Source organism: Orcinus orca, chromosome 13 (genome assembly GCF_937001465.1).
Source record: "Orcinus orca chromosome 13, mOrcOrc1.1, whole genome shotgun sequence".
NCBI lineage: Eukaryota > Metazoa > Chordata > Mammalia > Artiodactyla > Delphinidae > Orcinus > Orcinus orca.
In genome coordinates, this window is record NC_064571.1 from 22,349,005 (window position 1) to 22,421,093 (window position 72,089).

General features: G+C 33.6%; 1 protein-coding gene across 1 annotated transcript; it reads left to right on the forward strand.

Annotated features, from left to right (window-relative positions):
- The first annotated feature begins 40,253 nt into the window (after positions 1–40,253).
- Positions 40,254–51,531, forward strand: LRRTM4 (leucine rich repeat transmembrane neuronal 4). Its single transcript, XM_033411727.2, has 2 exons — positions 40,254–40,931; positions 42,778–51,531. The coding sequence occupies exons 1-2, from the start codon at positions 40,928–40,930 to the stop codon at positions 44,328–44,330; spliced, it is 1,557 nt and encodes a 518-aa protein (XP_033267618.1). The 5' UTR covers positions 40,254–40,927; the 3' UTR covers positions 44,331–51,531.
- Positions 51,532–72,089: the final 20,558 nt, after the last annotated feature.

Sequence of the window (72,089 nt, forward strand, 5' to 3'; positions counted from 1 at the left end):
TCAGATAAAATAGACATTAAAATAAAGACTATTAGAAGAGACAAAGAAGGACACTAAAAAATGATCAAGGGATCGATCCAAGAAGAAGATATAGCAATTGTCAATATTTATGCACCCAACATAGGAGCACCTCAATACATAAGACAAATTCTAACATCCATAAAACAGGAAATCGACAGTAACATATTCAAGTAGGGGACTTTAACACCCCACTTTCACCAATGGACAGATCATCCAAAATGACAATAAATAAGGAAATACAAGCTTTAAATGATACATTAAACAAGGTGGACTTAATTGATATTTATAGAACACTCCATTCAAAAACAACAGAAAACACATTTTTCTCAAGTGCTCATGGAACATTCTCCAGGATAGATCATACCTTGGGTCACAAATCAAGCCATGGTAAATTTAAGAAAATTGAAATTGTATCAAGTATCTTTTCCAACCACAACGCCATGAGATGAGATAGCAATTAGAGGAAAAGATCTGTAAAAAATGAAAACACATAAAGGCTAAAAAATACACTATTTAATAACGAAGTGATCACTGAAGAAATCAAAGAGGAAATAAAAAAAAATACCTAGAAACAAATGACCATGAAAACACGACGAGCCAAAACCTATGGGATGCAAAAAAGCAGTTCTAAGAGGGAAGTTTATAGCAATACAAGCCCACCTTAAGAAGCAGGAAACATCTCGAATAAACAATCTAACCTTGCACCCAAAGCAATTAGAGAAAGAATAACATAAAAACCCCAAAGTTAGCAGAAGGAAAGAAATCATGAAAATCAGATCAGAAATAAATGGAGAAGAAATGAAGAAAACAATAGCAAAGATCAATAAAACTAAAAGCTGGTTCTTTGAGAAGATAAACAAAATAGATAAACCATTAGCCAGACTCATCAAGAAATAAAGGGAGAAGACTCAAGTCAATAGAATTAGAAATGAAAAAGGAGAAGTAACAACTGACACTGCAGAAATACAAAGGATCATGAGCAATTACTACAAGCAAACATATGACAATAAAATGGACAACCTGAAAGAAATGGACAAATTCTTAGAAATGCAAAACCTGCCAAGACTGAATCAGGAAGAAATAGAAAATATGAACAGACCAATCAAAAGCACTGAAATTGAAACTGTGATTAAAAATCCTCCAACAAACAAAAGCCCAGGACCAGATGGCTTCACAGGCGAATTCTATCAAACTTTTAGAGAAGAGCTCACACCTATCCTTCTAAAACTCTTCCAAAATATAGCAGAGGGAGGAACACTCCCAAATTCCTTCTACGAGGCCACAATCACCTTGATACCAAAAGCAGACAAGGATGTCACAAAGAAAGAAAACGACAGGCCAGTATCACTGATGAACATAGATGCAAAAATCCTCAAAAAAATACTAGCAAACAGAATCCAACAGCACATTGAAAGGATCATACACTGTGATCAAGTGGGGTTTATTCCAGGAATGCAAGGATTCTTCAATATACGCAAATCTATCAATGTGATAAACCATATTAACAAATTGAAGGAGAAAAACCATATGATCATCTCAATAGATGCAGAGAAAGCTTTTGACAAAATTCAACACGATTTATGATAAAAACCCTGCAGAAAGTAGGCATAGAGGGAAATTTCCTCAACATAATAAAGGCCATATATGAGAAGCCAGCATCATCCTCAATGGTGAAACACTGAATGCATTTCCATTAAGATCAGGAACAAGACAAGGTTGCCCACACTAACCACTCTTATTCAACATATTTTTGGAAGTTTTTGCCAGAGCAATAAGAGAAGAAAAGGAAATAAAAGGAATCCAAAACAGAAAAAAAGTAGTAAAGCTGTCCTTGTTTGCAGATGACATGATACTATACATAGAGAATCCTAAAGATGCTACCAGAAAATTATTAGGGCTAATCAAAGGATTTGGTAAAGTAGCAGGATACAAAATTAAAGCACAGAAATCTCTGGCATTCCTATATACTAATGAAAAATCTGAAAGTGAAATCAAGAAAGCACTCCCATTTGCCATGGCAACAAAAATAATAAAATATCTAGGAATAAACCTACCTAAGGAGACAAAAGATCTGTATGCAGAAAATTATAAGACACTGATGAAAGAAATTAAAGATGATACAAATAGATGGAGAGATATACCATGTTCTTGGATGGGAAGAGTCAACATTGTGAAAATGACTATACGACCCAAAGCAATCTACAGATTCAAAGCAATCCCTATCAAACTACCACTGGCATTTTTCACAGAACTAGAACAAAAATTTCACAATTTGTATGGAAATACAAAAGACCCCGAATAGTCAAATCAATCCTGAGAAAGAAAAATGGAGCTGGAGGAATCAGGCTACCTGACCTCAGACTATACTAAAAAGCTACAGTAATCAAGACAGTATGGTACTGGCACAAAAACAGAAATATAGATCAATGGAACAGGACAGAAAACCCAGAGATAAACACACGCACATATGGTCAGCTTATCTTTGATAAAGGAGGAAGGAGTGTACAGTGGAGAAAGGATAGCCTCTTCAATAAGTGGTGCTGGGAAAACTGGACAGCTACATGTAAAAGTATGAGATTAGATCACTCCCTAACACCATACACAAAAATAAGCTCAAAATGGATTAAAGACCTAAATGTAAGGCCAGAAACTATCAAACTCTTAGAGGAAAACATAGGCAGAACACTCTATGACATAAATCACAGCAAGATCCTTTTTCACCCACCTCCTAGAGAAATGGAAATAAAAACAAAAATAAACGAATGGGTCCTAATGAAACTTCAAAGCTTTTGCACAGCAAAGGAAACCATAAACAAGACAAAAGACAACCCTCAGAATGGGAGAAAATATTTACAAATGAAGCAACTGACAAAGGATTAATCTCCAAAATTTATAAGCAGCTCATGCAGCTCAATAACAAAGAAACAAACAACCCAATACAAAAATGGGCAGAAGACCTAAGTACACATTTCTCCAAAGAAGATATACAGACTGCCAACAAACACATGAAAGAATGCTCAACATCATTAATCATTAGCGAAATGCAAATCAAAACTACAATGAGATATCATTTCACACCAGTCAGAATGGCCATCATCAAAAAATCTGGAAACAATAAATGCTAGAGAGGGTGTGGAGAAAGGGGAACACTCTTGCACTGCTGGTGGGTATGTGAATTGCTTCAGCCATTATGGAGAACAGTATGGAGGTTCCTTAAAAAACTACAAATAGAACTACCATATGACCCAGCAATCCCACTACTGGGCATATACCCTGAGAAAACCATAATTCAGAAAGAGTCATGTATGAAAATGTTCACTGAAGCTCTATTTACAAAGCCCAGTGATGGAAACAACCTAAGCGTCCATCATTGGATGAATGGTAAAGAAGATGTGGCACATATATACAATGGAATATTACTCAGCCATAAAAAGAAACGAAACTGAGCTATTTGTAATGAGGTGGTTGGACCTAGAGTCTGTCATACAGAGTGAAGTAATCAGAAAGAGAAAGACAAATACTGTATGCTAACACATATATATGGAATTTAAGGGAAAAAAAAGTCATGAAGAACCTAGGGGTGAGAGAGGAATAAAGACACAGACCTACTATAGAATGGACTTGAGGATATGGGGAGGGGGAAGGATAAGCTGTGACAAAGCGAGAGAGACTGGTGGACATATATACACTACCAAAAATAAAACAGATAGCTAGTGGGAAGCAGCCGCATAGAACAGGGAGATCAGCTCGGCGCTTTGCAACCACGTGGAGGGGTGGGATATGGTGGGTGGGAGGGAGGGAGACACAAGAGGGAAGAGATGTGGGAACATATGTATATGTATGACTGATTCACTTTGTTATGGAGCAGAGGGTAACACACCATTGTGGAGCAGTTCTACTCCAATAAAGATGTAAAATATATATATATATATATATATATATATATATATATATATATAGTTGAGGAAGGATGACTGTATCAGTACAAGGATCAGTGCTGAGGAGATTTTAAAACATCAATCCCGATTTACTGACACATTCGCTTCTTTTTGGCAATCTCTGGCCAGGCGTGTGACTACTCAGACAGCATGGACTAAATGATGTTGTATGTCTCCTAAGGCTGAGTCGTAAAATATGATGTAGTTTCTGCCTTGTTTGGTTGTAACACTTGTGATTAAAGCCCTGAGAAGTAAGGAAGATCAGCCTGAGTCTGTCATGCTGCTAGGAAGCTAAGAGACAGATAGAGAAACCATACATAACTCTAATCAGCTCCCTAGTGTTCCCGTCATTCAATCTCAGGTGCCAGACATGGGAGTGAACAAGCATTCTGCAATGTTCCCAGCTGAGGACTCTTCCCAGCTGAGGCTCTGGACACCGTGAAGTAGAGGAAAGCCACCCTGCTGTGCTCTGTCTAAATTTCTGTACCCAAAAACACTGAGCATAACAAGTTAGGTGTTTTAAGCTGCTAATTTTGATTAATTAGTTACACAGCTGTAGTAACTTTAACAAATGCAAACTTCCTGAAGAATACTTTGAGAAATGGATCTAAGATACACTGCAGGCTGGTTGAGGGAAGGGCAAATTAACCCAAGGATTTACTTTTAAATGAAAGGGGTCCCAAGAGGAACAGCCTTTATACTCTCTACATTAGAGTAGCAGAGAGAAGGTATAAATGAGGGGACTGTGGGGATGAGATGCATGTGCTGGAGTTTGAGGCAAGCAAATTTTGATCATATTAGCTGTTCCTAACATACATTGGATGTTGGCACAGAGGGTAATACTGTTTCCAACTTACTTTGTTTTGGCCTACATTCTTAGAAACATAACACGCCCTACTACACGGGTCTAATAAGTTAAGGTGTGTTCCTCTGAAAAGAAGGCAAGGATCCCAACTGGATACACATGTCTAAATACCTAAGAAGTAGAAATCTGTGAGCGTATTGATTAGGTGCCCTCATGCATCTGCCAAGGGTATAGCTTGTGCTGCCCTTTCCAGAAGCATCAGCCTGAAAGGAGCATTGAGCACAGGAATGGCATGGTTTATTTATATTTTTAAAACATTACCTTGGCTGTTCAGTATGGGATAGATTACAGAAAAGTAGGAGTAGAATTGCAGGGGTTTCTTGCAATAGTTCAGGTGAATCATGACAGTGACTTAGACTAGGGAGGTCACAGGGACACAGTCTCACTTTATCTTGAAACTAAACTATAAGAATGGTTGATGGATTGGGCCTGTGGTGAAGGTTGTAGAGAGTTACTCTTCTTTATTTAATTTGTATTTATTTTGTTATCAGAATGAACTCCTTTTTTGTATTTGTTACATGAGTCTCTGTGTGTGAGTGTTGTCATTTATTTATTTATTTTTAACATCTTTATTGGGGTATAATTGCTTTACAATGGTGTGTTAGTTTCTGTTTTATAACAAAGTGAATCAGTTATTTATATCTTTACCTTTCTTACTGTTAAGACGTTTATCTTTTTTTATGATACCTCTAACTTAATTATGACCCTAATATATCTCCTTGAGAAAAGTAACACTTTCACTTTAGTATATTTTGCCAATATTTTTCCAACTTGTCATTCCCCTTTTATTTTTGTTTAGGGTGTAATTAAATTGCTATTTCAGAGCATAACATGTTTACTTGCAAGTATTTGGTTTTACAAAATGCATTCCTCTAAACCTGTTTTTAAGTCTCTAATCTAAAGCTAAAGGAACAAACACCAATGTAAACCACCTGAAATAATTACATTCTCCATCTTCCCTAAATCTTAAAATATTTTAAAACAAATAAATAGAAAATAATATCTCCAGGGTATTATTTATATAATAGGCTTTACTCAAAGCAAATTTGATCTATTTTCCCAAGAAATATTTGTTCCATCGAAAGATTGAATTGCTCAGAAGCAGTATGTTTTTGTTTTTTTTCCCCCAAAACAACAAGCTTGCATGATCAATATTTGTTAAGCAATGTCAGATTCCTTCTTCTCTTTGTGAATCTTCATTCTGTGTATCTCTAAATGGATAAAGGAAAATATAGTAAATATACGTGATTCCCTTTTAATTTCACTTGTATATGAAAGATATGGAGAAGGACCAACTTACATCTAGAGTAGAGCCTTTATCAACTTCAAATACTGAATCATCAAAGACCTCCATCTATAGAGAGGGGCCATCCAATTCTGCACATTTACTTGCACATTCCTGAGTGATTTTTGCCTTCCTAGTGTGAGTTCTAACTCAGTGACTGGCCCATGGAACTGTCAAAGGATGTATCTTGAGAATATAAATGAATCTCATGTTAAGTGTTTAACTGACATTTATATAAATATTTGATTATTCAAAATTATACTAATTAACTATTAGTAAATGTCATTTGGTTATTCAAAACATGTGGTCAATTAAAACATTAAAAGGACCACAGATATTGGCAGTTAGGTGTAGGAGAATATAATTTTATTTTATGGTAGAGATTCGTGCATTCTCTGGTGAATGATGCAGGCATTAGAGAATATCATAATTTTTAAAGCTATTTTGAAGAACGTTTTTAAAATACATTCAATTCATAAGAGCAAGGGAAGAATCTGAGGAGTATAGTCATATTTATGTTTATATGTGGAGATAATATGCATATACATATACAGATCCAAATCTACATATAGATAGATAGATAGGTAGATAGATACATATTTTTTTAAAAAAAGAACAGAAAGGAAAAACTACTTAGTGCTTATGCTTTAGAGAGAGGGAATAGGGGTCAAAGGACAAAGAGACTTTAGTTTAGTTTTTTTCTTATTTTATTGTATAAGTATTGCACTCAATTATTTTTACTGTGTGTACTACTTTATTTCAAAGAAATTTTTTAAAAGAAGACAATTTCCATACAAAAATGGCATGTTTGAAGTGCACACTTGTTTAAATTCACATGTCCTAAGTAATTATAATAGCGGTAGATAACCACTTCTGTTGTAAAGTTCATCTCAAGTTCAGCATAGCATAAAGTAACTGCAAATTTAAAAGAAATTAAAATGTTTTCTGCAAACAGGCCCACCTGACTCAGCACTCTCACCTCTTTCTAGTATTTGGGCCAACTTTCTCTCAGACTTTCAGCCCATCCTGGTTTTGAGTGTGGGTAGATATATTCCAAGGCAATGAAGCATGGCACAGACCAGGCTGGCCTCCCTGGACAGGGAAGCCCTTTCAGTGTCCGTTTATACATCCAGAGTAGCTGTAGCCAAATCAAGATCACCCTAATTATCTTGGTTTAAAATACAAAGTTCATTGTCTTTGTAAGTTAATAACTTAGAGTAGAGGGAAGAGAACACAATAGCATTACATATTTCTAGTTATGCCATCAAAAATTAAGAAGTAATAGGAGAATATGAGTTTTTCAAACAAGGGAAAAACTTGTGTCTTCTTATACTACAAGGAAACTGAAACACATAAATGAAAACATTTACCGTGTTGAAATTTTATTTCTGGTTTTATTATTTCACAGATAATGGGAGATAAGCCAGTACTCCAAAATGATTCCTATAAGAAAATTGTTTTTGTTTCTATTTCACCCAAAAATAACAGGGAAAGGGATTAACATTGAAAAATGTGAAAACCTTTCTTAGCTCACAAGCCAAAAAGCAAGCAACTGACTGGATTTGGTCCAAGGGCTAGAGTTTGCCAATGCCTGACATAGAGTAACAGCCTTTGGTAAAAGGAAGGTGCAAAAGCCTAGTTGCTATTCTTCTCATAAATAGGAGACAGGTGTGCATGTATTTTTTTAAGAGTGAAATGTTAACACTTCCATTTTTTTAAATAATAAATTTAGACAAAAAAGATATCTATAAATCCTTATCTCTCTTAAGTATCTAATTATCTTTTCTTCCATCCAACATAGATGTAATTTTATACAGTTATTACCACATAATAGATAAACATATAGATTTGGCTTGTTCTTTGCTTACCTAAAATTATGTTTCCCTTATTACTACAGAGTATCTTTAAATACTAATGTATTGTTAAATTGATTGAAGCAATTGATGATTGATAAATTTTATAAAATTGACTTCCAAATTATTATACTAATTTATGTATCCCACCAGAAATTATTATTCTACATGCACATTAACTTTTATTATGTTTTTATATTTCTTAAATGCACTACTATCTCCTTTTTGTCTTAATTTGCATTTATTTCATGATAAAAATATTCATTCCTACTTTCAAAATTCCTGACTACATTTACCACATAAGAATTGAGTTTTCATGTCCATTGCTGATATATCTAGTTGAATAGAGATATATTTTTATCAATATTTATAAGTTTTTGCATAAATCACATTTATAATTTGTCTCTTAGAACTGCTTTAAATATTTTCTGGGTCTGCTTTCTTTTTCAATTATATTTTTTGTTATAGAGAAATTATTTTTAATTTTTTGTAGTCAATGGAGTCATAATTTATTTTTCCCTTCACTTCCATGGCTAATAATTTCTATTTCACAACATTTGATAAACTTTCTATTTTGAACCAACTTTTCTATACCTCGAATTTTTACTTTTACTTTCATGTCCATCTGAGATTTCATGTTGTTTGTGATATGAAATATGTACATAAAAAATTTTAGGAATTCATCTATCCAATGAAAAAATGTATATAATCCCAAACCATGGAGATGACTTAGCTAAGGAAAAAAAAATTGTAATTCTCTCTTTTAAAAAATAACTTGCAGGACTTCTCTGGTGGCGCAGTGGTTGAGAGTCCACCTGCCAATACAGGGGACACGGGTTCGTGCCCTGGTCCAGGAAGATCCCACATTCCACGGAGTGGTTGGACCCGTGAGCCATGGCCACTGAGCCTGCGCGTCCAGAGCATGTGCTCCGCAACGGGAGAGGCCACAACAGTGAGAAGCTGGCATACCACAATAAATAAATAAATAAATAAATAACTTGCAGTAGCTTATGCTGGGTCATTTCATCACAGAGGGATTCACATTTTATGGCTGTCATTGAAGCAGGCTATCATGTATAAGATATTCAAGAGGCTGCTACACAGGTTTTGGTTCAGCAGACAGTAGCAGAGTTTGAATGGAATTAGGCTTTTTCTTTCTGAAAATAAAAATGTTGAGAATGTGCATTTTGAAATCAGTATTCATTGGTTGTTTCCAAAGTGTAGATGGAGCACCAGTAGCATCACATAGGAAATGTTGGAAATAAAAATTATTGTGCTCCATCCTAAACCTGCTGAATTAGAAACTCTGGGACAAGACTCATTAATCTGTGTTTTAATATATCTTGAGGTGATTCGGATGCATACTAAGTCTGAAAACCTGAGAACCACTAGTATAAAAATCAGGATCTGTATTTGTCTTAATCAGTAGGCAGATCTTTCCTTTGTCATTTTCAATTTTATATATTTAAAGATTTTAATTTTTGACAAAGGAGGCAAGAATATAGAATGGAGAAAAGAGTCCCTTCAGCAAGCGGTGTTGGGAAAGTTGGATAGCCACATGTACATCAATGAAGTTAGAACACTCCCTAACACCACACTCAAAATGTCTTAAAGACTTAAGTATAAGACATGACACCATAAAACTCCTAGAAGAGAACATAGGCAAAACATTCTTTGCCATAAATCCTACAATGTTTTCTTAGGTCAGCCTCCCAAGGCAATAGAAATAAAAGCAAAAATAAACAAATGGGACCAACTCAAACTTATAAGCTTTTGCACAGCAAAGGAAACCATAAATAAAATGAAAAGACAAACTACGGACTAGGTGAAAATATTTGCAAATGATGTGGCCAAAAATTTCCAAAATAGGCAAACAGCTCATACATCTTAATAACAAAAAACCCAGACAACCCAATCAAAAAATGGGCAGAAGACCTAAATAGACATTTCTCCAAATAAGACATACAGATGGTCAACAGGCACATGAAAAGATGGTCAACATGACTAATAATTAGAGAAATACAAATCAAAACTGCCATGCGGTATCACCACACACTGGTCACATTGGCCATCATTAAAAAGTCTACAGTTAATAAATTCTGTAGAGGGTGTGGAGAAAGGGAACCCTCCTACACTGTTGGTGGGAATGTAAAATGGTGCAGCCACTATACAGAACAGTATGGAGGTTCCTTAAAAATCTAAAAATAGAGTCACCGTATGATCCAATAATCCCACTACTGGGCATATATATGGAGAAAACCATAATTTGAAAGTATACATGCACCCCAATGTTCATAGCAGTACTATTTACAATAGCCAAGACATGGAAGCAACCTAAATGTCCCTCAACATGTGAATGGATAAAGAAGATGTGGTATACACACACACACACACACACACACACACACACACACAAGAATGAAATAATGCTATTTGAAGTAACATGGATGGACCTAGAGATTATCATACTAAGTGAAGTAAGTCAAAGTCAAAATATCATAGGATATCATTTATATGTGGAATCCAAATATGATACAAATGAACTTATTTAAAAAAACTGACTCACAGACATAGAAAACAAACTTATGGGTACTGAAGAGGAAAAGTTGAGGGGAGGGATAAATTAAGAGTTTGGGATAAGCAGATATAAACTACTATATATAAAATAAACAACAAGGTCCTACTGTATAGCACAGGGAACTGTATTCAATATCTCATAACAAATCATAATAGAAAAGAATATGAAATATAAAAAGGAAGATATATATATATAATTGAATTACTTTGCTATACACCAGAAACTAACACAACACTGTAAATCAACTATACTTCAATGAAAAATCATTTAAAAATAAAAAAAAGATCTCTGTTGCCTATTAATTACTAGTTGTATTTTTAATTTTTGAGGAACCACCATACTGTTTTCCATAATAGCTATACCAATTTAAGTTCCCACCAACAGTGTATAATGGTTCTCTTTTCTCTACATCCTTGCCAACACTTACTCTATTTTGTCTCCCTGATAATAGCCATCCTAAAAGATGTGAGGTAATATCTTATTGTGGCTTTGATTTGCATTTACCTGATGATTAGTGATGTTAAGCATTTTTCATGTACCCGTTGGCCATTTGTAAGTTTTTGTTTCTAAATAATGTCTACTCAAGTCCTTTGCCCATTTTTTAACTGTATTATTTGGGTTTTTACCTATTGAGTTGTATGAGTTCTTTATATATTTTGAATATTATCTCCTTATCAGATATATGGTTTGCAAATATTTATTCCCATTCTGTAGGTTACCTTTTCAATTTATTCATCATTACCTTTGTTATGCAAAGCTCTTTAGTTTGAAGTAACCCCATGTGTTTATTTTAGCTTTTGTCTCCTGTTCTTTGGCATCTTATCCAAGAAATAATTGCTAAGATCAATATCAAGGAGTTTTTTTAAGGATTTTTTTTTTTATTGGAGTATAGTTGCTTTACAATATTGAGTTAGTTTATAATGTACAGCAAAGTGAATCAGCTATATGTATAGTATACATATATCTTCTCTTTTTTGGATTTCCTTCTCATTTAGGTCACAACAGAGTACTGAATAGAGTTCCCTGTGCTATGCAGTAGGTTCTCATTAGTTATCTACTTTATGCATAGTATCAGTAGTGTATATATATATATCAATCCCAATCTCCCAATTCATCCTACTCCCTCTTTTCCCCCTTGGTATCCATACATTTGTTTTTTACATCTGTGTCTCTATTTCTGCTTTGTAAATAAGATCGTCTATACCAACTTTTCAGATTCCACATATACGTGTTAATATACGATATTTGTTTTCCTCTTTCTGACTTTCTTTACTCTGTATGACAGTCTCTAGGTCCATCCATGTCTATACAAATGACCTAGTTTTGTTCCTTTTTATGGCTGAATAATATCCCATTGTATATATGTACCACATCTTCTTTATCCATTCCTCTGTTGATGGACATTTAGGTTGCTTCCATATCCTGGCTATTGTAAATAGTGCTACAATGGGCATTGGGGTGCATGTGTATTTTTGAATTATGGTTTTCTCTGGGTATTTGCCCAGTAGTGAGATTGTTGACTCTATGTTTTCTTCTAAAATTTTATGGTTTCAGGTCTTACACTCAAGTCTTTAATCCATTTCAAGTTAATTTTTGTGAGTGGTGTAAGATAGTAGTCCAATTTCATTCTTTTGCAAGTAGATATACAGTTTTCCCAACACCATTTATTGAAGAGACTATCCTTTAACCATTGTATGTTCTGGGATGCTTGTCAAAAATTAGTTGATCTTATATTTGTGGTTTTGTTTCTGGAGTATTCTATTCCCCTGTTCTATGTGCCTGTTATTATTACTGTACCATACAATACTTTTCTTTTTTTTTTAATTTAGTTATTTTTGGCTGCATTGGATCTTCATTGCTGTGTGTGGGCTTTCTATAGTTGTGGCAAGCAGGGGCTACTTTTTGTTGTGGTGCATGGGCTTCTCAATGTGGTGGCTTCTCTTTGTTGCAGAGTACAGGCTCTAGGCACATGGGCTTCAGTAGTTGTGGTACACGGGCTCGGTAGTTGTGGTGCACAGGCTTAGTTGCTCCACCAGCATGTGGGATCTTCCCGGACCAGAGCAAGAACCCGTGACCCCTGAATTAGCAGGTGGATTCTTAATGATTGTGCCACCAGGGAAGTCCCCATACCATACTTTTTGATTGTTATTTCTCTGTAATATAGTTTGAAAAGAGGGAGTGTGATACCTCCACTTTGTTCTTCTTTCAGAAGATTCCTTTGAATATATGGCATATTCTGTGGTTCTATACAAATTTCAGGGTTGTTTGTTTTATTTCTCTGAGAAATTTCTCTGAAATTGTGATAGGGATTGCACTGAGTCTGTAGAATTCTTTGAACAGTACAGACATTTAAAATTGTTAATTCTTCTAACCAAGAACTTTGGATATCTTTTCATTCATTTGTTTCTTCTTCACTTTCTTTTATCAATATCTTCTAGTTGTTAGTGTACAGGTCTTCCATCTCCCTAGTTAAATTTATTCCTAGGTATTTTATTGACTTTGATGCTATTGAAAATGCAATTTCATTCTTAATATTTCTTTCAGATAGTTTGTTGTTAGTGTATAAAAACACCACTGATTTTTTATCTCAATTTTGTATCCTGCAACTTTATAGAATTCATTTTTTAGTCTAACAATTTTGGGGTAGAGCCTTTCAGGTTTTCTATATATCAGATCACTTCATCTGCAAATAGAAATAATTTTACTTTTTCTTTCTGATTTGGATGCCTTTTATTTATTTATTTTTCCCTAATGTTGTTGCTTGGACTTCCAGTACTATGTTGAACAAAAGTGGGGTGAGTGGACATCCTTGTCTTGTTGCTGATCTAAGAAGAAAAGTTTTTAACTTTTCTCATATATAGCCTTTATTTTGTTGAGGTACATTTGTAGCAGTTCTTTATATATTCTGTTTTTTAACCTTTTATTAAATATATGATTTGCAAATGTTTTCTCTTATTCCATAGGTTGCCTTCTCACTCTGTTAATTATGTTCTTTTATTTACAGAAGTTTTAAATTTTGATGTAATTCAACTATCTACTTTTCCTTTTTTTCTTATGCTTTTGATGTCATATTTTAAAAATCTTTGTAAAGCCCAATGTCATGAATATTTTCCCCTATGTTTTTCCTTAAATTTTTTAAAATTTTAGGTCTTATGTTTAGGTCTTTGATCCATTTTGAGTTAATTTTTGTATATGACATTAGGTAAGGTTCCAGATACATTAACTTGCATTTCCTATTCTGTTTCTCAACAAAGTTTGCTGAAAACTGTTCTATTCTTTTCACATAAAACAGTCTTGTTAACTTTGTCAAAAATAACTTAACCATATATGTGTGATTTTATTTCTGCATTCAATATTTTATTTTATTGGTTTATAATGCATAATTTCTATAGATATATATGGCATAATTACTTGATAATTATGATTAAAAGCTTAAGAACTATAAAATCTATGTAACATTGTTTCATTAGTTAATTATTTACTTGCAATAAAGACCTAGAATAGAATTGCTGCATGGAAAAGGATGCATATTTATATATATTTCCAGATATTCTGAAATAATTACACTGTTAGGATTTAAGTGTATTTTTTCTAAACTCCTGTTGTCACTGGATATTAGCTATCCAACACTATAATCTTTGTCAACTGGCTATGTTCTTTCCCTCTTGCCTATTACATGTGTAGCTGTAAATATTATATATTAATTTTATTACATTTTAAGTGTTTCTATAAGTTTGAGATATGGAACATGTGCTTAAAATTTATTTTAAGAAATATTGATGAAAATTGATGGAATAAAATCATAGCAACATTCATGCAGAAAAGACATACCATCTATAAAGTGAAAAAAAAAAAAAACTCTAGTCGGACTCAAATTTCTCTGCATGCTGGAAAGCAATGAAAGAGGGATTTAGAATTTGAGTTTAAAAGATTGTGACTGAAGAAATTTAAATCAGCTAAACCATGATTCATCTACAAGTGCCTCACAGACTCATTGCCATGCAAAGATTCATTTAGTATGCTACCCACACACGAATTCTGGAAATATATATATGAATGTGAAATTAAATAATAATAAAAAGGATAACAGTGATTAAAAAAAAAGAAACTACAGGGCTTCCCTGGTGGTACAGTTGTTGAGAGTCTGCCTGCCGATGCAGGGGACACGGGTTCGTGTCCCGGTCCTGGAAGTTCCCACATGCATTGGAGCGGCTAGGCCCATGAGCCATGGCTGCTGAGCCTGTGCGTCCGGAGCCTGTGCAACAGGAGAGGCCACAACAGTGAGAGGCCCACGTACCACAAAAAAAAAAAGAAAAAAGAAAGGACAGTAATAAATGGTGTTGGTAAATCATGGTGTTGCTTAATTACAAACTAAGGTATAGAAACAATTTAAAATTGTAATGAGATGAAATATTTCACAGAAAGAGTAATATGAGCCTGAGGAAAATCAGATTATCATGATAAATATTTAGAAATATTTGTTTAAGTATAGTTTACACAAGTTACCTCATGTCTTCAAGAATGGCCGGCTGCAAAAAGAATGTATAACATCCAAATCACTTGAACCCAAGTGAAGATTTGAAATGTGTGCTTAAAAAGAAAAAAAAAAAAAAAAAGGATAATTATGGAAAACATAAAGGAAGATAAAGTCTCAAAGTCAGAAAAATCGAGTTGCTTTCTCCATCTCAAATTTATGGAATATTGTCTAATTTAAGGTAAATGTCCAAGTATTATTAGTAATATTATTTTAGTAAAAAAACTTTATAAATATTATAATAAATTAAAATAATAATAGTGTGTAAACAAAAAGAACAAAGAGTCTCTCTCATCATCGGGTTATACAAAGGGTTAAGTAGCAACCCACAACAGTTACACACAGCATGCCTTGAGGGAAATTCAGGATGGAAAAAAATAGGATGAAGCATTCTGTATTTTGGATACAGGTCCCTAGATAGTCAAGATGCATATCTAAGGAAAACTTTCAATGACCCCAGAATCTTGCATCTTCCCATACATAGACAAGCACTAAAATCATACACTTGAGATATCTGTTTTCTGTGATTAGCAGTCATCTTTTACGAAGACATATGCATGACGACATGTATTTCCCAGCAAAACAATTCATTTATATATGGGCTCTTCCCCTATCTCTGGAGCAGTTCCTCAGAGCTACTGAGAGGCTGTCTCCTGCACTACAGTCATCAGTAAAGTCCATGAATAAAACTGAAACTCACTGCTCTTACATTGTGTGATTTTTTTAGTCAAGTGAGAGACTTTTAGAATATCACTATCATTTGTGCCAGCAAAAATCAGCAAGCCATTAGAGAAATATTAATGTTGCTATATTTGTGTATATATAATAAAAAACAACATATTGTAAAATGTTAATGTGATATATACATACATATGTGTGTGTGTGTATATATATATATATATATATAGTCTTATATTCTATATATTAAACTCCAAAGAAATCTCTAAATTCCCTCTTACAAATAAATGTGTGGACAATTTTTCATCATAATCAAAGAAGGTATTTTAAAATAATCAAACACATTAAATTTCTTGGGGAAAATTGAAATTGCACAAGTAATGCCTTAGCAAAGAAAGAATTTAAACCATATTGATGTAACTAAAAATAAATAAAATAATGTATTTTATTTCAAACATTTAGGATAGTTTAAGATTATGTTATGTGGAAAATTGATTTTTTGTAATTTATATTTTAATAAAAAATGGAAAGAAACTTGACCTAAAACTTCAAATATATACAGCAACAATAAAAAAATATAATGGATGAAGTTAGTAAAATAATTGGTTTAACAAAATAACAAATACTGTTTAAAAAATCTAAGCAAAGGGGTTTCCTTGGTGGTGCAGTGATTGAGAGTCCGCCTGCCGATGCAGGGGACGTGGGTTCGTGTCCCGGTCCAGGAGGATCCCACATGCCGTGGAGAAGTCGCTCCCTAGCGGAGCGACTAGGCCTGTGAGCCGTGGCCACTCAGCCTGTGCATCTGGAGCCTGTGCTCTGCAAAAGGAGAGGCCACAACAGTGAGAGGCCTGCGTACCACAAAAAAAAAAAAAAAAAAAAAAATATATATATATATATATATATATATATATAAGCATGTTCTTTGATAAGGCGAATAAGAACTTTTCCTACATATAATTAATAAATAAAATTATTATAACATAATATTATAAATTAAAAAAAGTGATAGAACAATAGGCATTAGTGACAGGGACAAAGAGATTTATAAATATTTAATCAATAAATATTTTTAGAATTAAAAGCACTTTTATTCTTTTAACTGGCAATAATTTATTAAAATGATCAACTATCAATTAGTGTTAAAATTTTCCCAATTGTTACATACAAATTATTTACAGTTACCTGTTTGAATCAAACAAAGACTTACTGTAAAATAAATAAATTTTAAAAATAAATAAAAGAGACTAGAGGCAAATCAAGTGACTATAGGGCATGGATGATATTTGAATTCTGATTTAAACATATATAGTAGCACTTTTAAATTTGTTTATCTTTTAAAAAATCATGGAAAGTTTCCTGATTCTTTTTATTTTATTTTATTTTTAAACATCTTTTTTGGAGTATAATTGCTTTATAACGGTGTGTTAGCTTCTGCTTTATATCACAGTGAATCAGTTATACATATACATATCTCTTCCCTCTTGCGTATCCCTCCCTCCCACCCTCCCTATCCCACCCCTCTAGGTGGTCACAAAGCACCAAGCTGATCTCCCAGTGCTATGCGGCTGCATCCCACTAGCTATCTATTTTACGTTTGGTAGTGTATATATGTCCATCCCACTGTCTCACTTTTTCTCAGCTTACCCTTCCTTCTCCCTGTATCTTCAAGTACATTCTCTAGTAGGTCTGTGGCTTTATTTCCTCTTGCCCCTAAGTTCTTCATGACCAATTTCTTTTTTTAGATTCCATATATATATGTTAATGTATGGTATTTGTTTTTCTCTTTCTGAGTTACTTCAATCTGTATGACAGACTCTAGGTCTGTGCACCTAACTACAAATAACTTAGTTTTGTTTCTTTTTAGGGCTGTGTAATATTCCATTGTATATAAGTGCCACATCATCTTTATCCATTCATCTGTCGATGGACACTTAGGTTGCTTCCATGTCCTGGCTATTGTATATAGAGCTGCAATGAATATTTTGGTACATTACTCTTTTTGAATTATGGTTTTCTCAGCATATATGCCCAGTAGTGGAATTGCTGGGTCATATGGTAGTTCTTTTTTTAAGGAACCTCCATATTGTTCTCCATAGTGCTTGTATCAATTCACATTCCCACCAGCAGTGCAAGAAGGTTCCCTTTTTCTCCATACCCTCTCCAGCATTTATTGTTTCTAGATTTTTTGATGATGGCCATTCTGACTGGTGTGAGATGGTATCTCATTGTAGTTTTGATTTGCATTTATCTAATGATTAATGATGTTGAGCATTCTTTCATGTGTTTGTTGGCAATCTGTATATCTTCTTTGGAGAAATGTCTCTTTAGGTCTCCTGCCCATTTTTGGATTGGGTTTTTTGTTTTATTTGTTATTGAGCTGCATGAGCTGCTTGTAAATTTTGGAGTTGAATCCTTTGTCAGTTGCTTCACTTGCAAATATTTTCTCCCATTCTGAGGGTGGTCTTCTCATCTTCTTTATAGTTTCCTTTGCTGTGCAAAAGCTTTGAAGTTTCATTAGGTCCCATTTGTTTACTTTTGTTTTTATTTCCATTTCTTTAGGAGGTGGGTCAAAAAGGATCCTGCTGTGATTTATGTCATAGAGTGTTCTGCCTATGTTTTCCTCTAAAAGATTGATGGTGTCTGGCCTTACATTTAGGTCTTTAATCCATTTTGAGTTTATTTTTGTGTATGGTGTTAGGGAGTGTTCTAATTTCACTCTTTTACATGTAGCTGTCCAGTTTTCCCAGCACCACTTATTGAAGAGGCTGTCTTTTCTCCACTGTATATTTTTGCCTCCTTTACCAAATATAAGGTGACCCTATGTGTGTGGGTTTATCTCTGGGCTTCCTATCCTGTTCCATTGATCTATATGTCTGTTTTTGTGCCAGTACCATACTGTCTTGATTACTGTAGCTTTGTAGTATAGTTTGCAATCAGGGAGCCTGATTCTTCCAGATCCGTTTTTCATTCTCAAGATTGCTTTGGCTATTCAGGGTCTTTTGTATTTCCATACAAATTGTGAAATTTTTTGTTCTAGTTCGTGAAAAATGCCAGTGGTAGTTTGATAGGGATTGCATTGAATTTGCAGACTGCTTTGGGTAGTAGAGTCACTTTCACAATGTTGATTTTTCCAATCCAAGAACATGGTATATCTCTCCATCTATTTGTATCATCTTTAATTTCTTTCATCAGTGTCTTATAACTTTCTGCATACAGGTCTTTTGTCTCCATAGGTAGGCTTATTCCTAGATATTTTATTCTTTTTGTTGCAATGGTAAATGGGAATGTTTTCTTGATTTCATTGCATATTTTGCATCATTAGTGTATAGGAATGAAAGAGATTTCTGTGCCTTAACTTTGTATCCTGCTACTTTACCAAATTCATTGATTAGCTCTAGTAGTCTTCTGGTAGCATCTTTAAGATTCTCTATGTATAGTATCATGTCATCTGCAAACAGTGACAGCTTTACTTCTTCTATTCTGGTTTGATTTCCTTTTATTTCTTTATCTTTTCTGATTTTGTGGCTAAAACATCCAAAACTATGTGTAATAATAGTGGTAAGAGTGGGCAACCTCATCTTCTTCCTGATCTTAGTGGAAATGGTTTCAGTTTTTCACCATTGAGAACGATGCTGGCTGTGGGTTTGTCATATATGGCCTTTATTATGTTGGGGAAAGTTCCCTCTATGCCTACTTTCTGGAAGGTTTTTATCATAAATTGGTGTTGAATTTTGTCAAAAGCTTTCTCTGCATCTATTGAGATGATCATATGTTTTTTCTCCTTCAATTTGTTAATATAGTACATCACAATGATTGATTTGTGTATACTGAAGAATCCTTGCATCCCTGAGATAAACCCCACTTCATCATGGTGTATGATCATTTTAATGTGCTGTTGGATTCTGTTTGCTAGTATTTTGTAGAGGATTTTTGTATCTATGTTCATCACTGTTATTGGCCTGTAGTTTTTCTTTCTTTGTGACATCCTTGTCTGGTTTTGGTATCAAGGTGATGGTGGCCTCGTAGAAGGAGTTTGGGAGTGTTCCTCCCTCTGCTATATTTTGGAAGAGTTTGAGAAGGATAGGTGTTATCTCTTCTCTAAATGTGTGATAGAATTTGCCTGTGAAGCCATCTGCTCCTGGGCTTTTGTTTGTTGGAAGATTTTAATCACAGTTTCAATTTCAGTGCTTGTGATTGGTCTGTTCATATTTTCAATTTCTTCCTGGTTCCGTCTCAGAATGTTGTGCATTTCTAAGAATTTGTGCATTTATTCCAGGTTGTCCATAAGGCATATAGTTGCTGGTAGTAATCTCTCATGATCCTTTGTATTTCTGCAGTGTCAGTTGTTACTTCTCCTTTTTTATTTCTAATTGTATTCATCTGACTGTTCTCCCTTTTTTTCTTGATGAGTCTGGCTAGTGGTTTATCAATTTTGTTTATATTCTCAAAGAACCAGCTTTTAGTTTTACTGATCTTTGCTATCATTTCCTTAATTTATTTTTCATTTATATCTGAACTGATCTTTATGCTTTCTTTCCTTCTGCTAACTTTGGGGTTTTTTTGTTCTTGTTTCTCTACTTGCTTTAGGTGTAAGATTAGGCTGTTTGTTTGATCTTTCTTGTTTCTTAAAGTAGGATTGTATTGCTGTAAACTTCCCTCTTAGTAGTGCTTTTGATGCATGCCATAGAATTTGGGTTGTCTTGTTTTCATAATCATTTGTTTCTAGGTATTTTTTGAATTCCTCTTTGATTTCTACAGTGATCTCTTGGTTATTTAGTAGCATATGTTTAGCCACCATGTGTTTGTATATTTTTACAGTGTTTTTTCCTGTAAATGTTATCTAGTCTCATAGCATTGTGGTCAGAAAGATACTTGATATGATTTCAATTTTCTTAAATTTACCGGTCCTTGATTTGTGACCCAAGATATGATCTATCCTGGAGAATGTTCCATGAGCACTTGAGAAGAATGTGTATTCTGTTGTTTTGGAATGGAATGTCCTATAAATATCAATTAAGTCCATCTTGTTTAATGTATCATTTAAAGCTTGTGTTTCCTTATTTATTGTCATTTTGGATGATCTGTCCATTGGGGTGTTAAGGTCCCCTACTATGATTGTGTTACTGTCAATTTCCCCTTTAATGGCTGTTAGTATTTGCCTTATGTATTGAGGTGCTCCTATGTTGGGTGCATAAATATTTACAATTGTTTTTTCTTCTTGGATTGATCCCTTGATCATTATGTAGTGTCATTCTTTGTCTTTTGTAATAGTGTTTGTTTTAAAGTCTATTTTGTCTGATTTGAGAATTGCTACTCCAGATTTCTTTTGATTTCCATTTGCATGGAATATCTTTTTCTGTTCCCTCACTTTCAGTCTGTGTGTGTTCTAGGTCTGATGTTGGTCTATTGTGGACAGCATATATATGGGTCTTGTTTTTGTATCCATTCGACCAGTCTATGTCTTTTGGTTGGAGCATTTAATCTATTTACATTTAAGGTAATTATCAATATGTATGTTCCTATTCCCATTTTCTTAAATGTTTGGGGTTTGTTATTGTAGGTCTTTTCCTTCTTTTGTTTCCTGCCTATTGAACTTCCTTTAGCTTTTGTTGTAAAGCTTGTTTGGTGGTGTTGAATTCTCTTAGCTTTTGCTTATCTGTAGGTTTTAACTTCTCCATCAAATCTGAATGAGATCCTTGCTGGGTAAAGTAATCTTGGTTGTAGGTTTTTTTCCTTAATCACTTTAAACATGTCTTGCCACTCCCTTCTGGCTTGCAGAGTTTCTGCTGAAAGATCAGCTCTTAACCTTATGGGATTCCCTTGTTTGTTATTTGTTGTTTTTCCCTTGCTGCTTTTAATATTTTTTCTTTGTATTTAATTTTTGATTGTTTGATTAATATGTGTCTTGGCATATTTCTCCTTGGATTTATCCTGTATGGGACTCTGTGCTTCCTGGACTTGATTAACTATTTCCTTTCCCATATTAGGGAAGTTTTCAACTATAATCCCTTCAAATATTTTCTCAGTCCTTTTCTTTTTCTCTTCTTCTTCTAGGACCCCTATAATTTGAACGTTGGTGCATTTAATGTTGTCACAGAGATCTCTGAGACTGTCTTCAATTGTTTCCATTCTTTTTTCTTTATTCTTCTCTGCAGTAGTTATTTCCATTCTTTTATCTTCCTGGTTACTTATCCGTTCTTCTGCCTCAGTTATTCTGCTATTGATCCCTTCTAGAGAATTTTTAATTTCATTTATTGTTTTTTCCATCACTGTTTGTTTGCTCTTTAGTTCTTCTATATCCTTGTCAAACGCTTCTTGTTTTCCTCCATTTTATTCCAAGATTTTGGATCATTTTTACTGTCATTATTCTGAGTTCTTTTTCAGGTAGACTGCCTATTTCCTCTTCATTTGTTAGGTCTGGTGTGTTTTTGACTTGCTCCTTCACCTGCTGTGTGTTTCTCTGTCTTCTCAGTTTGCTTAACTTACTGTGTTTGGGGTTTCCTTTTCGCAGGCTGCAGGTTCATAGTTCTTGTTGTTTTTGGTGTCTGTTCCCCATGGCTAATGTTGGTTCAGTGTGTTGTGTAGACTTCCTGGTGTAGGGGACTAGTGCCTGTGTTCAGGTGGGTGAGTGTGTATCTTGTCGTTCTGGTGGGCAGGTCCATGTTGGTGGTGTATTTTGGGGTGTCTGTGTCCTTATTATGATTTTAGGCAGCCTCTGTGCTAATGGATGGGGTTGTGTTCCTCTCTTGCTACTTGTTTGGCATAGGGTGTCCTGCACTCTAGCTTGCTGGTCATTGAGTGAAGCTGGGTCTTGGTGTTGAGATGGAGATCTCTGGGCGATTTTTGCCATTTGATATTACATGGAATTGGGAGGTCTCTTGTGGACCAGTGTCCTGAACTTGGCTGTCCCACCTCAGAGGCACACCCCTGACACCTGGCTGGAGCAGCAAGAGCCTGTCATCCACGTGGCTCAGAATAAAAGTGAGAAAAGAAAGAAAGAAAGAAAGATAGATAGAAAGAAAGAAAGAAAGAAAGAAAGAAAGAAGATAAAATAAAATCAAAATACAATAAAATAAAGTTATTAAAATAAAAAATACAAAATAATTATTTAAAAAAATTAAGTAATAAAAGAAAAAGAAAGAAAGATAGAAGAGAGCAAACAAACCAAAAAACAAATCAACCAATGATAACAAATGCTAAAAACTATACTTAAGGAAAACAAAAACAAAAAAAATTGGACAGACAGAACCCTAGGACAAATGGTAAAAGCAATGCTACACAGACAATATCACACACAGAAGCATACACGTACACGCTCATAAAAAGAGAAAATCAGAAAAAAAATATATATATAGTTGCTCCCAAAGTACACCGCCTCAATTTGGTATGAATCATTGTCTATTCAGGTATTCCACAGATGCAGGATGCATCAAGTTGACTGCGGAGTTTTAATTCGCTGCTCCTGAGTCTGCTGGGAGAGATTTCCCTTTCTCTTCTTTGTTCGCACAGCTCCTGGGGTTCAGCTTTGGATTTGGACCTGCCTCTGCATGTAGGTCTCCTAAAGGCATCTGTTCTTCCCTCAGACAGGATGGGATTAAAGGAGCAGCTGATTCGGGGGCTCTGCCTCACTAAGGATGGGGGGAGGGAGGCATATGGATTTCAGGGCAAGCCTGTGGCAGCAGAGGCCAGCGTGATGTTGCACAAGCCTGAGGTGCCCTGTGTGTTCTCCTGGGGAAGTTGGCCCTGGATCATGGGACACTGGCAGTGGTGGGCTGCACAGGATCCTGGGAGGGGAGATGTGGATAGTGACCTGGGCTTGCATACAGGCTTTTTGGTGGCTGCAGCAGCAGCTTTAGTGTCTCATGCCTGTCTCTTGGGTCTGCACTGATAGCCACAGCTCATGCCAGTCTCTGGAGCTCCTTTAAGCAGTGCTCTTAATCCCCTCTCCTTGAGCACCAGGAAACAAAGAGGGAAGAAAAAGTCTCTTGCCTCTTTGGAAGTTCCAGACCTTTTCCTGGACTCCCTCCTGGCTAGCCGTGGTTCATTAGCCCCTTCAGGCTGTGTTCATGCTGCCAACCCCAATCCTCTCCCTGGGATCCAACCTCCGAAGCCCGAGCCTCAGCTCTCATCCCCCACCCATTCCGGCGGGTGAGCAGATAAGCCTCTCCAGCTGGTGAGTGCTGGTCGGCATGGATCCTCTGTTGGGAATCTCTCCACTTTGCCCTCTGCACCCCTGTTGTGGTGCTCTGCCCCGTGGTTCCAAAGCTTCCCCCTCACCACCCGCAGTGTTCGCCTGTGAAGGGGTTTCCTACTGTGTGGAAACCTTTCCTCCTTCACAGCTCCCTCCCACTGGTGCAGGTCCCGTCTCTATTCTTTTGTCTCTGTTTATTCTGTTTTTCTTTTGCCCTACCAGGTATGTGGGGGAGTTTCTTGCCTTTTGGGAGGTCTGAGGTCTTCTGCCAGTGTTCAGTAGGTGTTCTTTAGGAGTTGTTCCACATGTAGATGTATTTCTGATGTATTTGTGAGGGAGAAGGTGATCTCCATGTCTTACTCTTCCGCCATCTTGAAGCTCCCTCCTATGGATTATTTAATTTCTCCATTGTAATTGACTAAAGGCGAATGTTTCCGACTGGCTCCCAGATGTCTGCCTGCCATGTGGTCTTCTCCTGACTGTTTTTAAACAAAGGAGAATAACATAGATAAGACAACTTCACAAAGTACAAAAAAGAAAATAACAAATAAGTAATTTTTAATAATATATGCCAGAAGTGAGTTCATCAATATATTAAGAGAACAACACAACCTTCAAATGTATGGTTCACCCCACTGGTACAAATATAGTTTAATATTTCATAACTATAAATGTAATTCACCACATCAAAATATCATGTAAGAAAAAAATTTGACTATCTCTTTTGAAGCAAAAGATAATTTAAAAATTTCAACACCAATTTTTGGAAATTCCTTAGCAATCTATAAACAGTATAATCACTAAACATTATAAATTAAAGCTATTCAATTCTACTAACCAATATCAAACTTAATGCAGACATATAGACACAATTTTTGCGTGCTTACTCATAATTATTCATCACCGTTCTGTAATTTTTGAGTACTAAAATGAAAAATAATCAGAAGTAGAATAGAGGTATTGAAAAGCACAAACTCACTTAAAAATTTATAACCAGATCATTTAATTCATTTATATAGATTTTGGTATTTTCTGTTAAAGAAACATTTCAGAAAAATATCTGTGGACATGTATATGTATTTATATGTTTCTCAGTGAAAATATGCCATGAGGAAGGCTTACAATTCAGCATTTTTGAAAATTATAGAGGCCTGTTTGTCTACTTATGTTTAATCATAATGTGATTTGAATTTCTACTAAAGACCTTAATAGTGGTTATCTCTAGGAGAAAATACTATACAAAATATATACTTTAAAATTTTAAAAATCATATTTATTGAGTATCTATTACTTGATATTAAAAGTTCAATACTATAAAAATAAAAGAGGCAATGTTATTATAGGATACCAGTAGAATTGATAATCAATGTGGTGAAAGTGAAAGGTGTCTGATATAATATATGATGTTGACAAAACTTGGTAAATGAGCTTTTAAACATAAAATAACCATCACCACGCAGAGACCAACTCATGTCATCAACTGAGAGTAACTTCCATCCTCTAGTTGTCTTCTCTCTGAGCCCAGCCACTTACTCCCTAGAGTTCTTTTCTTTATATTGCAATATCTGCACCACATGTTGATTCCATTAGGATGCTGATGGCCTCAAGATTGAGACCTTCAGGACAGTCTGTCAGAAAACAACAATCCTTACCAGTCCAGGTCCAAACAGTCAGTTACTCAGTCAGAAATACTTCATGGGAGGCATCCTCAAAATGATCCAGGTTAGTCCTTGTCTCTCTCAGCCTTTTTCCCTTTAGGGTTTCTCTGTCTGTGTGAAATTAAGATATTCTTCCTTGAGCTTCTAGACTCTGGACCAGATTCCCTCTGGTTAACCACCTGGAGACAGCTCTTCCCAAAACAAACAATAATTGGTGAAAGAAACATTATATGTGTATATTTTAGCCATAACTGCAGCCATAACATTCACAAAGAAGTGCCTGATACAGCCTCAACAGTAGTACCTGTTAGGCAGACTGGAGTTTCCCATTTTTCTAGAGACAACTTGTTTTTAACTCACTTTTACTTTTAAATAAAAGCCTAAAACTAAGCTTTCAAGAACATAAAAGCCACTGAGAATAAAAAGTTTTAGCAGACAACATTTTCCTGTAGAGAGCTAGCTGACATAATATATTATTTTCCACCTGCCAATTTCAACTTGAGTATGTCTGTACACACAGCCTTAGGGTTAGCTTCACACAGGGTGAATGTGACTATTTGTCAGTGCCTCAAGCCAGAAAATTCATAGGTTGTGTGTGAATAGTTTGTCTGTGAAATCCCTTGAATTGCTTGATGTGGTTGTAATATCTGTTGTTTTTCAAAACAGTTCTATTTATAGAAATTAAGGCATCACCACCACAGGACAACAGTGTGAAGCTTTCAAGAGGGTCTGTGATACATTACAGACATATTTAGTAAATCTGGTCTTGATTTAAGAATTGACACATCTTGGCTGTGGGAATGCCAGAAGTTTAATTGTCTACTCCAAAGTATAAATGAGCACATGTTAATGTAGTAATTGAATATTGCATATCTCATAAGTTTCTTTCTTAATAGCATTAAGAATAAGGACAAGTGACTTCCTAGTCTGTTGAATTATTCTGAGGCTGACACAAATTATAGAGTCTAAATTTATTAAGAATCGCCATTTAAATTATTTTTATGGCACTCTAACCACAATTAACTAACTCTAGGCTGATCTTTAATACAATGATAATTTTTACTGTCTAAGGAAAGAATTGGAGCTGGTGCTAGTAAATTCAAGTCTTCTTAATATCATTATTATCTGAGGATAATGTTAATTAAAAGTTATATTAATAAAACTACTATAATTCTAATTTATTTGTCATAATTGTGTTTTCTGAGTTTCAAAATACAGAGTAGAATATTCTAAAAACTAACTTAGTGTCCATCCATCTTTTATATTATATTTACATGTGTTTGAGATAGCCAAATAATGTCTCTCTTATTTAAGATATTTTTTTTCTCAATTAGCCTTGAGTTTAAAATGATTAATAATTGGAGAATGTTATCATTGATAAGGTGATGTAAGAAATACTTCATCCTAAAAATGTCAGTCTTTTTCAAAAACAAAATTATTGCTATGTTCCATTTTGAAAATTCTAGAAGATAGAATTTCAGGGCCTAATATTTTCAGAACAAAAGAATCTGTCAAAGACAGCAGTGCCTTCAAATATTTCATTTTCTTAATTTGGGAATTCAGATGATCTTAAATTATATGGATATGTAAATTATTTTGGTCTTGAAGCTGATTGACTTAAAAATATGTACATTAATAATCAATTTGTCTGTAATAATTATAACATAATGAAATATATTGACTTTAATTCTTCAATTTAATCTATATTAAATGGTGTTTTCTGTGCCTCAAAGACCTTTCTAGAAAAATTCCTCTGCTTAGACTCTACCCTTGATTTGTGATCTCTGAATTTCCTTCACCTTCCTCTTCTACTTGAGAAGCAGTTCTCAATCAGGGAGAGAGTGTATTTTGGTTCTAGGTGACATTTAGTAATATCTGATGACATTTGAGATTATAACAATTAGGGTGGGAATTTGTTATCAAAATCTAATGAGTAGAGACCAGGGATGCTGCTAACTATCCTACAATGCACAGAACAGCCCCCAGAAAAAGAATTATCTGGTCCAAAATGCTGACAGTGCTGTCCTTGAGAAGCCTTGTACAGCTGACAGTGCTGTCCTTGAGAAGCCTAGTTGCCATGCAGAAAAAGCCTACCCCTGAACACTGAACCTAGCATTTCTTTAGAAAGTAGCTCCAGCACATTTGACATCACTGGTGAAGGCTATTTCAAGAAAGAGTGTTTAAGTGTCACCTTTAGTCAAGTCACTTATTAAGTTAAGAAGTCAATCAACCACAAGTCACAAATTAATAATAAAATAAGCTTCATTAGTTCCAACATTTTCTCCAAGGAACAGTTTGCTAAATCATGCAAGTAGAAATAATGTCATGAGTGTGCAGGTATTAAAAAGTAAAAACTGAATCCTGATAATATACAATTTTGTGTTGCAATGGACATATCGAACATAGTATCTCTTTATTATGCAAGACTCCTTTAAGATTTATGCATGGATTTTACATATTGGTTATGTGTGCAAAAAACAGCTATGACATTAAGACACCAAATATTGCTTAATTCAGCAATCTTCTCATAGTTGTCAGGCTTTGAAAATTACAGTCAGTGCATGATCTGAGTTATTTAAATAATATCCATGTTTTTTGTAGAGTTATAATAATATACATGTCTTTATACATCATGCAATATATAGTCACATCATTATGTCTATACTGATATGAAAAGCAATATGATGCAAAAACCTCATTACTCAAATTACAAGTTAATATTGGATAAGAATTTGACAAATTAAAGCTCATAGATGTTCTCAGTGCCATGATTAACTCACAGTTTGACCTAAAAGTATAGTGTAAGTAAGGATTGAATTGTTATACAGTCTAAGAAGACTCGAATTACAAGAATTTTGCTGACACTTCTATTAACAGACAAATGGCTTCCAGCCTTAGAAATTTGTTCTCTGTCAAAAGCTGCATGGGTCACAGGAGTAATTCACCACATTCATATTCTACACTTTCAGTACTTAGTTTCATCACACTTCTTTGTAATGCATTGTGTTAAAAAATAAACTGAAGCACATTAAACATTTCAAGAGCTTATTTGCACATAACATCAATTCAAATCAGGCAACACCAAACCAGGAGTTGATAGGAGTACTCCACTGGCAGGAAATAGGGGAGATATTTTTACAGAGAAGTCATGGAAGCAAAATGAGGAAATCGTTTGATTGGCTTCAAGTTTAAGGCTGCATTATTTGGGAAAGCTGGCTAGCTGTTTGTGACTGATTCTTCCTAAGTTTCTTATTCTCGAATTTGACTGCATTGATTCTGGCTTAGTTTCAGTTTGCTTACACAGGCTGTTAAGGCATCAGAGCCACCTCCTTGTTTAATAACTTTAATACCTGTAAGTTTTTAAGCATTATTTAAGTATTATTTTAATCTCTCTCTTAAAATATGGGCATTATTTCCTTCAGAAAGCCAGAAATTCCTAGAAATTGGATATATATCATATTTATTTATACTCCCATTTCTAATGTCACAAGGCTAAGCAAGTCATAATAAATGATTCATCATGGAATAACATATTCTTACCTTTTCTAGTCCATCTTGTAGTCAGTGAATTGCATTTGTAAAATATGTGGCTGGAGAGAGAATTACAGAACTTGAGAGCAAAAAGATAAATTTCTTCTAGGTGTTCTAATTTTTCCTTTAGGTCAATTGGTTGTTAAAAACAAATGTATGATGGCCATTCTGACTGGTGTGAGATGATATCTCATTGTAGTTTTGATTTGCATTTCTCTAATGATTAGTGATGTTGAGCATTCTTTCATGTGTTTGTTGGCACTCTGTATATCTTCTTTGGAGAAATGTCTATTTAGGTCTTCTGCCCATTTTTGGATTGGGTTGTTTGTTTTTTTGTTATTAAGCTGCATGAGCTGCTTATAAATTTTGGAGATTAATCCTTTGTCAGTTGCTTCATTTGCAAATATTTTCTCCCATTCTGAGGGTTGTCTTTTGGTCTTCTTTATGGATTCCTTTGCTGCGCAAAAGCTTTTAAGTTTCATTAGGTCCCATTTGTTTACTTTTGTTTTTATTTCCATTTCTCTAGGAGGTGGGTCAAAAAGGACCTTGCTGTGATTTATGTCATAGAGTGTTCCATCATCAAAAAATCTAGAAACAATAAATGCTGGAGAGGGTGTGGAGAAAAGGGAACCCTCTTACACTGTTGGTGGGAATGTAAATTGATACAGCCACTGTGGAGAACAGTATGGAGGTTCCTTAAAAAGCTACAAATAGAACTACCATATGACCCAGCAATCCCACTACTGGGCATATACCCTGAGAAAACCATAATTCAAAAAGAGTCATGTACCAAAATGTTCATTGCAGCTCTATTTACAATAGCCCAGAGATGGAAACAACCTAAGTGTCCATCATCGGATGAATGGATAAAGAAGATGTGGCACATAAATACAATGGAATATTACTCAGCCATAAAAAGAGACGAAATTGAGCTATTCGTAATGAGGTGGATAGACCTAGAGTCTGTCATACAGAGTGAAGTAAGTCAGAAAGAGAGAGACAAATACCGTATGCTAACACATATATATGGAATTTAAGAAAAAAAAAATGTCATGAAAAACCTAGGGGTGAAACAGGAATAAAGACACAGACTTACTAGAGAATGGACTTGAGGCTATGGGGAGGGGGAAGAGTAAACGGTGACAAAGCGATAAAGAGGCATGGACATATATACACTACCAAACGTAAGGTAGATAGCTAGTGGGAAGCAGCCGCATAGCACAGGGAGATCAGCTCGGGGCTTTGTGACCGCCTGGAGGGGTGGGATAGGGAGGGTGGGAGGGAGGGAGACGCAAGCGGGAAGAGATATGGGAATATATGTATATATATAACTGATTCATTTTGTTGTGAAGCTGAAACTAACATACCATTGTAAAGCAATTATACTCCAATAAAGATGTTAAAAAAAAAAACAAAAACAAATGTATGATGGAAATTCCAGTTGCCCTTAGCCCACCAGCCTTCCATCAGTACGACCTCCATCACTCAGTTCAGTTTTTATGCGAATGATACCATTCTTTGAAGGACCTAGAAATATAGTCAGCCATTCTTCAACGTAGTTCGGTATTCTCCATCATCCTTTTGCAGGACATCTCAGCCCACACAAAAGTGTTATCAGAACGGAAATGCCCAGAGATTACAGCTCCCACACTCCTCTTGGCTCAGAGTGAGTTTGTTGCCTAATTTAGCTCTGCAGATTAGTCACTGTCTGTACAACTTTAGTTTAGAGTAAAAGTCAAACCTGGTTAGGACTAAGACTACTTCCAAGACTGTGGGGATTTACAGTTCCTGACATTCTCAAGAGCAACTGGTCTAGAACAGCTTGCAATGAGCCAGTCCAGAGGCTGAGGGTGTGGCTACAACTCTAAGGGTTACATAGATGTTAACTGTTGTTTTCATTATGGTGATTGCTATCAACTCTGATGTATGACTATGGAGTTTATCACAAGGTGATGAAGGCTGACTTTCTGTACCCCTCCTCTGTCAGCTGTACTTCAGTTGAACCCTAGGGTCACATATCTGAATGGATGGAACAAGGCATCTTTGGGGTTCCAGCCTCTGTGTTGAGGTATAGAGCATACTATGTCTCCCCAGCCCATTTGTCCTCTGAAACAAGCTCTTACATCTCTCATGTCTCATGTCTCTTTTTATCTCATGCTGAAGTTAGGTACTTACCTCCTCAGAGTGGGGAGTCTGTTTTGCTTCCACTATAATTGAAAAGCACAACCCCCTGAAATAAAACCTCTCTTTTAAATTTAAATTCAGTTCATGATCCCCTGGAAATATGCTTTAGCTAGCCTGTAGAAGTTTCCAAGTCCACATGTTTTAACCTATTAATACCTATTCATTTTTGCCATTACCTGTATTAAATATATTAAAAATTATAAGACTATATACAGATGTGAAAACCAAGGTCTTGAGTTTTTAAATAACTAGGCCAAAGTCATATTTTCATAACTGGTATCTGGATAACACCAGAACCCTAGACTCCTGCCAAACTGTGGCAGACCCTTGCATTTTCCTCTGTTAATTTCTAGAGACATTCGGTTTCTTTTGGAGTTTTTCATTACTGCAATGGCCAATTATAAATAGGATGTGAGAATTTTCTATTGGAAAATTGTTTTAAATACAACTGTATTTTCATGGGCAGTAATTTGAAAGTAAAAACATGCAAAAAACAGTGTGTCTGTGTGTGTGTGTGCATACTCACATATATATGAGAAATCAGTGTTCCTAGTACAGAGTATTTTCTGAGGGACATGTGTTTCAGAGTACTATTTAGATACTTTTTCTTTACATTCTAATTATGTGTTAATCATTAAACCCAGAGGGTATAGGAATTGCAGTGATAAACATCTTAGTTCCTGACACCTCCTTACTTATACACCTACAGAATGGAGAGAAATCTATTCTAAGCTGCTAAAGCATGTTCATTCTGTTCTATTGCTATTGTCACTATTAATTTCATGACTCCTGCTTTAGATGAGAGTGTCTCAGGTTCATTTGGGGACCTTGTAGCATAAACATATATCTTGCTTCCCTGAATAAATGCAATAATAACTCTGAACTTGCTGCAAACTGTCACATATAAACTCAACTTTTACATTTTTTCTCCCAATTGGGCTCTATACGCTACAAATAAAGAGAATTTACATTTGGGATATACTTAAGACATTTTTTTCAGTTTCAAGATTTTCTTTGTTTAGAAATAAAGGGTTAACTTGTGAAGTCATAAATTGATTTATAAAAGACTTTTATCTGGGCAGGTGGCAGTTTAAGATCTTATCTAATTAACTAAAAAGTTATTCTCAGACATTTTCTTTTTATTTTATGTAATACATGATATGGATGGAGGACATTTTAGGGGCTGTAGAATAGTCCAGGGTAGATCTAACGTTGTCAGAGTTTGCAAGGAAGCAAGATGACCAAATATTCCCTTGAATTTTCCTAATATTTATAACCTATTATTTGTTTGCTTTAATATAGTTATTATGTAATTAATCAGGGACTGTTAACACCTAAAGCAATCTGATGCCTCCCCTTAGAGTTGATGGGGAAAAAAATATTTAGCGAAATTTTAATACTACTAAGGTTACTTTGCTGGTTTATAGTTTAATCTGGACGATAACAGAGGCCCCCTTGGTGTTATTGCCAGTGCAATAAGATATGTTTGAGTGAAGACTTGAGCAGGTCTATTAATGTACTGGCAATGACAGTCAATAAAAAAAGAAGTACAAAGCCTATTTTCTCTTTCAAGAAAATAGTTGATAGTGAAAAATACAAAATATATACACACAGGCTTAGTTGAATATCATTAAATCTATCAGGGAAAACACTGAACATGCATTAATTAAATACAAATATATTGCTATACCTATCAATATATGGATAATGATATGGAGATATATATACTTAATACTCAAAACATCTTTAGCAATTATATACTATTATCCTATTATTTCCATTTTACAGATAAGGGACTAGAGTAGGACTGCTTAACTTACTGATACTTTAACTTATTTTTTTTTTTTTAATCCAGCTACACAGAGTTCTTTTTTTGCTCACTGAAACAGTACATACTCAAAAAGTACTCAATACGTAGAGAAACAGCTAATAGTGCTGCGTTGAAATGCAAATCCTTTTTACTTCAATAATCATGTTCTTGCTAATACACTGTTTTGCTTTCATTTGAAAAAACATACCAGTGTGGCAGAAACAAAAATAATATTGATTGGTGGTATCTTTTAAAGCTTCATGAAGTAATTGATATAAAATATCTGGATGAGCTATTTCATTCAAAAGTGTCTGTATAGTACTTCACAGAGGACCATACACAAATATGAGCACACTGACTTGATGACAATGAATATAACTGTCTCATGCATGATTATAAAAATTTGTTTATGGAAGATATGATAAAACATACTTTGTAGAAGGCCAAAACCAAATCAACAACAGCGATATGATGAAAATTACCAAAATTTAGTTGCTAGGTATGTCAGGACAATGTGCAGAAAATAATAAACACTAGTACTTAATATAATTTTTACCAGCTATATAGGCATGAATTCTACTGGAAATATTACAGCAGAACTAAACATTTTATAGGTCTTTAAATGTTTTGCTATCATTATTTACTTAACTTTCAAAATATCTCTACTTTCCAAATTTATGTTGTCATCCCCTTCCTTATAGAAGATAAACATGAGATACAAAGGGTAAAGAGATTTATCAGCATGGTTCAGATACAAAACGTTGTTAGATTGTAAAATACCTACTATAATCAGTCAGTATCCTGCAATGGATGTCTGATTGGATGTGATTTTGTAGTCAGGAAAGACAGTTTAAAATCATTTACAAAGTATCCCAGATCTTTCAATAATAAAGTCAGAAATTTGACTGACACCTGAAATTAACTTGTCATAATTTAGGGTGAAATCAACACCCATCTGGAGCCATCTTCTATCCTTCTGATTCATATGTATTGCAGGAAGAGAATTATAGCCATAGAGAAATTATCAAAAAGTTATAAATTCATCAATTCTTTTTTTTTCTGTGTTACCTTCACTCTTTTGGGGGTATTAGAGTAGATTTTTTTGCATGGTTGTAATCAGTAAGATGAATACCATTTCACTTTAATCATAAAAATTACTTTCATATTTATTGGGTACAAATATTTTATTGATTAATGTGTCATGTTCAATAAAATATTCTCTTTTTTAGGTTTATTTTGTGACTTTTTTCATTTTCTTTCTAATAATATTGCAATGCATATGTTTGAATATTGTATTCTATTATTTTAAGACATCTTAGAATGGAAGCATTAGGTTAAAGGCTAGTAACTTTTGTTTCCATGGATCTTGATACTGCTAAGTATATGAAAAAATAATTATTCCAATTTATACTATAGATACAGGTTTTACAACATACATAAAAACATGTGCAAATATAATTTAAAATATAATATCTGATAGTCTGTATGTGGCTTAACTTGTATTTCTTTTCCTAGTAGGGATATATATTTTATACATTTTCCCATCTGACTTTCTGAATTTCTGATATCTTGTTACCCCATCTATAGTGTAAGCAGTTTAAATATCCTATGGAAACAAAGTCTTGATGTATTGTTTTCATTTTCTTAAAATTTTCATTGAAGCTAAGTTTTGCATTTTCACACAAGAATTTGTCAGCTCTTTTGGTGTGGTTTCTTATATCACCTCAAATTGTATAAAAACAACAGACTTTGGGGATAAACAAACAATAATAATTAATTGAGCCAAAGTTACACCTTGGTAATGGAACTTCCAATGAATGTTGCCACTACTCCTATAACAGACAAAATGCTCGTGTTATATAAAAAACACAATGTCATAGCACCTGCACTGAGTTCTGTTCAAAGCTCTAATGTTAACTATTTATGAAATTTTGAAAAGGCTATTAAGCTTATCTTAACTTTAGTTTATATATTTGTATGTTCATGTCAATGTTGTCTAAACCATATACAGAGAAGTCAATTAAGTACAATATCAGTATATTATATAGCAAAAATTAAAAAAAATAAAATATATCAGAGAAATATTGCTTTATGAAAGGTATTTTTAATTCAGTAAAATATATTATTTTCTATGGATGATGGTGAAAAAAAAATATACATATATATTTGAAAGTCCCTAAACTAAATTTCCCATTCTATTGTGTTATCTAGTTCTCTATGTAATCTTCCATTCTGTTCTGCCCAATTTCCATTTAAATATATCTGTAGAGTTACTAATTTCAATAACTGTTTTTAGTTTTATAATTTTGATTTGATTCTCATTTACTAGTTTCATTGAGCTACTGAAATCCCCCATCTTGTGATCTATTTTTTTAAGATAGTAACGACAATTATTTTTAAGTCTGTGTCTGATAACTCTACTGTTGAATTATCTGTGAGTCTATTTCTATTGTCTGCTTGTTTTTTCCTATTATTTAGTCAAACAAAGACAAGCATTTACCTCTTCCCAAACTATTTTCTTATTGTTTTCTATGTTGTGTTCTTCTCTGTTGTCCTTAATTTTTGCCTAGTTCACTCCTCTCATTCATTTAGTCTAAACCATGATAATTTATTTATCCCACAAATGAATAAGAGTATTTTACTTGAAAGCCCATAAAAGATTATTTTTAAAGATTCCTTTCCCAATTCTCTAATGCAAGCTATCACCCATTATTCTGCTTCATAACATACTTTATAATTTACTAACATTTATCATAATCTATAAATTATATTCTCATTTTAATTTTTATTGGCTTAATGTCCAATTGCCACACGTTTTATCATGCTTTACATTATCATGTTTTACATTATCATTATCTACTCATTAATATCCTATCATAGATTATCAATATATTTTTCTCTTTTGATATGTTCACTGGTTAATAAAATAAGACAGAAATAGTCCATTTTTATGTATCTGTATTTTAGTACAATTTTTTCTGTGTCTATATTAATAATGTGAATATTATCATGATTTACACACTGAGATTAAAGGCTTTAAGTATGGACCTTAAGATTCCTAAATTCAGCCGAACACATATAATAAGATGTTATTTTTCTTTAAAATTTTAACAAGTAAGTAATTATCACTACTATCAGAAATGAGGTACAATTAAATTACAATGAGTAAACTGAAAAAGAAGAAGAGGTCATTCATTTTGAAAAAGGTGATTTGATGTTCCTCTTCAGGTTGAAACTGAATTATGTACATAATTAAAATGTGTCTTGATGAGTAAATTATTTCTAAACATTTTCAATGTGTGTCTGTGTGTGTGTGTGTGTGTGTGTGTGTGTCGGGGGGGACATGTGTCCAACATGAATACATCTGATACATTAATGAGTAAGACAAAAGTGAAATAATATAGACATATGTTGGCATTTTGCTTGGCAATGGCATGAGTGATTTCTTTGCTCAATCAGCTAATAGTTTTCAAATACTGGAAGGATATATCTCAATTTTTGTGCTATTTGTAATTAAATAGCTACAGATACAGTGTACTTTTAAGATTAATCTGTAATACTAATATTTCCTCCATCGATTTCTTAATACTAGACACTCAACAAAACAATAGATCATGCCTTAAATTTTAGCTTTTGTGGATTTCCTTTGTGTAAATACTCCTACCATGGTCGATTTAAAATTATCAAAGGGAGGTTAGTGAATTCTCTTTGAGGTAACAAAAATTCCTATTACATCCTTAGTTCATAATGTCTCAATTTAGTAAGTGAAAATATTGTCCATCATATTAATTAATACCTCTTATTTCATATAAAGCTTAAGCATTCTCCCCCTGTTCCCCTGGAGGACCAGTTGCAGATGGGCCATCTGCTACCTAGGAAAAATGAGGACGTGAAGTCAGCTTCTCTCATTCTTGCTCACCTCCTCCCACACTTACTTATTGCTGTTTCTGACCTTCCCAGGAAACTTTTTGGTTGACTGGTACAATTGTAAAAAGGTTTTTTTGGATCTCTGGGCCTAGCAGAAGTCAAAAATATTTATCTTTCTCACGGACACATTGATAGATCCTTAATAACCTCATTAAGAGGCTATTATTCCCATGACAAGGATGACACATTTTTTTCTTCATATGTCTGGTACCATTCCAAACTTGATTGGTTTCTATTTGTTTTTTGTTTATCTGTGTGTTGTTTGGATAATGCACTTACACAGATTCATTCTGTTGTGGGTATCACCAGGATTTAAAATGGCTTGAACTTTCCCCCCCTCTCTCTCTGTCTCATAACCCACCTCTCTTTCATGGAAAACACCTGTACATATTTTTATCTAGACAAAATCTGAAAGTGAAAGCCAATCCCAACACTAAATTAACTCTTCTTTGCTCTGGCAAACCCATTTTTTATCTTCTGGATTTCTCAGACAGGAGCCAGATTCCATTCTATAGTTCTGGGCTCACTGTGGGAAAGACATATCAAGCTCTTCAAGTTGCCTGAAGAAGCCCCTTGCACTACAATTAAGCTGAGGAGCTGACATGCCCTCCACCTTCTTTTGGGTGAGGGGATGTGTGTGTGTGTGTGTTTATGTGTGTGTGTCTTATGCATATGCACATGTGGTAATACAGGGACAGCTCTTTCCAAAGAAATCCTCCACACAATATCCTTTGTTACTCTCAGCTCTCTCTACCCTTCAATGTCCTTATAGTGTGTTCAGGAGAACTGTAACTGATTTTTGACAAGATTCTTTATAAATTCTGTGTATGGTCTAGTATTTCCTTTGGAATACACATATATTAGATCTTAGTACTTCAAACAAAATTTGAATTTTAGCTGGTTATTACGCCATAAATGTGGGTAACACCATGAGATTTTTCCAATCTACTATCAAAACTGTTCTCATGTCTTTCATTCAAACATACACATACATATATAAACATCTCAGGTACCACATATTCATTATATTAAAAAAAATAGAAGCTACAAATAAATGAAAAAATCATAAACAATGAAATGAAGTACACCCAAAATTAATTTCCCAGGAAAATCTGCTTTATTTTGTGCCCATGCACATAAAAATATGTACAGATATAGACTCCCTATAATTATTAGTACCTGTGTTCTCCGCCCCTCCTATTCTTGCTTTATACATTGTGCTCCTCATTCCCTCTCAGCAAATACAAACCATTTTAATTTCAATGGCAGTATGTGTTCTAGTTCATGAATATATTAACTTTCCTGAACTAATCCTCTATCATTGAATATTCAGGTGGGGTTTTTATTTCTATGTAAACCACAATACTATAAACAAATTATATGTGTATCATTTATGTTAGTTTCCTTAGAAAGGTATATACTTTTCATTAATCTCTTTTGGTGTTCATTTGCATTTAATAAGTATTAAGCCTTAAACCAAAGGTATACTTTCTAAAGTAGAAATTTAGGTATCAGTTAATGAGAAAAGGATTTATTTGTTCCTTGAGAAATCCTTGTAATTAAGCAATTGCCTGATATTGCTTACTTATAAATCTGAATTAAATAATATATATTATTCATATGATAACCCCCCTTACTTATTAATATTTTGGTAGACAATCTGAAATCAATGACTATTTCTAAAAATATCCATTTCCAATGATCCACAGTAATCCTACATGCTTATGTAAAATTCAGTTATGCTTCCAACACCTGCTAAATTAGGTTAGCACACTTATCTAGCAGTCTCTCTCTGTATTGTATTGGGTCATTATTCTAGATTGTTCCAAAAAATTATCTCCCAGAAGATTATGGAATAAATAAGAAAAGAAACAAAATGGAGGTCATGAGTTATACAATTATTTTAAAAGTTTAGTACAAGTTAAGGAAAATGTGTCATTTAAAAAAAATACATATTTTGGGTATTATATCATTTTATCCCTTCTAATTCTGAGGATATTCTGCAAAAATTAGAGAAATACAACAATGATGTAGAACTCACATGCTTTTGTTTTTCTGGAATTGCCCATTATGATAACTGACTTGCATAGGAAAAACCTTGCATTAAAATGTAAATGAGGGCTTCCCTGGTGGTGCACTGGTTGGGAGTCTGCCTGCCTTCCAATGCAGGGGACACGGGTTCGTGCCCTGGTCTGGGAAGGTCCCACATGCCGCGGAGCGGCTGGGCCCCTGAGCCTTGGCTGCTGAGCCTGCGTGTCCGGAGCCTGTGCTCCGAGCGGGAGAGGCCAAAGCAATGAGAGGCCCGCGTACAGCAAAAAAAAAAAAAAAAGTAAATGAGTTTTAAAGACAGTGATTACAATAAGGATGTGAAGCAGGAATTCTCTTACCTAACGTTGTCTCTCTTAGTTACATGCACATTTGGTAGTATAGTATTTAAAGATGACTGTTTTAGGCCATAAATGTGCACTTTTGAAAGTAATGATCTAGACTCCTCAATAAATGTGCAAAACTGCAGAATATATTTTATTATCAAAAGTTGGGAATTTAAAAGTTAGACCTAAATTTTTTTAATGTAACTATCTTTAAACGTGATATTTTTCCTTGAGTATGACTTTATTCTCAAGGGAAAGGCCTCTATTAATTCCTGGCTAATGCATTAGAATTCTGCATATATGGCTAATGAGGTTCAGTTTGGGCTGTTTATACCTGTTGAGCACTCTGTCCATATGACCCATCAAGAGAGTAATGGAAATATGGACATTGAACAGGCTGAATTAAGTTATTGAATGAAAATAAACATAATTCTACTAAAAAAGACTGTTTCTCTTTTTGGTTTGCTTAAAACTCTGTAAATAGAACAAAACAACATCAACAAAAATAAAACTGAAATTATTTCTGTTGTTAAAAAACATATATCCCCTGTGATATATGTAGAAAAAAATCAGGTCAAGGAAACTTTAAAAACTACTAATTGAATAATATTTAGAGATGCAGTATTTTACTTAATATTTGAAATCACTGAATGGAACTCTTTGGCATAAACCTTTCATAACATATATTATCGGAGAAAAAAAGTGATCCTGTGCCTTTAATTTCCCTTTCTGAGAGAGGGAAGGCTGCACACCACTGACAGGCTCACTTGTTCCTGTCTTTAATGTGCAATCTGTTTTCTCCAGCGGAGGGCACTCAGTGTATCACAAACTCAAGCATTAGCACCAACAAGCTCTGAGCAACATCAGTCTCTGGAAAGCCTTCTGAATTAGACAAGGCCTGCCTCTCAGCACAGCTACAAAACACTTTAAACCTGACCAGCTAAATGGATAAACCTAGCCTGCATAGCTTTTAAACTGGGGTCTCATACAGCACAGGAGGCCTACTTGCTTGAAGAACTGAAAATCCAGAGGATGATTTGCTTTATCTGGGAATGGCAAAAGCCAGCACAATAAGGAATGCCAGGTATTCTGAAGATTTTCTTTTTCTTTTTCTTTTTTTTCCTCTCTTTTTACAGAGAAGTTGGTTACCTTCGAGATGGGCTGTAGCTCTTTTGCACAGATTGCCAATTACTGCTGATGGGTCTCTGGTGAATTACACAATGATGCTCAGAGCCTAGAGGCCCTCCCCCACCCCCCAACTGCTTCCTTCTCCCTGCCCCCCATCCCACTACGTGCTGATTTTTTTTTTTTTCCTATATGTATATATATATTTTTTGTCTGTCCCCTCTGGGGAAGTTTGTATGGGGCTACTAGCTGACATGTGGGATCAGAATGGTGTGAATGACAGACGCACTGTATCATGAAGGTGGTGGTGGTTTCAACACGTGAGACCAAACAAGAAGCAAGCTGAGAGAGGGGGGAACCGTTTTGGATGACAAAGGATGGGTAAGTGAACTTTTGTTGTTTCCTTCTTAGTAAAGCTGATCCTCTTGGCTTCGTATTCTCAGTCGTGGCATTAGCTGATAAAAGACGGGAAAACAGGCAAAAAGCGGCAGCCTCGGAGTTTGCCAGTTGACTCACTATAGTTGCTATTATATTTTTAGATCATTTTCCTTTTTCTCGTTTTTTTAAACTGTAAATGCATAACATGGACTTAAACAGACTGGAGAAATATTTTTCAGACTGTCTCTTCCGAATGCGTATCCTGGCTTGGGAATTGAGCGTGAGATAAATGTTATGTTTCCTTCTATTTCTTGATAATATTAACCATGCTTGTATTTCTGGTTGCTGTCAGGAAGATTGTTAACACTTTACTGCGTGTGTGTAGGGGTGGGGTCATTACTTTATCAGAGGTCGCACAAGGGCTTGTTTTATCTTTGAAGATGTACCCTGAACACAGCTTCCAAATTTCCAGCAGTCATTTGCCAGTTTTATTTTTTCAAGTGTGACTGGCTCCCCCCCCCCACCCCTTTTTCCTGTCTGGGAGAGCTGGAATGTATTTCAATGAGTCTGTAGCTGGCAAGAGGACAGAGAGCAAGATCGGGTTTCAAATTTAAAAAAAAAAAAAGAAAAAAGAAAAAAAAACTCTTAACAGTAAAAGAAGTTTTTTTTTGTTTGTTTGTTTTGTTTTTTAAATTAGGGATTTGGCTGATTGCCTCTTGGTTAAAAACGTGAATATTTAAGATTAATAAAGAAACTGCAGCACAAGGTACTTTTTTTTCCCCTCACCGCTAAGAAATAATAAATCTACTGTTGATAGAGGAAAGAAGTCCTTTAACATGCTATGACTTGGAAATGCAGCATAAGTGCCAATAGATTGCAACTTTGCAGGTTTTCTGAAGTTAATGGAGGTTGGGGAGAAAAAAAAGTCGTGAGAAATTTGAACAGGTTGGGATGGGGGGAAATAATAGTCTGCTGTTTCTCTGCTTGTTTATCCTCCAAATTTGCAAAACCAACTGTGTTAAATATATCAGAAAAAAACTAGTGCTACCCAAGATTATTTTGTATTTTATGCAAATATTTAATAAGAATTTGATAGTCATAGCTTTGGAGTGTTCTGTGTTATTAGTAGTTAGGACACTGAGCCTGTGATCACTGAGCAGGAGAGCCTCAGTAGGAATCTCTTCCTGAACGTTGAGAGCATATATGCTTATTAACACATTGAGAGTACCTCCTGCTGTTACTAGTCTTCATACCATGCTTCACTGGCTGTTTATACTGGTCCCAGGGACATTTTTTCAGAGCTCCTATATGGTTATCTCATTATGCAATAAGGATGCAATTTCAAGCAAGGAGAACTTGGGTTACCTTGACAGTTTACTGAAGCTCCTTTGCCAAATCACAGCCTCCTTACTCAACTAAGAAAGATGTACAAGTACAGGGCTTACTAAGATACATTTTTCCCATTACCAGAAGACTTAGTACTCTTCCTTTTAGTACTGGTGTTCAATAGAGTGACTAGCCAAACACTGATGTTATTAAATGTCGCCATTATGTGATACGATAGGCTCGGTGTTTTTCAGTGTTTGATGCACGTATGAACTCCTGAAACTCGGGAAGCTGTGCTTAGTTCTATGACACTGTGGCGATTTGGAAATCAAGGAAGAAAACATGAAACCTAAATAGCAAACATGCAACACTGAAGAAAATAAAGCTTTAAGTGTCAAATACATTGTTCTTAAATCAACTGTCCCATTACTACACTAGATGAAATGCCCCTGATATTGGTAAGCTGGTGGTGATTTACATTAATAGCTTTACAATGTGCATTTGTCTTCTTTTAATATTGTAGGTTTCCATTTAATTACGCAGCTGAGAGGCATGCGTGTAGTGCTAGTGCTACTTCCTACACTGCTGCTTGTTATGCTCACGGGGGCTCAGAAAGCTTGCCCAAAGAACTGCAGATGTGATGGCAAAATTGTGTACTGTGAGTCTCATGCTTTCACAGATATCCCTGAGAACATTTCTGGAGGATCACAAGGCTTATCATTAAGGTTCAACAGCATTCAGAAACTCAAATCCAATCAGTTTGCCAGCCTTAACCAGCTTATATGGCTTTATCTTGACCATAATTACATTAGCTCAGTGGATGAAGATGCATTTCAAGGGATCCGTAGACTGAAAGAATTAATTCTAAGCTCCAACAAAATTACCTATCTGCACAATAAAACATTTCACCCGGTTCCCAATCTCCGCAGTCTGGACCTCTCCTACAATAAGCTTCAGACATTGCAATCTGAACAATTTAAAGGCCTTCGGAAACTCATCATTTTGCACTTGAGATCTAACTCGTTAAAGACAGTGCCCATCAGAGTTTTTCAAGACTGTCGAAATCTCGACTTTCTGGATTTGGGTTATAATCGTCTTCGAAGCTTGTCCAGAAATGCTTTTGCTGGCCTGTTGAAGTTAAAAGAGCTCCACTTGGAGCACAATCAGTTTTCCAAGATCAACTTTGCTCATTTTCCACGTCTCTTCAACCTCCGCTCAATTTACTTACAATGGAACAGGATTCGCTCCATTAGCCAAGGCTTGACATGGACTTGGAGTTCCTTACACAACTTGGATTTATCAGGGAATGATATCCAAGGAATTGAGCCAGGCACATTTAAATGTTTGCCCAATTTGCAAAAATTGAATTTGGATTCCAACAAGCTTACCAACATCTCACAGGAAACTGTCAATGCGTGGATATCATTAATATCCATCACTTTGTCTGGGAATATGTGGGAATGCAGTCGGAGCATTTGTCCTCTATTTTATTGGCTTAAGAATTTTAAAGGAAATAAGGAAAGCACCATGATATGTGCAGGACCTAAGCATATCCAAGGTGAAAAGGTTAGTGATGCAGTGGAAACATATAATATCTGTTCTGAAGTCCAGGTGGTCAACACAGAAAAATCACAGCTTGTGCCCCAAACTCCCCAGAAGCCTTTAATTATCCCTAAACCGACAACCTCAAAATCTGACCCCAGCCAGTCCACTCTTGAAACACCAAGCCCTTCCCCAGGGTTTCAGATTCCTGGCACAGAGCAAGAGTATGAGCATGTTTCATTTCACAAAATTATTGCAGGGAGCGTGGCTCTCTTTCTTTCGGTGGCCATGATCCTCTTGGTAATCTATGTGTCTTGGAAACGCTACCCAGCCAGCATGAAACAACTTCAGCAACATTCTATTATGAAGAGGCGGCGGAAAAAGACCAGAGAGTCTGAAAGACAAATGAATTCCCCTTTACAGGAGTATTATGTGGACTACAAGCCTACAAACTCTGAGACCATGGATATATCGGTAAATGGATCTGGGCCCTGCACATATACCATCTCTGGCTCCAGGGAATGTGAGGTATGAACCATGATCCTCCTAAAAGCGTTTCTACTGTGGGAAAGGAGAGGTAAATGTTTGAAGCCCTAGAGGTATCTCTAATCACTAGAAAGAGTAATGACCCTTTTGCTTTTGGGTTTTGCTCAGTGTGAAAGGTTACTTAATTAAATTACAACCACCAGGAAATTGACTGCTTTTTTTTTTTTTTCCTTAAATGGTTGAAACTTGAAGGAAGTTCATTCAAGGATGATATTAAGTTGGAATAAAGCACTATGTTAAAACATCTGTTTTTCAACAGTTTGTATACAGGGGTTGGACTTACAAACACACATACACACAAAACTCTTTTCATCCTAAAATTTATGTCTGGTTCTTGTTGTTTGACTTTTGTAATCAAGTAAAGAAGGAGGGGCCAGATTAATTTAAAAACAAAGTGACTTTACCAAAATTCCAGGAGGTAATGAAGATTTAAACCAAAGAGCAATTTACCCAAGGGTTGATTTTGTTGTACATTTTTTAGTTTTAATTAAAGCATGCAGCAGGAATCTCATAGGGATAACTGTTTCTGTGTTACTTGCCATTTAGTTATTATACCAGCATAGAGAATGTCAGGCCTATTGTGTAATTGTATTAAGGCGTTTAAAGATGTGTTTTTTCCTCCTTTCCTTCCTTCCTACCTTCCTGCCTTCCTTCCCTTATTTCTCCCTTCCTTTCTTTCTTTTCTTCCTTCCTCCTTTCCTTTCCTTTTTACTTTTTGTTTTTTTATTACTGGACATAGATCACTTTTCAAAAGTTTTCTTAAGTGCTGGCTTTATGTATGTAATCAGAATGAAACTTAAATTCTACATTTTGGCTTTGTCCCTGGTAACTAAAATCAGGTCATGATGTTGTGGATGATTTAGCAATAACATAATGACAAACATAACAGGGACTGTTTGTCAGTGTTGCTGTCATCCCCAAAGACATAATGTGTATTCTTGTTAAACTAATCCAAAACTAAGTGATGCAAATAGTTATAAATAAAAAGAGAGAGATTTGGGTTCTGAGTATTTTCCCTTTCTGTAACAATCACCTCAAATGAAGGCATTTCATGTTATACTATTTTCATTTTCATGAGAATAAGTTTGGATCAGTGTCTGATTATTTAATTTTAAAGGTCATATATAGGAATGTGTTTATGAGTAGGAAAATGGTCACAGATTTCCAACTTGTTAATAAGTAATACTGGATGCAAATTATTCTTTACTTGGTAAAGTTGATCAAAAAGTGCAAAGACTGTGACTGCCTAGGCCTTGTTACAAGAATAAATTAGTAAAGAGAGGTAAAGTTCTGGCTCTGCGTCTTCTTAGTATCCAATTTTACATGATTGCTTTTTTGAAAGAAAGTTTTAATGACAATTTAAAGACTTTGCCCTTTTTAATACTAGTTATAAGAGTTGAAAAATATAAATTGCTCTTTGATAATATATTCCCAAATCTTTCCATAATCCTAAACGCAGATGCTAATGAAAATGTTTTCAGACAAAGCACTGAGTCTGAAGTAATCTCCAGCTCAGTGTAATTTGGAATATGGAGCCATTCTTTGCAGAGTTCATTTTCTTCTCTTTTTGTTTGATTGAAAATAAGAAAAGTAATCCCAGACAAATTCCTGAAAGAAAGCTGTATGAGCAATTGCCCTTAAAAATTAAAGAGAATAAAAAAATTTATATAAAAGTCTAACAAGGATTGATGTTTCTATTGCAGGCTGACATTTATATAATATTTGTGAATATTAGTAAAACAAGTTCATCCTGCTTTATTCTAGATTTGTCTTCTATTTTGAGATCTTCTTAAAAACTAGTAATATAAAAAGAAAAGGAAAATCCAGTCCCATTCATTCATTTTCTCTTAACGTTTATATTAGAATGGTGATTTTTATTTGTAAGAATCACCAAGAAATATTCTTAAAGAGCTAGCACTTCAGAACAAGTGGTTCTAAAACTTTTCCAGAGATCTTAAATTCCAGAGATTATCCTTTAAAGACCATAGGCATTACCATGATAGAAACAAAATAAAAACATATTTCATTCTGTAAAAAAGTGTTTAAAAATACATTTTGATATTATATGTGTTCTGTAGAGTGATGTTTATGGTCCTGAAATTGCAGTGACATTGTTGGGGTTGGGTGTGGCGTTACAGCATTAAGTAATGAAAAAATTAATTAAATGTTATAATGAAGCTATTGAGTTGAAATGGTAGCCCTACTGAAGTAGTCAAACTCTCCATGCCCTAAAAAGTAGAAAATGGTTGGCTATACATCTGAGATCATTAACTCCACTTCTGAGTGCTTGGGGTCCAATAAGGCTATGGGTTAAATGAATATTAACTTGTTTTGAAACACAAATACACAGAAACAAAGTGTAGCTGCCACTCCTCCTTTTTGTCAGTGTAATCAATGTTCAGTATATTACAGTTACAGATAGAAGTAAGAAATAAGGAAAAGTAGATTCTTAGAAATTGTTATGAAAACAATAATTTTCCCTTACTTCTTTGTCACCCCAGAGTAAAATTTCTCTTGTTGAGAAAACTTCTCTACAAAATGAAGCCAAAAGAGAGAATCGATTTGCCCAAGTTTATGACTTTTTAGGACAGTGGAGGTACGCAGAGTTTAGGTCTGGTGGTGTTTTGAGAAACCTCACGTATCAATAGCTTAGAAAAATAGTGAACCATTAATATATTTATAATACATTTTTGTGAGGTAGGTTTTTTATTCAAAACATCCAACTCTACCCAATAAAGCCATAAATATTTAACTAGAAAACTTAGCACCAAATGCTAATTTTCTAAGATAGTGCCTTGAAAAAAATTACATTAAATTGAAAATTTCACTTATATTGTTGCGGTTACCTTCAATTATCACAATCTAAATATAGTTAAAATAGTCATTTTGTCTATTTCCTTTGAGAAGAAAATAAAAATATTAACAGTCTTCCTTAGAATAATGTCTGTGAGCCACCACACACATCTAGCATGCAATTTATAAAGTAAATAATTTTGGCTCTGATCTTTATAAATTTAAAATTTTAAAGTTCCAAGTGCACATTATATGATAATAATCTGAAGGAGAATATCATAATAATTTAGGCAGTAAAACTTTCTTATATCTATAAAAGAGGGATAGAGTAGATAGCTATGAATAATTAATATGATATATGGCACAACTCCAATAGATAGATACATTTCAGTCATACTTTGAGTGGATCAGTGTGCTTGGTTGAACAGAATCATTTAATTTGTTCTCAATATGTGCTCAGAGAAGAGAACTTAAAACCAAAAGGATACAGCTTTGTCTAAAACTTAGTGCCACTGACAGAGAAAATTGCAAATACTTACTTTTGAAAATAGCTTGTGAAACTTTGGATAGCTTTAGCTCATAAAAAATTATAAGAATTATAAAGTTACTTCATTTTGCATAACAAATTTTTACTTAAAGATTATACAAAACAAAATTTTGAATACCTGGTTCTTCTAGGATATGTTTTATCAGCTGAAAATAGCAAGGACTTTTATAAAATTAGTAATTGTGAATATAAGCCAGGAGAGTTTGTCTTTTGAATTAAAAAAAAATTGAAATTGGTAAAACCTTAACATGAATGAAAGTGGTCTCTAAAAAGATCCTGTGTTCAGAGTGTTTTAAAGAAGAAGTAATTAAAATATAAAGTTTAATGATCCCATAATGCTAATAGTGCTGTCATTAGGGAAATGGGAATATAGGTGACCCTAAGGTACATATTTTTCAAATATTTAGTATTTTGGTTACACTCTTCAAAATCAAGTAAAATAAAAATAAATTGGTTGTCATTTAGGGCTTATATTATTTCTTTCACTGCTGTGCAGTGGGTGGTATAGACCATTTCTAACAACTTATATTTATTGAAGGTATTAGGTCATATCCAAACTACTGATTTAAAGGGGAATATTAACTTCTTTCTACACTGTAGAAATTGACATTTTGAAGTATACTGAATGAATTTCCAATAACTAAAAATCATAATATACTCAAAGAGGATCCTAAGTGAAGCAGGCCCAGTATCACTGAGTTCAATACACTTTACTAATATAAAGCTGTAGAAAACAAAGTTAATTTTGGTGGCTGACTACTACTGTGTCATATTAAAATGTTACAAAATTGAAACTATACTTTGTGTATTTAAAGGAAGTCTATTTATGCTTGTGTGTGTGTGTGTGTGTGTACATATATGTGTGTGTTTGTATTATGTAAGTAAGCGTATGTGCTCATATAGAGAAATAGAGGGAAAATATAAGTATATTTTGTTCATTTTGAACACTTGAAATACTAATAATAAAATCTTGGGTCATGGTGACTGGAATTTGTTACTTAGGAAAATGCTTCTTAAGAATAAATGTTTAATCATCTCTAAAATTATATGTATCTTATGTCTAGATAGTCTAGCGTTCGTTTTTGAAAAAACAGAATTTATACTACACATTACCATTTTTGCTGTGACTTTGGGTGAGTCATTTCATTTCTCTGTGAACCATCATTGAATGAGTGTAATTCAACTAGTGCAATATATCCCAACTCAAATCATTCCTCAGAATAGTCAACTTTGGAAAATCTTAGTGGTCATTCCCAGGACTACAAAAGCAAGATGGGATGTGGAGGAAAAACTGAGCTATTTATATTCATTGTCAATGAGGAGAGAGAGAACTTCTTGAGTTACTAAAACACGACATGCTCAGGTGAAAAGCCATACAATGTCTTTATGTTTGAAGGCAAAATATATTACACACATGCACACATGTGAGCGCACACACACACTTATATGTCTTCGAAATTCTTCCAAATAACTAGTTATTTTGAAAGCATTTAAAATATGACTTTAAAAAATCTATGGTCTAAATTTGATCCAACTAAATTTCATTCATGAATACAATTTTTATTAGTCTTCAGATAGTACTGGTGAAGAGTGACAGCTGCCAAGAAGGCCCAGCATGGCTAATTTAGGACAGGTTTTAAACTGACAATAAACAGTTCAATTCCTTTTTCTAGATTTAGCTCGTATTAGCATCTCATGAACAAGTTTTTAATAATTGGTTGCTCTCTAAATCCCCAAGTTGAGAAGTCTGACTCTTAGGAATGGATAGCTTTTGACACACCCCAGTAATCTTTAGATGATTCCAGAATTTTTCATCCTGTGACTTTTCTATATTCAGTAAAATCTAGTAATTCTAGTTCTCAATAATTACATTTATAGATAGCTCTATGCTTTGGAAGTTGCTTGGGAATATTAGCATTGGGTACTTGGTGACTCATCAGAATTTTCATGTCTCTAGAGTTTCATGAATCACTAAATCAAAGTGAAACACTAGCAACCTGTATATCACCAGTTTTGAAGTTTTGAAAAATTTACTCTGTCTTTTGATCAGTGAAAAGCATAAAAGAGATGCCGAATATGTTTTAAAAATGAAAACTGCTGTTTATATTACCCAAAAAACTACCATTCATTGAGTCAGTTTAATAATATCTCAATATTCTTAAAATGAAAGAGAAATTGTGAGGGTATTTTTCTCATGCACTCCGTAAGCCATTAAAATGTTAACTGTTAGTTAAGGAAGATTGAGAAAAAGCACAGTATTTCCTATGATATCAGAATCACTGGCTTTTTAATAAACTGCTTTAATATGCTTGAAACTGCTCTATAGGTGTAAAGGATGTGAGTTATACTCCTGCTAAGTGGTTTAAAAATAATGCTTCCACCATCAAGAGAAATTAGGGTCCTTTAAAAGTAAGACATTTGACTTTAAGTCAAATCTTACACATTATAATACTTGTAAAGTTTGGGAATGAAATGACAGCAAAGCAAATACACATTAATAAAAGGTTAAAGTAAGGGTGAAAATATAAAATTTTCAGAAAAAATCATGTCCAAAAATTATGAACAACCTTGACTAAAAAAAAAAAAAAATTGAATAAAACTGATGCCTCGATATCAGATAAACAATAAACATGTGCATAACTAAATAAGATTATGATATTTAGCATTACTGTCTGTACATGGAAATGAGATATCTTTTAATATTATATAAATGGTATTCTTAAACATACATAAAAAAGTAACTTTGAAATATAATTACATTTAAACAACCATGTACAATTAAACACCCGTATATCCCACATAAATATTTCTGAAATACTGAAATATATGTTGTAAACAGATAGTAGATTAATATATATTATAGTTTTGAATAAACCCCATTCTTTACTAACTTGACCAGTCCCCATAAATTACCTCAAATATAAACATTTGGAGGAAACATTAAAAAATTTAATGGCATCAAAGTAACTTTATGTTTCTTTTCTCATTGCCTCAATGTATCATGATGGTTTTCTGAATTTTTGGACATCCACACAGCTTCTCTCTCCTTTATTTCAGTCTTTCATATATTCACTGAATTCTCAGACTTTAGAGTTAGGGGTAAAGATGTAATAATTAAACCTAGCAAGAAGGGTCATCTCTTTTGATTTTCCTTTTATTTAAAAAAAAATGTAAAGTCTTCTAGTAGAAAAAAGTAAGGTACAATAAACATGTTTGTCACTTTGATTTTTAAAAGAGAAGTTTAAAGAAAGAGTAACTATAATATCAAAACAAAACTTCCTAAACAAATTTATAATTATCATTTTTATCTACTATTTCAGTTGTTAGGATCTTCAAATCTCATTGAATTATAAAAACTAAAAAATGTATTAGGTTTTACAATATATTTGAATTTTTGAAGCAGACAAGCTAAAATGAGTATAGATGGATTTTTTTAAGAAAACTCACTGTTTTTTAGCATCTCAGTAGGCAAATGTATTCCAGAACAGAAATATATAATGTTATGAATTGATTCCATTTTGAGGTTATTTTTAATGTTAGAGCAAAACCATATAGACACTAATTTTGGAATACCAAATGATACAAAGAGGGAAAATGCTTGAAATCATTTTATTTTGGAAAGTCAATACTACTTAATTCATCTTCACTGTATGTTTTCATTTTAAAAGATAATGATTGCTGTTTTGCTGCCTTCTTTTAAAATTAAATATCATCAGATAAATCATTGAAATTATACTGATTTTATTAAAAGAAACAAACAAGAAACAATCTTTGGGTATAAATTCTATGCTTGCTTTTTCAATTCCTCCTTCCTCCCTCAAGTCACATTTACTGAAAGTTTTTTTTTTTCATTTTCTGCTGCAGATCTAATTATTTCCTGTGCTAGGAATTATTAAAAGTTGATTTCTTGTTTCCTTTAACCGATTCCTATTAAATACATTTATGTGCAAATGAAGCCTTGAAAATATTGGTTGTTTGTTTCAGCATAAAGTTGATAATGATGGATTTCACTATTCGATATTTATTATTTTAAATCAAGACCAGCTATTGTTAAATATTCCTAATAAGACTAAAAAAAAGAAAATAATAGAAATATAAGTTAATTATGTCTGAATCTTTTTTGGTATGGTCTCCATAGATGAAATATTGTTATTTTCTTCTGTGTTTATAGGTCTGAAAAAGTAATAGCAGAGAGGTCAGCCTTAAAGTACTTTAGGTTGATAGTCAAACCACAACATGGACCAAAATTGCATTTATCCAGTGGTTAGATCAAGGGGTGAAAAAGAGGTCTCAGAGATTTGCTTTACTTTTGTAATACTGGACAAGTAAATATATATCTGACCTTTCCGTGATATAATTTTTCCATCTATTGAACTTGGATAATAACTTTCCAACTAACTTGTTGAAATGATTAATGAGCCTATTCGGAAACCACTCTGAACTCCTCCATAAAAAAGTTTCAGTGTATATATAAATTATTACTAGCCATAAGCCCTACTGTCTAATGAAAAATGCAAAATACAATGTGGCTGTATTATTTTCATTGTTATTATTAGTTATAATGATGGTTATAATACTCCCTGATGTAGAAACAAGTGTTGTGGTTACATTTTTCATAAAGTGAATAATAAACCTGAATTTTCAGTCCCTTGTCTGAGCTGTAATTTAGTTTGGGTACCAGACACACTGATATTTAAATAGTACCTCAGGGTTTGTAAAATACTTCCTTGGCTGAATACTTTTTCATGTTTCAAAGAAAGCAGCATTTACAATTGTTTTATTGGTATTAATTCTAAAGAAGAAATGGGTTATAGAAACAACTTATAAGTTTCCAATCTGATCAAGTATTGCCCTTCAGCTCATTTTCTTATCAAATGGAGGCAGTTTTAATTTCCCCAAAGTGTTTATGCATGACAAGTGGGAATTTTCAAATAATACGTAGGGTATTCTTATTGAATAAGTTAATATGTGATTTTAAGAACCGGATATTTATCTAGTGTATATGTATATACATACACACACACATATGTTTAATGCTTTGATGTGAATAGTATTTTGGTTGAATATAATATGAGCTCTTATTTTTGCATAAATATATGGTTATGTAATTCCTATTATTTATGATATACTTAAAAATGAAATACATTTAAATTTTCACATGGACTATTATCGTGTGCTGTAAAATAGAGGGCACCACTGGTACAAGTCCTTTACAAAAACAAGCAGGCTGTAGATAAAGAAAAATGCTAGCATTGCTAGAGAAGACAGTAAGTTGTTTTCTTTGTGATTGGAAAGGCAGAATTATTCCAAATTGGAAATTCTGCCAGTTGATGAATGTTTCTTCCAATTATGTATTCTAGAATTAGGGAAGTAACCACATAATGGGGTCACAGATGCACTGGACCCACTGTGAAATGGATCTGAACCAAAACTCCATTGATTTCATGAGCCTCTACTCTGACCAGGGGACCACAATGATGTTTTGGATCTCCAGGATTAGTGTCCCTTCAGAGTTGATGTCCCCAGTAATCCACAAAAGTCTGATTACTTCACTTTCCCCAATGCACAGTCACCTTGGTAAATAGCTGTATGTAAATGTATTGTGATTCAAGTTAGACGTCTGTCCACTTGACCTAGCAGTCTTCCACTTATACAGACTGAGTAAGAATTTAGTAGACTGCTCCTGTACTTTTTTCAAAGGACACCATAGTTAAACAGACAACATCATAGGTGTCTTTTGAATCAAACTACATTGATTACTACTTTAACTCTACTGTCCCATATGGTAACCATGCCCATCTTGTCTTGGCACTAGACCTGTGCCACCCAAGAATCTCAATTTTCACATTGCATTTAGGGATGCCAATTCAGTGGTAGCTGTTCCCACTGTAATTTCTGTCCTGCAGTGAGGAGTGACAAGAGAGACATTAACCCTGAACTTACTTTTTCCAATCTCTTTCCCCTCTCCAGTTGCCAGGCTGTCAATCAATTTTATCATCTTGGAATATGGTCCACAGTATTCTAACCAGATTTTCTTTAGTTTTTGAGAATTACTGCTTAGACTCCAATCTAGAAATGTAAAAGAAAAGAGAATATAAAATGTAAATATAAAATTCTGACTTTTTGCAATTCATAATTCTTTGAGCTCTCTATCCACTCATGGTCTATCTATCTTTTCTCAAATGATTAGAGGATAAGAGATGATTTTAAATGAATATTCCAACTATTTCCTCTTTAATTTTGGCATAACACCTTCCTTGAGAATGTGCATACAGTTTTCCTCCAAAACGTGAAGATTGGCAAGGATCATTGGCCTAGAAAGAAGATAGCATCCATTCTCTTTCTCATTGTGTTTCTTAGTGAGAATTAATTGGAACATGGTCATCAATTGTGTAAGCAAATATACTATTTTATTAATGTTGTCAAACTATTATTATTCTATTGATAGTAAACAAAGAGATAATCTTATTCTAAAATATGAACAAGTATAATTTTGTGGATTAACCTGACATGTTCTTATTTTTTTTTATTTTCTAATTTTAAATGAATGCTTTGTTTAGGAAATGTTGAAAATATGAGATTATTTACAAAAATAAGCAAGAAATTATCAAAAAATCCCACTACGCAGGGATAATACTTTAAATACTCTGCTACATTTACATCTAATAATATGCACAGATATGTGTATGTGGGTGTTTATACAATTAATTTAGCATTGAAAACTGTAGCATAGATTACATAAAGTATACTGTTACTTTAAAATTAACATTTTGTGATGAACAGAGTCACTTTTAAAAATACTATTTTTGACATTACATCCCTAAAGTGTCATATTTTACTTACACTTCCCTTTTTTGTTGAACATTTATGATGCTTTTTTGCACGTTATAAATATTTCTTCAATGGCTTCCTCACCTAGATAGATTCCTAGAAGATAAAATTCATAGCCAAAAGAATGAAAACGTTAAATTTAACTCATGTCACCAAATTACTCTCTCAAAAATATATACCTATTTGTATTACCACATGAACTGTACAAGAGTTATTTTCCCACATATACACCAACATTATTTATCTTTTTTTTAAGAAGTTGGCAATTTTTTTAGTGTTTAATATTTATGTCTTTAGGCTGTAGAATTTTTTTTCTGTGTATTTTGTGTTATTGGATTTCTTATTTTGAAATATGGTATATAAATAGTCTGTGGTGTCAACAATAATACTAGTTTTCATTATGTATTTTTACATTGCTTTTATTTTTAGAAAGACCTTTTCCATCCTGCAAGGAAACATTTACTATGTTTTGATCACTCCTTCAATAATTTTATTTTTATATTTATTTCTTTAATCTACCTACAATATCCTTTAGTATATCACGTGAAACATGGAGCTAATTTGTTTTTTATCACTAAAGAATTATGACAAATGTGTTTTACCATTTTAATGTAGAATTTTCATATATTTGCATCATTTTTGTGTTTTCTATCTTCTTCCCATGGGTTCATTCTCTATTCTTATATCAGAATCATATGTTTACATTTTTATAGTTTTTAAGTATATTTTTAAATTTTTATAAGTGTGTCTTTACTCCTGCTGCTAAATTCCACATATATATTTTTAATTGTCTTGTTCATTCATCACTGTTTTTATTTGAAATAAAATTTCGCATCTTTCTCTCTTTGTCTCTTTTTTTCTGGTGCTCACACATACAACATACACACATACACAATATTTTGACTGGGATTATGTGGATTGATTAATTCATTTGGAAATAATTGAAATATCTACAGTTATCAAAAAGAAATGCTATAAATGTTATGGCATAAAAATGGCATAGAGTTCCATTTATATTATCTATTTCTTACGTCCTCGATAAACATGAGCTGATTTGCTTTTTATTATGATTCTAATATGTATATAAACACACACACACACACACACACACATATATATATATATGCATGTATAATTATTATCAATATTTTGACCAAGTCCTTAATTTCAGTAGATTGTTATTTTTTTTGAAATTTCTGGTTCAAAAATAATTTTGTAAAGAAAAAAATATATTAGCTTTCTAATAGCTACATTTCTTATTTACTTATTTTTCTATATTGTATTGTCTGAATCTTCTAGAATAATGTTACACGATTATGGTGATCTGGAGCAAAATTTTTTTTTCTAATTGTGACACAGACTGTCTCCTGTGTTTCTGTACATTTTATCATTCTATTTATTCATTCACTTATTTATTCAACAAAAATGTATTGTATACCTACATTAGTATCTGTTAACACTGGGCTCAGTGCTGTGTTTACAGTAGTGGATAAAATACTTTGTTTTAGGTAAAAATTTATTTATCACATTTTTCATACCTATAGTCTCATTTATAAAATACACATTTATCAGGATGGACGTTAAGTATTACTTAGTGACTTTTTGGCACTTCGTTTTTCTCTTTTTATGAGTTCTGTATTTTTTCCCCACCTTTTAGTTATTCATTTTATGAATTACATACTTTTATTTCCTAATGTTAAAAGTTATTTGCAATTCTGGAATACATTATGGTTGTTTCTTTCATAATATATTTCCTAGATCAGTTCTCATTGTGTCTACTTTTGTTTGCAATTTTTAAATCTCTCTTAACTAATAAGGGAACTCAAAATTATGCTCTCTTTATCAGTTGTCACATTTATTATCTTTTTTCTAGCTCTGAAATGGTTAAAATAATATGGACATGATCTTTTCCTTGAAATTTATAAAATATTCCCCAAAAACTGCCTTCATGGTTCTCTTTTCGGATATAATACTGAGAAAATGGTACAAATTTTTATCCAGTTTTTTTTTTTTTGCCATTTTGTGCCCTTGAATCAGAATGTTGAATTAGATTTCTTAGAAAAATACTCATTTCATTGAAAATGTAACATATATAATGATTTATATAATAATTACATTTTCTTAAACATCTTCTCTAGTCATGTATTTGTTCATTCAGTCTCTGTGGACCACTATACTAGAAACTGTAAATGAGGCAGTTGAGTTTCTTCAATCCATATTCTAATAATCCAGAATAAAGTCATTAAAGTATTAGATGTACTTTTTTAAATTCCTTAATGATGTATAACTTCTCTAGTTGTACTTTTTTGTATTTTAGTTTTGTTAATTTATTCTTGTTCATAATTGCTGAAGGTTTTCAGATTTACTGTTTTCTTAAAAGAACTTGAGCAGCATTACCTTCAAACTACAGGAAATTATATCAATGTTTTACTTCCCATGGTATAATATCATCTATATATGAATGAATCCCTCCACCAATACTATCTGACATTCTAAGTTATTTTACCTTATCATTCTTATCTTACATTTCACTGCCTTATATAGCCAAATTATTTCTTTAATCCATAAGGGGTTGGCAACATATTTCTGGAAAGGACCAGATAGTAAATATTTTAGACTTTGTGGGCTATATGGTCTCTGTCACAACTACTTTACCCTGCCATTGTAGCATGAAAGCAACCATAGAAAATATATAAAAGAAGAACACATCTGTGTCCCAATAAAACCTTTTTTTGCAAAAAACAGGCAGCAGCTGGATTTGGCTCATGTCTTATAATTTGCTGACTCCTAATCTAGATCATTTTAAACATGCCTGGGTCTTAACACTCAAAAATAAACAGCATATACTTTTCTCCTAACCTGATACCTTCTTCTACTACTGCCCTATCTTAGTCCTCTCCTTCATAGAAAATCTTGTCATAAGATTCTGTCCCAGTCTATATTTCCTCATCAATCTCTCAATTCTTCAACCCACTACAATCTGTCATCAGAGCTTATCAAGCCATAGAAAGAGCTCTTGCTAAATTTGCCACTGACTTCATTATCACTAAATTCTATGCCCTTATTAAAATTCTTTGCTTCACTATGATATCTCAGTAACATTCAACACTGGGTCTTTTCTTCCTTCTTTAAATGTTTTCCTTTCCAGAATTCTGTAATCAGATCATTTCCTCTTCATTCCAACATATCCTTTTCCATTTCCTTTGTAAGCTCAACCTGAATATTATGTTTCGCTAAGGCTCTTTCCTTGCATCTCCTCTTATACCACTATATTCTCTCTCTCTCTGTCTCAATAATCACATTTACATATGCAGCATGCATTACCATTTACTTACTAACAATAAATAAGTTATTCCTTTATTTCTTGACCTCTTCCCTGCGTTCCCCACATGTATACCAATTTCCTATTTGACATCTAAATTCAATTATAGAAGAGTACCTTAATCCCATTTCCAAACAAAATCATGGTCTTTCTTTCTCAGCCTGTTTTCCTTTTGCTGGTTCTTGTCTTGTGAATGAAGCTACCCACTTCTGTAAGTCAGAATCATAGGAACCATCCTTGACTCCATCCTCACTCTTACATTCCATAAACAAATCACCATGAAGTCCTGCTGGTTTTACCTCTTGAGTATCTCTCAAATCCATCCATTCCTCTCTATTTTTACTATTGCCAATTTTGTCCTATTTAGTCTCCCTAGCTCAGCTAGGAGCTGATTTATTCTCTAAACTGAATACAAGGAGCGTCGTTCAAAACAAAAGCTGATCATGTCACCATCCTCCTTTATTTCGAGCAATTTGGTGGAGTCCTGTTGTTCTTTGGATGAAAATTAAAACCCTTAACATGACCTTAAAAACCCTGAATGATCTGGCCCTTCCTTCACAGATCCTTCTCACATCACACTCCTGTTTGCTCTCAAATCTCCATCCAAAGAAGCCTCCTTTCACTTATCCTCTGACAAGGTCATTCTATAAGCCCAGCCCTAGATGCTACTCACTCTACTTAGTTAATTCCTATCCATCACCTCCTCAGGAAGCCATTGCTGAAATCCTTATTGTCAAACCACAAGATTTAATTCTTCCTCGCTCTCACTTATTTTTAATAATGATTTGATTAACATCTTCCAATTCTATTTGAATCTACTGTATCCAAGGAAAGGTAATATATGACTGTTTTTGTTTGACTTTTATCTCCAATGCTTTACTCCATACATTGTATAGAAGAGGAATGTCATAAATGTTTACTGAAAGAATAAATAAGTGCATTCCCAAATTTTACTTCTCTTTACTTTCTGCCTTTTAAAAATAGACTCCCTCCTTTGAAAAGTCACTTTATAAATTCTTCTCTTGAAAAACTAGTAGTTTTTCATTATTTAAAGTTCAAAACTGTAGATTACGATATAGATTTGGTGTAGCTCACTTTTAATGAGTTTTCTCATCTTATTATGTCTATGTTCAAGATGACAAAATACATAAGGACAAAAGCAAGAAAATATATATAACTGTGTTTATATATATAACTTTATTTACCATTTTCCTAGCATTTTGTATATTTTTGCATTTTTGTATATTTTATTCTATAATAAAATTAATAGAAGCAAATTGTTTATAATCTGCCATTTTTATTTACTCTATTGTGAGCATATAAAGCATCTACCTACAGCATAATTTAGTTAGTGCATAATACTGTATATTATTTTACTGTACACGGGTTATAATTTTGTTTTGGTGGTTGTTTCAAAATTTTTGGAATAAACAAATTTAAGATGACCACCCTTGCACTTATGTCTTTCTAAATATACTTAATGATTACAGTTTTATATTAAAATTTCAAACCGTCTTATCCAACATTTAAAAAAAATTGGTAGTGATCTGTTATAATTTAGATCAAAAGGTTTTTTGTTGTTTTTTAAGATTCACCATTTTGATTACGAATGATACCCATAATATCTTACATTTGTTTGACATTTGTATATTTTACTTTCTGTATATTATGTTCATTTGCTTTGCCAATTCATAATTCTTATTGACTTCTGTAGGTTTTTGGGTTTTTTTTTTTACTTCTATAGGTTTTAAATTAATTTATTAATCTTTTAGCTTTTATAAAAGTCACAGATGTTTTTCTCGGCACTTGTTATTCATCTTTTAATGATTTCAGGTGGGACTTTGATTGTATAATTAGAAAATTAATTTCACATAATTAAATTACTGTATGTTTTATTTTATGGTTTCTGCCTTTTTTTATATAGTACAAAAGTTATCTCCAGAAATATTAAATAAATATTCATTCTGTTATCCTCTAATAGCTTCATGGTTTTATTTTTTGCATGCAAATCATTAATTCAACTTTTTGTTGTCAAAATTTTACCTAGTTCCACAAACTCATTTGTTATTTACTCACCGTTATGAAATGTTCTATTTGTTAACCTGCAAAGCATTAAATACTTATAGATACATATATTAAAACTATATGCATATATATTTATGTGCTATATGCATGGATTATGTTTTCACATATATGTTTCCATATATATACAAATATATATGAATACACATGCTCTTCTATTAAACTTTTAATTTTCCTAATAATTTTATCCTAGTCTTTATTTAACATAATCAGTTGAATTACATTTCATTGTTCATATTTTTAAAATATTCTGGCTATAATTTTGAGTTTCTATACTTAATTATAAAAGTCACTATATATAATATAGTATATGTATACCTATACATATATAGTATTATATATGTATACATTTATTATTATATATAATATACATTATATTTTATATATATATATATTTTTTCAGCTACCTTGCTTTCTATTGCCTTTTAACCTCTCCAAAATCATATTCTAGAAATAAATCACTGTTAACTCTTTACTCTGTATTCTTTTGGATATTTTCTGTGCATATATAAATGAATATGTTTTTCTCCTCGTATATTATACTACCTGTAATGATCTAAATTATGTTTGTATGCTTTTGGCTTTGTTTCATGTAATATATCTTGGACATTTCTCCATGAAGACAAATAAAGATCTACCTCTTTGTTTTTAGTTAACTAAAATGATTCTCTAGTGGAAGACAAGTGAGATGTTTGAAAACATGGAAATGAACTTTAGAATTATTATGTCAGTACCATAATAAAATTTATTTGATACTTTTATTGGAATTGTGTTATTTTTAAAGAATAATTTGGAGTGCATTAATACCTTTTAAATTCTAAATCTTCAACATCTTGAGATATGATAAAACTCTACTTTTGTTAACCTATATCTGAGTTAAGTAAACAGTGAAACACTAAAATATTTTGCATATGGGAGAAAATTTATTTTATATGTGTTACAATTACAGTTAACCTTTGAAGGCCAGTTTGAACTGCTTGGGTCCACTTATCCGTGGATATATTTCAATAGTAAATAATACAATACTACACGGTCCATGGTTGATTGCATCTGATGATGCTGAGGAACTGCAAATACAGAGAGCCAGCTATAAATTACAGACAGATTAACCCCTGCATTGTTCAAAGTCAACTGTATTTTATTTTTGTTCCTAATATGTACATGATGAATTTTCCTTTATTGATATTTTCTACCTGTTTTTTGCTATCATCCACCTAATCCATGTTTGTGTGTGTATGTAGGAGTGGGGGTTGTATTTTTTTATGGGCCTATTACAACCAAAAACAATACTATTCCAAATGTTAATTCCAATTGTGTTTCAGTATATTTTCTTTGGTTTAATAAATAGGACATTCTTCATTATCCATTATCTCTTAACTCTCCCAACTGTTAAAATTTGCATCATTTATTTTCGTCAAACTTCTGAAATGATGCTGACCAGTTAGGAAGCTCAACAGTTTGCCTCCCTCTCATCTTCACAATAGTCTGAGGAGGAAAATCATTACTGTAGATGATTTGGACAAAAACCTAGAATGTTCAAAGTGATAGAGCAGTGTTATAGTGGTTAATAAAAACTCTTCTGCAGGAAGGGGCTGCAATAAGGTGGCCTGGCAGCAATTCTCAAATGAGAGTGTTTCTACTCTGAGGGAGTAGACTTAGACAAGTTGCTCTGAGTAATATCACTTTCTTCTTTAGTATATTCTATTAGGCTTCTTCTAGCACTTGTAATCTTTTGGGTGGAGCTACCAAGAGAGCCAAAATAAGCATATAAGTTTGTGCCAAAATATTAGGAATCTTCTGTTTAAATTTGCCCATGGGTTGCATTTAATGAAACCTAGGCAAACTCAGGTGTCTTCAAGGGCAAGAGAGATTATATGAAGAAATATGTATGAATAAATAAGGATTAGGAATTAGTGGGACTATGGAAACCTACAGTGACATGGGCAGACTATGTAGCCTATGTCAACTGTTTTCTTATCTATAAAATAATGAGACAATTAACATCAGGCAGGCTCAGGTAAGTATGTAGAGAACTAGAACTAGGAATACTTTCCTCAGGGACTTGTAAATGCTGAAGTATGGATATTTTCATACTCCTTCCCCCCAAAAAAACCTCCTAAAGTAGAAAATGATCTACTAGAGTGTTATTCAACCTCAGCACTATTGATATTTGGGGTCAGATATTTGGTGTTGGCAGGAGGTAGATCTGACCTGAGCATCATAGGAGACATGTCTGGCCTGATCCATAAGAAACCAGCAGCAACACCCACTCTCCAGTTGTGACAACTAACTGTATCTCCAGATATTGTTAAATGACCCCCTGGGAAAAGGGAAGTAACATCAGCTATGGTTGAGAACCACTGATGTAGCACATAGGATTTGGTCTTGGAGAGATAAGAATACATTTCTGTAGCCAAGAAAAGTTCACTAGTGATCCTCAAACTTCAAAATCTTGATGTCATCTGCATGGAGCAAGGGGTAATCTAAGAAGAGATGGGTAGGTAACTCTAAAGTAAACTCAGGCTCACATCAAAATTGAGAGAATTTCTATGTCAAGCTTTTAACAAAGTGATATCAGGATTTTGGTGATGACAGGAATGATATGCTTTGTTTTATTGTGACTCTTATACAAGGTTAAAGGACTAATAGGTGTCTACAGATAAAATGGTAACAATCCTGTTCCAGGAAAGAATGAGAAGAAATGAATGGTTTTGCTGCCACCATAGTAGTAGTGTAGTGTAAACCTAGAGAATTTTGCATGAGGAGAGGCAATGTTGGGAGAAGTAAGTACATGATAGCTCTTGTCAGAACTTGTCAGCCTTGTCAGCCACAAGGCTCCTGAGTAATTGGGTTTGGGAAACACAAATAGCACCAATCAGTTCTAACAATATTTAATGCATAAATATTAGTTAGGCATCAGTGAATTTAAGACTATGACTTTGTTTGACCATCATATACATGGAAAGGGGAAACAACATAATAAAAGATTTTCTACTCTCAGTTCAAAGTTGGAAGACCTGAAAAGCAAGAATCAAGGGGGAAACTGAAAAGCAAATAAAAGGTTTTGAACACACCAAATGAAAATGTGTAGGAGAAACTAACCTCAGTAAAAACTTGGGGACTGGCAGAGGCATTTCTGTAATTTTCTACAATCTCTAAGAAGATAGTTTTTCACAAGACTTGCTCTATTAGAGGAAACAATTTTCATGGATGGTAGAATTTCCCCCTATTAAATGAGAGAGATATGGTTAAACTCTTGATGAAAGATTTCTTCCAGTTGATTTTGAGGCTCACAAGTAATGAAATCTGAACAAATGCCACAGACTGACTGGTACCATGGAGAGGCTGAAATTAAAAAGAAAATGATATTTTTTTCTTCTCCCTTTAGGAATATTTTGTAGTTAAAAAGACCTAGGCTCTAACACTAGCCCTGCCATGTTTAGCTCTGGAATCATGGGCAGACTTTGAAGCTATGTCAACCTGTTTTCTTATCTATAAAATAATGATACCATTTGTACCTGATAAGTTTATATGAAGATGCTCTATAGTAAAGGACATAACATAGTCTCTGGCACGCAGTGAGTGTTCTTAACAAATGGTAGCTATTGTTGTGATAGTGTTATTATGCATGTAATATCCTCCCTCTTTATTCATGTCACTAATTTTTGGTTAAGTCTATTACTGTTACCAACTATTTAAGCATATTACAGAATATGTGGTGCCATTTTGGAATAAGACATTATATAATATAAAAAAGATTATATATTTTATTTCTCTATATTCATATATAAAATTCTTTATAAATTCATATTCAGAAACATATATGTATGCATATATATATAGAAAGAGAGAGAGAGCGAGAGCAAGAGAGAGAGAGAGAGAATGTGTGTTTGGGTGTGTGTGTGCATGAATGTGGATATAGATCTGGACTTGAAACATTTTGTCTTCTTGACTGCTTGAAGCTATAGAAAAGTGCGACATAGGGGATATCTGGTAGAAGATCCTGACTATAAGCTCTGGAAAAAAATTCAAAATTACAGCAAGTACTTATGGGAAATTGCAGTGATAAATGCCTATATTGTAAAAGAAGAAATGTCTCATAATAATGACCTCAGCTTATACCTTAATAAACTAGAAAAAAAAAGAGCAGATAAAATCCAAAGTAAACAGAAATACATAATTAATAAAGGTAGAAGTTGAAATCAATCAAATAAAAAGGTATAAAAATAATAAAGGAAATTATTCTTTGAGCAAAGCAATACAGTTGATTAAATGCTAATCATATTGATCTGCAAAAAAACCAAAAAACAAAAAATGAGAGAGAGCAAAACACGAATATCAGTATCATGAATGAGAGAGGTGGAATCACACCAGTTTCTAAAGATATTAAAAGCAAAGTAAGGGAATATTATAAACTTCTTTTTGAAATTAATTTGATAACTTAGATATAATTAACAAATTCCTTGAAAGACGCAAGCTAAAATAGTTTACTCAAGAAGGTAACCTAAATATCTTTACGTCTATTAAAGAAATAAAATAAGTACCACAAATGAAACTCCAGGTGTAGATGGCATCACTGATAAATTCTACCACACATTGAAAGAAGAAATAATACAAACTGAAGAGGATTGAAGAGAAAATTAAAGATGAGGAAATCCATTCCAACTCATTCAGTAAGGCCATCACTGCACTGATACCAGAAGCAGGCAAATCACAAGAAACAAAAACTACAGGCAAATACACCTAATAAATATATGTGCAAAAGTTCTATACATACTCCAAAATTTGTAATCATGACCAAGGGCAGCTTATCTGAGGAACCGAGGAACACTGTTTTGTATAGTACCTAATATCAATCAGTATAATTTATTAGATGGTATAATTAACAAATAATTGTCTTAGTACATACAGATAAAGCATTTGACAATATCTAACATACATTTCTAGTAAAAACTCAGAAAACTAGGAATAAAAGGAAACTTTCTCAACAGATAAGGGTCATTTATAAAATATTGATTGCCAACATCATACATAATAGTGATGAATGCTTTCACCATAATATCAGGAACAAGACAAAAGTGTCTGCTCTCAGCTTCTATGTAACATAATGTGAACATTTTAGCCAGTGCAACAGGCAAGAATTAGAAATTAAAGGCATCCAGGTGGGAGAGAAGGATATAAAACTATATCCAGGTAACAGACCATCTAAGTAGAAAATCCAATGGAATCTATGAAACAACAATACAAAACTCCCAGAATAAGTGAATTTAGCAAGGTTACAATGTGCCATATTATTATATAAGAAATGATAGTATTTCTATATTAATAATAAACAAAGATTTAAATAAAAACAATGCTATTTATGATAATATCAAAATATGAATTACTTAGAAATAAATCTGACAAAAAATGCCCAAGGCCTGATTTGTACTCTGAAAACTAAAAAATATTACTGAGAGAAATTAAAGAATACATAAATAATCAGTGACACAGACCTTCCTTATGAATCAGAAGACTGAGTATTATTACAATGTCAATTCTCCCCAGATTGATCTATAGAGTTAATAAAATTCCAAACATCCCAGCAGGCTTATTTTTGTGGAAAATGCCACATTGACATTGAAATACCAAATTTCATACTGAAATGCAAAAGACCTAGAATACTCGAATGAAATTTGTGAAGGAAGAGCCAATTGGAGGGCAAATTACCTTATTTCAAGACTTATAAAGCATTAATATTCAATACAGTATGGAATTGACATGAAGATAGACAAATAGGCAATGAGTCCATAAGTAAACCCATACATGTATGGACAACTGATCTTTGATAAAGATGTAAATGTACTACAAGGGAGAAAGCATAGTCTTTTCAACAAATGAGGTTTGATTACCATATGAAGAAAATAAAATAACAAAACACTTTGTACCTCATATCAATTTAATAATATGGATCATAGACCTACATATGAAACCTAAAACTATAAAATTTCTAGAGTAAAATATGAGAAAATCTTTGTAGTTTTTTTTTTTTTTAGATATGATAACTAAAGCATGATCCATAAAAGAACAAAGTAATAAACTAGACTTAATCAAAATTAAACATTTTGCTTTTGGAAAGACATTGTTAAAGGAATAAAAATATAAGCTACAGACTGAGAGAAATGGCTAAAATGCAACTGATGCGTGTTAATACCAAGTGTTGACAAAGATGTGGAAAAACTAGAACTGCCATACAATTCTGGTGAGAAAGTAAAATGGTAAAGTCATTTTGGAAAACCATTTGGCAGGTTCTTAAAAAGTTAAACATGGACCTAACCATGTGACCTAATGCTTCTACTGCAAGGTATTTAATCAGAAAATATGAAAGCACATGCTTATACAAAGACTGGTACATGAATGAACATAACAGCTATATTTGTAATTTGTAATAACTGGAAACCATCCAAATTCCCATCAACAGATTAACAGGTAAACGGATTGTGTTTTATCCATACAGTGGACATTACCCAGAAATAAAAATGAACACATCAAGGATACTACACCATAGTAGAATCTCATAATGTTAATGCTGAGTGCTAGTAGCCAAGCAAAAAAGAGAATGTTATGCACGATTCAATTTGTGTAGATCTCTAGAGAATACAAACTAATGTATAGTGATAAAGAAAAGATTAGTGGTTTCCTGGAGATGGAGGGGATTATTGGTAGGAAGGCTAAAAAGGGGCACAAAGAAATTTCTGGGAGTGGTGAATATGCTCACAGTCTTGATTGTGCTGATGGTCTCACTCATGTATACATATGCCAAATCTCATCAAATTGTGTATTTTATATATGTGCAGCACACTGCATGTTAATTATACTTTGTAAAGCTTTTAAAAAATGCAACCACTGTCTTGAAGGAGAATCTCTGGCCTGGACCATGCTAAATAAAAATCAGTGGGGGGGCTTCCCTGGTGGCGCAGTGGTTGAGAGTCCGCCTGCCGATGCAGGGGACGCGGCTTCGTGCGTCCAGGAGGATCCCACATGCCGTGGAGCGGCTGGGCCCGTGAGCCATGGCCGCTGAGCCTGCGCATCCGGAGCCTGTGCTCTGCGACGGGAGAGGCAACAACAGTGAGAGGCCCGCGGACCACGAAAAAAAAAAAAAAAAAGCAGTAGGGAAAGGCAGTGCACAGATTCAGGGATTGTTCTGTGCCAAATTATTAGCGTAGAGGAGCAGTAATGGGAAAGGAAACCTCAGTTTTAATTATTTGCTGATATCCTGCCTGAGAGCTTCCTTGATAGTCCACAGGTCTTGGCCATTGAGAATAACTAGAATTATCTAAATGTTGTGAAAATGTGGATCTAGGGACGACTAGCACAAGTCATTTTCCATCACCTACCACTGTGTAGAGGAACCCCTGAGAGCCATGAGAAAGGTCAAGATTTGATAATAGAGGTCTAGGGAGGGATTGCCTGGTGGTAAAAAATCAAAACCAAACCAAACTAAACCAAACTAATGAGAGGTGAAGCTACTTCTGTCCCTAATTTTTTTAAGCTTAGTTTATTTTTCCTCTTTTAGATTCTCTCCACTCTTAGACAAAATCTTGACAGGTCTTTTGTAGTCCAAAATTGACAATTAGTTTTAGGTAGACATTCTTTAACATGTTAAGAAAATACTGTATTTTCAGTTTATAATGGGTTTATAAGAAATTCATATTGAAATTTAACATAGAGGTAAGCCATATCTATGGAGATAATTTCTATTAACATTACTAAAGTTTACTTATTTTATGAGAATTACTAATTTTCAACCATCATCACTTTACTACTTGAAACTCTATCACAGAATATCATGGTAATATATGGTTGAAATAAACTGGCTATAAAATATTAAGTATTAGGTATCTATATCTGTAAAAAAATTAATTAGTACTTTTTTTCAATTTGCCATTTTTATTACCAGAATTAAACTAGGTTTATTAAATGAATTATGAAGCTTTCCATAATTTTTTCATCCTGCAATAAAGTACATAAAAATGCATACATATTTCATTTATGTTATCCTTAAAATTCTTGGGGTCCTGGGTCTTTTGGGAAACATATATTTCTTAACTCATTTTTATACAACTTTATATTCAAGGATTTATTTAAATAGTCCTTATGAAATGGTTTTGAACATTTCTACTTTTTAGAAATTAATTTTTAAGAGATTCTTAAGTTTATTTGCAGAGTGGTAGAAATAGATATTTCAAATATTAAACTAAATAAAAAAGTCTCTCAATTTACAGTTTTATAAATGATTCATTTTCTTAGTCTTGATCCCTTTCTTAAATACACATATTTAATGTATATATCTCATATCTTGATTTTGCTTTCAAGAAATTTGCATATATTTATCATTCTTAAAAAGTTGCTTTAAGAAGTATTTATTAAATATGCCACATAGTCTTCTATTTTTTATTGCTGATACATTGATTATTTTTGCTTAATTGTTACCAATTTATACCTTCCCTTAAATATATTTTTTTTATCTTTTGTATTACTAAGTGTGGTTTAGTTTTTAAAATTTCATCTTTTGTTTCATAATGAAAGAAGTTAACCCATGATATTTGTTCAGAGTAGAGTTTTAGCTTGAGCCTTGATGGGTATGATTCTGATTATTCATAATTTTCAAACAGATTTTAATTGCTGTTTTACTGTCTATTTTAGGCCTAGTTTTATTAAAGAGAATCTTTCATGTTTTATTTAGTTTTTTTATGGATTGAACAATGGCATTTCAGGTTTTTTCGACTTCTCTCTTTTATTCCATCGTGTCATTACATCACAGCAATTAAAGTTGTTCATTCTGCCGGACAATGTGGAACTTTGTCATACATTGTTCTTTTTTTTTTTTGGCTGTATTGGGTCTTTGTTGCAGCACCTGGGATCTTCGTTGCAGCACGTGGGATCTTTAGTTGCAGCAAGCAGGCTCTTCGTTGTGGCATGCAGGCTTTTCTCTAGTTGTGATGCGCAGGCTCTAGAGAACACGGGCTCAGTAGTTGCAGCATGTGGGCTCTCCAGTTGTGACGTGTGGACTCTAGAGCGAACAGGTTTAGTCTCCCTGAAACATGTGGGATCTTAGTTCCCCAACCAGGGATCGAACCTGCATCCCCTGCATTAGAAGGTGGATTCTTAATCACTGGACCACCAGGGATGTCCCTGTTGTGCATTATTCTTGTATTTATCTAGGATGTGCTAAGCTACTGTTTGAAATGTGATAAGCTATTTAAATCTGTATATGGGTATTTTTCATCTCAGGGACATTGCTAATTTCCACCCAATTATTTTTCTGCTTTACTTCCTTTATCTCTTTTTCACTTCTGTGTTTATCCATATTTGGCTAATCATTCACTTTCCTCCTTAACTATTTTGTAATCTCTCAATATTTCCTAGCTTTTTTATTTCTTTTTACATTCAAAGTATTATTTTCAAATATTTCTTCTGTTACTTTAATTTTCAACAAACTATTTTGATTTTATGTCTTTTAATGTAGATTTTTTCTCTGAAATTTGCTCTTTTTAAAAGTTTCTTAAGTCTGTTTTTTTTCTATTTTCTCTCCCTCTCTCTCATTCTCTCTCCTATATTCTCATTCTGTTGCTTTTTTATACCAAGTTTCTTTACAGTTTTGATATTCTGTACCCTTTGACAACTTTCAGATAACACTATAACTTATATTAAAGGAACCTTTTTGTGAACTGTCTCTCTGATCCTTTTCAAAGTTTTTAATGAGATTGATTTTTCTTTCCTTTCCTTTGTTCTGTCATATATTATTACCAGTCCCATATTTTGTTCTTCATGAAAGAAAGAAAAATTAATTCAGATACAGTATTGTAAAGACACAGGGAGGCAGGGCTGAATATTGTGTCCATTTTACTCTAATGAGGTACTAACATTCTCTATCTAGGCTACCTAGTTTTCATATGCAGGTGCACTTTGTTTTATTGAACTTTACAAATATTGTATATGTTTTTTTTTAATTGAAGTTTAGTTGATTTATAGTATCATATTAGTTTTGGGTGTAGAACATAGTACTTCAATATTTTTATAAATTATACTCCATTTAAAGGTATTATAAAATATTGGTATATTTCTTGTGTTGTACAGTATATCCTTGCAGCATATTTATTTTATACAGAGTAGTCTATACCTCTTAATCACCCACCCATATCTTTCCCCTTCCCCACATTCTCACCCCTAGTAACCACTAGTTTGTTCTCTATATCTGTGAGTCTATTGTTTTTGTTATATTCATTTCTTTGTCTTAATATTTAGATTCCACATATAAGTGAAAACATACAGTATTTGTCTTCTCTGTCTGACTTATTTCACTAAGCATTATACCCTCCAGGTTCATCCATGTTGTTGCAAATGGCAACATTTCATTCTTTTATGGCTGAGTAATATTCCATTGTGTGTGTGTGTGTGTGTGTGTGTGTGTGTGTGTGTGTGTGTGTGTATAGCTTCTTCTTTATCCATTAGTCTGTTGATGAACACTTAAGTTGCCTCCACATATTGACTACGGTAAATAATGTTGCTATGAAATCAGGGTGAGTGTATCTTTTCAAATTAGTGTTTTCATTTTCTTTGGATATATACCCAGGGGTGGAATTGCTGAATCACATTGTAGTTCTAGTGTTTGGCTTTTGAGGAACCTCTTCAATGTTTTCCATAGTGGCTGCACCAATATGCATTCCTACCAAAAATGTTCCCTTTTCTCCACATCCTCACCAACATTTGTCATTTGTGGTCTTTTTGATGATTGCAATTCCAACAGGTGTGAGGTAATATCTCATTGTGCATTTGATTTGCAATTATCTGATGATTAACAATGTTGGGCATCTTTTCATGTGCCTGTTGTCCATCTGTATATCTTCTTTGCAAAAATGTCTATTCAGGTCTTCTGTGTATTTCTTTTAATCAAGTTGTTTGTTTTTGATATTGAGTTGTATGTGTTGTTTATATAATTTGGATCTTAACCTGTTATATGTCATATTATTTGCAGATATTTTCTCCTATTCAGTGGGTTGTCTTTTGATTTTCCTGGTGGTTTTCTTTGCTGTATAAAAGTGTAAAAGTTTAATTAGGTCCCATTCTTTTATTATTTTTTTTCACATTAAATTATTTTATTTATAGCCCCACTGTTTTAGATGTACATTTATGGACTATCCAAAAGCAGTAATTTTTTAAGCAATCCTGGAAATTTTAAATACTCTAAGCAACTACCAAAGATCAAGTTGTCAAGTTCCTCACCGAGGACATCCTTAGGTCATCTTTGTGGTCCCAGATAGTAAGTAGTCAGCTAGCAGTAGTCTATGCTTCAAGCATTCATCTTTCATATGAATGAAAATTAAAACCGACAACGTGGCAGAGGCCAGACCAGGCTGCTGTCCTCCACGTGTTCAGGGACGAGGAGCCTCAGAACTGGCCCAGCCGTGGAGCCCCAGCCATCGGATGCCAGGCGTCCACAGGCCCGGGACCGTCCAAACCTCTGCCGTCGAACAGGCCAAAAAAGAGGTGAGGTTAGAAAGCCATTCTTTTATTCTTGCTTTTGTTTCCTTTGCCTTAAGAGACAGATCCTATATATATATATATAATATATATACATACATATATATAGCTACAATTTATGTCAAAGACTGTTGCCTCTATGTTTTCTTCTAGGAGTCTTATGGCTTATGGTCTTACATATAGGTCTTTAACTCATTCTGAGTTTATTTTCCTATATGATATGAGAAGATGTTCTAATTTTATTCTTTTGCATGTCAATGTCCAGTTTTCCCAGAACCACTTATTGAAGAAACTGTATTTTCTCTGTTGTATATTCTTACCTCCTTTATCATACATTAATGACCATAATTGTATGAGCTTATTTCTGGGCTCTCTATTCTGTTCCATTGATCTATGTGTCTGTTTTTGTGTCAGTACAATACCGTTTTGATGAGAGTAGCTTCATAGTATAGTTTGAAGTCAGGAAGTGTGATACTTCCAGCTTTTGTCTTTTTTCTCAAGATTGCTTTAGATATTTGAGGTCTTTTGTGTTGCAATATATATTTGAGGATTATTTGTTCTAGTTCTGTGAAAAATGGGTATTTTGATAAGAATTGCATTAAATCTGTATATTGCTTTGTGTAGTGTGGATATTTTAACAATATTAATT